The 72,089-nt window shown below is 37.5% G+C and overlaps 2 protein-coding genes across 2 annotated transcripts; one reads left to right on the top strand and one right to left on the bottom strand.

Annotated features, from left to right (window-relative positions):
• The first annotated feature begins 26,117 nt into the window (after positions 1-26,117).
• Positions 26,118-26,517, top strand: LOC131076965 (uncharacterized). Its single transcript, XM_058014320.2, has one exon. It carries the CDS (start codon positions 26,251-26,253, stop codon positions 26,458-26,460), a length of 210 nt encoding a protein of 69 aa, XP_057870303.1. The 5' UTR covers positions 26,118-26,250; the 3' UTR covers positions 26,461-26,517.
• A 7,016-nt stretch (positions 26,518-33,533) lies between these two features.
• Positions 33,534-35,614, bottom strand: LOC131076964 (hydroxycinnamoyltransferase). The gene is made up of 2 exons (XM_058014319.2): positions 35,006-35,614; positions 33,534-34,927 (listed from the first exon to the last, which is right to left on the bottom strand). The coding sequence occupies exons 1-2, from the start codon at positions 35,558-35,560 to the stop codon at positions 33,959-33,961; spliced, it is 1,524 nt and encodes a 507-aa protein (XP_057870302.2). The 5' UTR covers positions 35,561-35,614; the 3' UTR covers positions 33,534-33,958.
• Between the last annotated feature and the right edge of the window lie 36,475 nt (positions 35,615-72,089).

Below are 72,089 nucleotides of genomic sequence, written 5' to 3'. Positions count from 1 at the left end.
CACATGCTTCTCTCCCCCTTTGACAACAATGCCTAAGATGCCAAAAATAGAAAACCAAACTCACTCTCCCCCATAGATAAATGAATCATGATTCTCTCCCCTATAAACATATAACCAATCCAACAAAGTACTCCACTAGAGGAGAAACACCAACTCATTAATTCAGACAACAAGATAAGACTGTGAAGTCCACTGGATTGATGCACCTCAATGCATCTAGTTCCCATCAGGAGGGGTGGATACATATAATTTGGCTCTTAAATAGACAAATGTACCTATGGGTAAATTTTTAGTGAAAGTATCAGAAATTTGTTCCTTTGTAGACACATACTCTAGATTCCCTTCCTCTTCACTGAATTTTTCTCTCAAGAAATGATATTTGATTGATACATTTTTAGTCTTTGAATGTTGCACCGGGTTATTTGATATATAGATAGCACTAGAATTATCACAATATATGACAGTAGGCTCATCATAGATAACTCTGATATCTTTCAACATTTTCTTCATCCAAACTACCTGAGTGCAGTTACTACCAGCAGGAATGTACTCAGCTTTAGCGATAGATAGGGACACTAAATCTTGTTTCTTACTTGCCCATGAAACCAATTTCTTACCCAAAAGGAATGCACCATTGAAGGTACTATTCCGGTCATCAACATCACCAGCCCAATCAGCATCAGTGTAAGCACATAACATAAAATCATCATTCCTTGGATACCACAAACCATATCCATGGCCCCTTTCAATTATTTGAATATCCTCTTTACAAAAGTGACATGACTCTCTTTCAAATGAGCTTGATATCTAGCAGTCATGCACACAACATGCATAATGTCTGGTCTAGTCTGAGTCAAATACAATAGTCCATCAATCATATATCTGTATAAATACTGATTAGCTTTCAGAGATTCATTATTTTTAGACAATTTGCAGCTAGTCACCATAGAAGTTCCAACCAGTTTGGAGTCATCTAACCCAAAATTCTTCAACAATTCTTTCACATATTTAGTTTGAGATATAAAAATACCTTTTCCAGTTTGTGAAATTTGCAAACCTAAGAAAATTTTCATCTCTCCTATCATAGACATCTCAAATTCCTTATGCATATCACCAACAAACTTCATACTCAAGTTATCATCTCCTCCAAAGATAATATAATCAACAAAAAAATCAACAATCAAAATGTTATCATTCTCAATCTTGAAATACAGGTTACTATCAATAGTACCTTTATTAAATCCTAATTTCAGCAAGTATTTATCCAATCCAGCATACAAGGCTCTAGGGGCTTGTTTCAATCCATAAAGAGATTTCTTCAGTTTGCATACCATGTCTCCATCATCTAATAATGAAAATCCATCAGGTTGCTCAATATAGACCTCTTCCTCAAGATCACCATTCAGAAAAGATGGCTTGACATCCATTTGATATACCTTGAAATCTTTATAGGTAGCATATGCAAGCAATAGTCTAACAGCTTTAAGTTTGGCTACCGGAGCAAATGTCTCCTCATAATCAATCCCTTCTTTCTATGAATATACTCTGCATACCAATATTGCTTTAATTCTGACAACTTCGCCCGCTTCATTCAATTTGTTTCTAAATACCCATTTAGTATCAATCACATTCTTATCTTTATGTCTAGGAACAAGTTCCCATGTGTTATTCTTTCCAATCTAATTCAATTCTTCTTCCATATCTCTCATCCAAATTTCATCTTTGCAACCTTCAACAACATCTTTAGGTTCAATTTTAGAAATAAAAAATACCTCTTCAGCAACTAGCCTTCTTCTAGTCATCACACCTTTATTTTAATCACCGATAATATAATTTTTAAAATGATTCAATCTTCCATACCTTTGAGTCTTCTAATTATTCTAACTTTCAGGTTCTTGCACCTCTCCACCAATAGCAACAATATCCGGATTAATTGTCTCTACTGGATCATTCTGCTTCAATTCTTCAGTCTAAATAGGCATTAGAACAACATGTTGACCATCATTGTACCTTCATGCTCTGATCTCATTTTCATAGTTATCATCAACCTTCACATTTTTACTTTCCACTAGCTTTCTCAGTCTTTTATTGTAGCACCAGTAGGCTTTGCTCTTTGTTGATTATCCCAAGAAAATTCCTTCATCACTTCTCGCATCAAACTTTCCTATATCCTCATCTCTCTTGATATAACACTTGCCACCAAAAATTATAAAATATCTCACAGTAGGAACATGACCAAACCATATCTCATAAGAAGTCTTACTGGTATCACCTTTTATATGAACTCGGTTGAATGTGTAAACAATAGTGCTAACAACTTCTCTCCAATAGATCTTCATAACATTCCCTTCAATTAGCATAGTCCTTGCAGCATCCAAGACAGTTATGTTCTTCCTTTCAACAATGCCACTTTGTTGTGGGGTTCTAGGAGAAGATAATTGTCTTTTAATCTCATGCTTCACATAGAATGAATCAAACTCACCGGAACAAAATTCTCCTCCTCTTTCAAATCTCAGACATTTCACCTCCAGTCATGTCTCAATCTCAACCTTTTCTTTGAATATCTTTATTTGTCTAATGCTTCTGATTTTTCCTTCAAAAAGATAACCCACATCATCTTGGAATAATCATCAATCAATAACAAAGTATCTGTCACCGTACACACTTCTAATGTTTATAGGTCCACATAGGTTAGTATGCACAAGATCTAGTAATCCATCAGATGTATATTGCTTTCTCTTGAAAGAAATTCTTGTTTGCTTTCCCATTTGATATTATTTACATACCGGATTAGCAGGCTTAACAATTTTAGGAAAATCTCTAACAACTTGTGTACAACTGATCTTAATCTTTGAATCAAAATTAACATGATACATTCTCCTATGCCACAACCAGCTTTCATGAATCTGAGCAATTAAGCAACTTTTCTCACCAACATCAAATGAAAGATATTACCTTCAATCTTAGTTCCAAATGCATTCTCTATACTGAAGGCATTTAGGATCTTGCATTTACCATTCTTGAATTGTAAATCATAACCTTTACCAACCATTTGTCCAAAACTTAAAAGATTATGCTTCAAACCTTCAACATACAAGACATCATTAGTGTTATGCTTACCTTCAAAGGAAATAGAACCTCTACCACGGATCACACAGGCTTTGTCATCTCCAGATCTTACTATTCCACCAGCATATCTTTCCATACTCACAAATTTTATTTTATCACTGGTCATATGATGTGAACAACCGCTGTCAATCACCCATTCATCTTTCTCTTCAACTTTAGCAGCTAAAGCTTTCTCCTCAATAGTGCAGCTTGTGGAATCAACAGGTACCGGTCCATCTTCTTTGATAGAAATAAACACAACTTCATCTCCTTCTGATTCTTCATCTATAACACCTTCATCAACATCATAATAACAGTTCTTCTAATGCTTATACTTCAGTTTAGGCTTGTAAGGCTTATCATACTTTTCACGCTTCCCATATCTATCATTCCTACTATGCTTATCAAATTTATCATGGCTATCATATTTAGATATTCTCTCTGGGCATCCAGAAGAAAAATGTCCTATCTTATTGTAAGAGAAACATTTCAAAGGTAATTTTCGATCATACTTACCAACTCCCTTGGGAAATATCTGGGCAATCAATGCTTCAAGCTCATCCAATTCTCTTTCTTTCTCTTCCATCTCTCTTCTCTCTCTTTCATATCTAGATATTTTGCATTCATTGGGATCATATTTCTTCTTTTCGGATACACATGCTCTAAATGTTGTCATGGACTTTCCATGTGATTCACCAAATTCGCTCAATTCAAATATAGCAATCTTTCCAACCAACATATCTCTTGTCACTATAGTCACACTCTAGATCTCATCAATAGCAGCTACATTATGTTTGTAAGTTGGAGGCAATGATCCTAGCACCTTAGCCATAATTTCCTCTTCTTCAAGGGTTCCATCAACACATCTGATACCTAGGACAAGGTCATTCACCTTAGTCATAAAGGTGTTTATGTTCTCATCTTCGCTCATCTTCAACATCTCATACTTCTCTTTCAAACTTTGCAGCTTAGCAACTTTGACTTGTTTATCTCCTTCATACAAGAAATAAAGCTTTTCCCATATCTCATGTACAGTCTGAAGTCCCATTACATTAGTCATCTTTGAATCATTCAGGGTGCTCAACAATTCTTCCTTAGCTCTAATGTTATTTTTTCAGCTTCCTTGATCTCATCTGTAGTAACTGGTCCATTCGGAGGAATAGAATAGACATTCTTTGTACTCTTCTAGTAATCTTCTCCAAGATATCTCAAGTGCACCTCCATCTGGTTCTTCCATATAGAATAGTTACTTCCATCAAATCTTGGACTCTCCTTCTTAAAGATAACATCTCCAGTTGACATCTCGGATCTCCTCAAGCGGTTAAGCTTCTTCTAAAGGATCTAGCTCTGATACCAATTTTTGGTCACTGCAATGAGGGAAAACTGACATGGGGGGTGTATTGGTTTTCACCAGATCAACAAACTTAACCACAAATACAAATCTGATAAACTGTAGCAACAAGAAAGATAATCTGAAGCAGTCAACAGTTAGGAGGGACCTCAAAGAGATCAATCCAGATTGGTCACCAAGAGTAAACACAACGGAAACAAAAGGACATGATGGAGGAAATGCAAAATAGATTGTATTATAACATGAAAATTGATTACAACCAACCAATAACAACTGGGTTATGGAAACCGGCTCATAGGCCTGGTAAAATATGCTCAAAATACAAAATAGGTCACAATCGGGACCTCAAATCTTAAGAGCTATCTTCTATTCTCTGACTAACTTCTTGATTAAATTCTAATTCTATATTACAATTATTTATATGATCCAAGGGGATCTGGCTGGCCCAAAAAGGGATCAAAACTCGAAGAACAAGACCTAACATGCAAAACCAACAAGGTCGGCCTCCGCCAAAGAAACTCCTCCGAAAAATCCAAAGGTTGAAGAGTAGATCACGGGAAAAGGTCGGTCACACACCAAAGAACATCGAAATCAATGCTTAGGGATCCACAAGCTACAAGAGGGGATCCGGTAGATCAAACATGCAAATAGGTCTAGGCAACCAATAACAGGAAACTGCCAACCGGTAACAGGAAACTGTCTCAGAAACGGATAGCGATAACTTGCCAAAAAATTATCCAAATGCTCCATGGTTTGGGAATAAGGAAGATGATCAAGTCTTCAAGTAAAATCCAACTCCATAGGATCTAGTGAGCCAATTCCAGGAGACACCTAAAGAAATGTTGAAACTACAAACATAAAGAAAAAACAAAAAGGAAATGTTTTTGGTTGATGCAAGATTGCTAAGAACTGGGGATACTCCTACATCAAACATCCGAGGTTGTTGAAAAATTGAGTCTCTCACTTTGTTGGGGTCGGAGGAAAACCAAGGCGGTCTACCTCTGCCTGAGAAATCCAAGATGAATCTTCAACTGGTCTTTCCTTCCACTTCACAAGATAATCCTTATACTGACTGCTCCGGGTACTACACCCAATCCTACTATCCAAAATGTCTTCAATCTGATCGGGTTCCTTCCGAGGCAAATTTTTGTCCAAGTGTGCAATATTGTCCTCACTGAACTCTAGTTCATGATACTGATGAAGATCTATAATGTTAAACACAGGTGAAATACTCGGTCTATCTGGTAACTCCACTTCATATGCATTCCCAGAACTGAATTTTCTTAAAATCCTACAAGGTCCAAACTTTCTCATTTGCAATTTGCTATAAGTTCTAACCAGGAATCTTTCTTTTCTCAAATACACCATCACTTCATCGCCAAATTCAAATTCCTTATGTCTCCTCTTCTCATCTGCCTTCTCCTTATACTTGTTGTTCATGTCCTCCAAATGTTGCTTAACTTGAATATGTAAGTCCTTCATGTGATCTGCAAATTCTTCTACTTGTAAACTTCTCCGGTCTTCACTGCTAAGATCTCTTAATTCTGATATACCTCTAGGATGCACTCTAGTAACAATCTCAAAAGGTGTTCTTCTGGTACTCTTATTTACTGAATTATTGTAGGCAAACTATGCTTGTGCAAAAATCAAATCCCAACTTCTGGTTTTATCTCCAACTAAACATCTCAACAAATTTCCCAAGCTTCAGTTAACTACTTTTGTCTGTCCATCAATCTATGAATGAAAAGTAGAACTGAACTTCAAAACTATTTTCATCTTCATCCAAAGTGTTCTCCAAAAATAGCCAACAAACTTAGTGTCTCTGTCTAAAACTATGCTCTTAGGCAATCCATGCAATCTCACTACTTCCTTGAAAAATAGGTCTGCTACATGTAATGCATTTGATGTCTTCTTACAAGGTATGAAATGAGTCATCTTCGAGAATCTAGCCACTACCACAAATATAGAATCATTCCCTCTTGGTGTTTTAGGTAATCCAAGTATGAAATCCATGCTTATATCCTTTGAAGGTCTTACTGACACTGTCAAAGGTTTATACAATCCCACATTCTAACTACTAGCCTTTGCAACTTGACAAACTCTACAACTTTGCACATATTTCCTAACATCCTTATGAATCTGGGGCCAAAAGTAATTCTCACTCACCAATGCTATTGTTTTGTCAATACCAAAATGTCCGACTAATCCTCCACTGTGCTTCTCCTTTATAAGAATCTCCCTCATAGAACTCTTAGGTATGCACAACTGAAATCCTCTCAATAACATCCCATCCTGAATGAAGTAATCCAATCACTTGCTTCTATATATAGTAACCAGTTCTCTACATGCTCTCCAAGGTTTTGCGAAATCTGAGTTATCATCATACAAGGTCTTCAATTCCTCAAATCCTAATACTATCACTCTCATCTCTGTCAACAAATTCCTTCTCCTACTCAATGCATTAGCGACTTTGTTAGATTTCCCACTTTTATGCTTCAACATAAAGGTGTAACTCTGCAAATATTCTACCCATCTCATATGTCTTTGATTCAACTTACTCTGACTGTTCAAATACTGCAAAGTTTGATGATTTGTATACAATACAAACTCCTTAGGCAAAATGTAATGTCTCCACTTCTTCAAGACTTGAACTATGGCATAAAACTCCTAATCATAAATTGAATATATCCTTTGGACATCATTCAGTTTCTCACTAAAATAAGCTACTCCCCTCCCTTCCTAACTCAAGACTACTCCTATTATTGTTCCACTTGCATCACAATCCACTCGAAATACTTTATTGAAATCCGGTAAAGCTAACACAAGCTGCTCAGTCACTTTTCATTTCAATAGCTAAAAAATTTTGTTTGCTCTGGTGGTCCACTTGAATTCCTTCTGATCTCCCCTCAAGGTCTCAGTCATAGGGTTACAAACTGAACTGAAATTTCAAATGAACTTCTGGTAGAAACTAGCCAATCCATGAAATGATCTTACCTCTCCAATGCTTTCTGGTGTAGGCCACTCAACAATTGCTTTTACTTTCTCAGGGTCTATCTTAAAAACATCCTTCGATATCACAAATCCCAAATAGACTAACTCATCTTTCATGAAAGTACACTTCTTAAGATTTATCAACAACTTTTCTTCTCTCAACCTTTGTAAAACTTATCAAATGCAACAAATGTTCCTCTTTTGTCTTACTGAAAATCAGAATGTCATCCAAATATACAATAACAAACTTACCCAAGAATTTATTCAATACCTCATTCATCGGCCTCATGAAAGTACTCGGTGCATTAGTTAACCCAAAAAGCATCACCAACCATTCATATAGTCCTTCATTTGTCTTGAATGTTGTCTTCCAATCATCTCCTTCTTTGATCCTGATCTCATGATATCCACTCTTCAAATCTATCTTTGTAAAGTATTTGGCTCCACTCAAACAGTCCATTATGTCATCCATCCTAGGCAAAGGAAACTGGTATTTCACTGTGATCTTGTTTATTGCTCTGGAATCAGTACACATTCTCCACTCTCCATTCTTCTTAGGTGCTAATACTGCTAGTACTGCACAAGGGCTCAGACTTTCTCTGATCAAACCTTTCTTCAAGAGCTCCTGTACTTGTCTATTTAGTTCTTGATTCTATGTTGGTGTCATCTGGTGTGCAACTTTATTAGGCAAACTAGCTCTGGGAACCAGGTCCATACAATGGCTGATACTTCTCATAGGTGGAAATCCATCAGGCACATTATCTGAAATGATGTCTTCATATTTTGTCAACAAATATTTTATCTCTTCGGGTTGTTCCTCTTCATGCTCCGGATTCTAAGTCTTCCTAGGAACTAAGGCAAAACACACATTCTCATGTCTCAATCCATCCAAGAATTTCCTTCCATCCACCAAACAGATTCTAGCATCCATACAGACTTCACTCTTCAATGTTTCCTCCAAGGGCAACAAGGTTTGCTTCATCCCATTGGTCACAATAGTGTATGTATTCTTCCTCCCATCATGTATTGCCTATCTATCAAACTACGAAGGTCTACCCAACAAAAGATGACAAATATCCATAAGCTTAATATCACACAAGACTTCATCATGATAATTCCAAATTTTCAATTTCACCAAACATTACTCACTTACTAACAACTTATGTTCATCCTAAATCCATACTATCTGATATGGCTTAGGGTGTTTCAATCTTTCCAAATTCAACTTATTCACCATCTCTTCTGAAACAAGATTACCCGAACTACCACTATCAATAAAAACTTTACAACACTTATCGGATACCTTACATCTAGTATTGAAAAAATTCTTCCTCTGCAAGGTCTCTTCACCTCTCTCGGTATGACACAAAGCTCTCCTCATCATCAAAAGTTCTCCATCTTTCGGTTTATTATCTGATCTGGTGGGGATTTCTTCCACCACTACTTCTCTTCCAGTATCCTCTTTCTTCTTACACTCGAAAGCATGATGTCCTTCTCCTCCACACTTAAAGAAAGTTCATATAAACACTCTCATGTGTTGTCTTCCAAAATTCTCATTCTGGTAGCCATCCAGTTCTCTCTTCCGGTAGAAATTTTTGTCATCTTTCCGGTATGAATTACCTTCTTTGTTCACTTCTTTGTCCTTGTTCTAATCTGTACAGGTTCCTCTACCTCTAGTATATCATCTTCCTCCGTGAAATTTTCCTCCGGAAAACCTTCCACCTCTGCCTCTCTGCCTCTACTCATGTCTTTTGTTTAGCTTTTCTTCTGCCTTCAGGGCATACTGGTAATCCTCTTCAACACTCTATAATTTGATCAAATTGATTTCATCTTGTATAGACACCCACAATCCATTCAAATATCTTGTAACTTGTTCAACTTCATCATTAACATGTCTGGATCTTATATTCAACTTGTAAAATGCTTTGGTGTATTCCTTCACACTAGATTCCTTCTATCTCTGTGCAACTTCCGGAATAGATTCACTTTATAATCAACTGGCATAAATTTTGATTTCAACTTAGCAACCTTCCTATCCCATGTCTTGATCTTCTCTTTACCTCTTCTCTATCTATCAACCTACAAATGCTCCCACCAAAGAGATGCATAACCTTTCAACTGAGTACAAACATATTTTGCCTTCCTTTCTTCTGTAGTGTTTTCAAAATCAAAATATTTCTCCATCTCCAAGATCCAATCCATCAATTCATCTGAATCCAACTTTCCATCATATTTCGGTGGGGTAAAATGAGGTTTAGTATTTTCCCTACTCAAAACCCTCAAAATCCTTTCCTCATCTGAATCAACCGCTGGTGGGTTTACTTGTTTTCTCGGGGCTTCTTCTCCTTCATATTCACTTACATCTTCAATGTGTCAGCCTCTTCTTTGTGCTGTCTCCACGACTTCCAACTGGGTTGCTATTCCTCGCAACATTTCCATCATAGCAGGGTCTGCATTCCCAGATGCTCCACCATTCCTAGTTCCTCTTTGTGCCATCTTTATGCCTGTCCTTTGTAGTTGCAGGTCGGATCCACAGTCTGGCACCCTACAATAAAATTCTCAAGACAACGCAATCTCTAGAATGAAAACTTGCTCTGATACCACTTGAAGCAGTCACTGGTTAGGAGGGACCTCAAAGAGATCAATCTGGATCGACCAGCAAGAGTAAACACAATGGAAACACAAGGACATGATGGAGGCAATGCAGAACAGATTGTATTATAACATGAAAACTAATTACAACCAATCGGTAACAACCAGGTTACAAAAACCAGCTCATAGGCCTACTAAAACATGCTTGAAATACAGAACAGGTAACAATCAGGACCTCAAATCTTAATATCTATCTTCTATGCTCTGTCTAACTTCTTGATTACATTCTGATGCTCTATTACAATGATTTATATGATCAAAAGGGATCCAGACAGCCCAAAAAGGGATCAAAACCCGAAGAACAAGACCTAATGTGCAAAACCAACAAGGTCGGCCTCCGCCAAAGAAACTCCTCTGGAAAATCCAAAGGATGAAGAGTAGATCATGGGAAAAGGTCGGTCACATGCCAAGGAACATCATAATCAATTCTCAGGGCTCCGCAAGCTACGAAAGGGGATCCGATAGATCACTCATGCAAATAGGTCCAAGCATCTGGTAACAGGAAACTATCTCAGAAACCGGAAGCAATAACTTCACTGGAAAATAATCCAAATGCTCCATGGTTTGGAAATTAAGAATATGATCAAGTCTTCAAGTAAAATCCAACTCCATGGGATCCAATGAGCCAAATCCGGTACACGCAAAAAGAAATGCTAAAACTGCAAACAGAAAGCAAAAATAGAAAGGAAATATTTTTGGTTGATGCAAGATTGTTAAGAACCGGGGATGCTCCTGCATCATAATCACAACACACAACACCAAGATTTTGACATGGAAAACCCAGTTAAGGGAAAAAACATGGTGGGAACCTACCCACAATAATATGATACTCTGTAGTAGTATGTGAAAATGACTACAATGGAGAATACACCAGCATTTAGGCACACTACCTAGAGCTCACTACTCAAGATACAATAACTTGGAAGGCTACAACCCTCAGGGAAGTCTCATTGACTTACAATAAGATTTAGACTACAATCCGGAAGGAATGAACTACAATAATAGCATCTGCTAATACCTGTTGACAATTTCGGTTAAGCACAATCGTCTACTCTACAACACCAACCTTTTCTCAATACACCACACCAAAAGATGAATCATTTTGTTCGCACATACACCACTTTCTGATAATGCAAACACAACCTTGAAACCTAAATTACATTATTATATCACCTATTTATACAATTCATCAACCTTGACAACATAGTCAACTAAATTCTCAACTCACAATTATAAAATTACACCACACGATACAAAGATCGACCACCAAACCAATATAATGATATACGTGACCTAACATGGACCTAAATCAAATCTCCAAATGCTCATCACCATTGGTAATCACACCAAGATCAAATGCAACACGCTGCACCACCAGGAAAGTCGCATAACATGAAGAACACCGGATGAACAAAATCACCAAAAACTCACACAATGATCAATGCGGATCATCAAAACAAATAGGACACAATTAGGAAACACCAGCAATCACGTTAGAATCAATAGTAGCAATTGCACCAACACCACTTATCAAATCTTCATCAATCAACATTTGAACCTCAAGAGCACTCAAACATCAGCAACTGTAATGAAGAAAGATAACTTGCAGAGCACCAAATCATGAGCCATCTGAAATGAAGATACACAAGACCATCCCAAACAATCTCCAAAATCTCAGCTCTGATGGCAATTGACACTCAATTGGATGGTTTCACTATGTTATCATTGATGGCAATATGGCAACTTGTTCTGACTTCATATTTTGGGTTGGTTGTGTACCAGCAAGCACTTCACCAGCACCAATACTGGCAGGTTGGATAGAATTCTTTGGTTATCGACAATGCAGGCCGACATGGTTTAGAATTAGGTTATCGGTATTGGAGGCCGACATCTTTTGGATCCAGCATCGACAATAGTTTTTGATATTCATGTTATCTAGCCGACATGTATATTCATATTGTAAATATCTTTGTAAGCCGACATAAGGCATGATGAATTGTGAAGGGTATATAGGTCAGTTGGTTAGATCATTTTCTTATATGAAAAAATATGATATGTAATGGATGGATAGGAGAATAGGATGATGTTATGTAATGCGAAACATATGAGATAAATCATGTATGTGAGGATATTTATGTAAGAGGTATTTCGGTAAAGGGTTTAGGGCTTCAGACCAGAATAGACAAAGCTTATCTGGAATCGTATTCAGGCATAGAAGATGTTATCTTTGCAGTTCAATCATTTCTCTGGATTGTAGTCTAGATTTGTATGTAGTCAGTGAGGCTCCTATTGTGATTGAGCAGTGTGCTCTAGCTTATAAGCCTTCCTCCAAGTGCAAGCCCCTATGTTTTGTAATATCCCTTCATATGGCCAGTGGATTGATATTGTGAGTCACAAATCCCACCATTTTTTTTCCTCTTTGAGGTTTTCCACATATAATTTTGTGTGTTATGGTATCCATTTATGTGATTTGCATATTGGTTGCTTTACTTCTTTCAATTCTATATGTACCGGTATACTGGCTGGTGTATGCATGCTTTAATAAGGTTAAAATTGATCATTCTGGTAGAACACTAATTCACCCCCCTTCTCAATGTTCTTGGATTCCAACATGCTCAAGATCTGATCACACCGGAATATACCCGAGGAAATACTTAAACTCTGCAAAGCACTGATCAGAAAAACAAACTGCAAACCGGATCATATGACATGATCAATTAAGCTTTCTAGATTACTAAAACCAATACAGGAAGATGTAATAACACTATAAATACTCCATATGCCAAACCATGATCCCAATAAACTAATCTACAAACACTAGAACAATAAATCATAGGAATATGTTGACATCAATGACAACAACATATCCTAGCAGCAACAATGTCCAATAAATTCAACCTCATCCTTTTTAGTTCAAAATCCCTTAGACCAAATTTGAGAGGGTCTTTTTTGGCTTTCTTTTGCGCAACAAGATTCTTTCTATCTACAGTGTGATAGCAAGCCTCTTCATCAGAGACCTCATCCTCTAAATCTGTAAACATATCAGAGTAGTGCACCATAACATTTTAGGCATACTCCAATTTATGCTTCCGCATAGGGGGCTTAAGGGAAATAGACATAGACTTAGCATATTTCATAATAAGAAGGATAAGGCCATCATGGAGAACTGGGGAGGTGGAGTTCTTTCTATGATTATTAATACTAGTGTAGTAAGAGATGAAACTAGGTAAAATGAGAAGGAAACAAAGCACTTATGGTGAAAATGATTGAGAAGAATAAAATGGTGACTAAAAAGATTGGTACAACAACCATCTAGGGTAAAGTACCTCATGATAGTTTTCACCATCTCTGCACATAAAGGTTTGATGGTGCCATGATTGTATCCTCTAGACTTGGTCCTTTCTACTTTTACAAACTCGTCCTCTTTAAAAAACAAGGCAAGATCCTCCTTAGATGCCTTCTAGTCTTTGTAAATCTTCTTGTCCTCATAATTCAAGCTAACGACATCAAAATTTAGGTCTTCAGAGACCACCAAATCCACCTTGTAATAAGAGAGGGTCTCATTCTTCTAGCTACTAAGGAAAGCCTTCATTGCCAACGGATCATGGCCGTGGAGCTACACCAAAAATGGGTTCTTCCCACCCGCCACTAGTTTACTCCAAATTCAAGTAATCTCCTGCCACTTCTCATAGGAATTGGTCTCCATGCAAAATCTATCCCCACCCATGGAAAAAAGGGGATCACCAGAAGAGAAGCAGGACATTGTAATATGGGAAAAAAAAAGACAAAGGAAAGCTATAGAATTACCCAAGAAAGTGATGAGATAAAATAAAGCTAAGGTAAAATAAAAAAACACCCACAATTTGTGTGGTGTGTAGACTAGAAGGACTAACAATAATCATTAGTTGTAAAGGCAATACAATCCAAGTAAGAATAACATAAATTCTATAAATATTGAGAAGGATTCAGAAACTCCCATTCTGTAAGAGATTTAAAGGGAATAAGAATAATCATTATAATCCAAAAGGTTGTAGACCACATTATCAATCACGAGCTTCCTTAGAAATCAAACAATTAATCTCAAGGGGGAGAGGGTCATTTGTCCCCCACCAATGCCTAGACTCACTAACAACAATCAAGTTAGCAAAGAGGTCCGCAACATTGTTTCCTTCCCTACATATATGGGAGATGAAGCAATCATCTAAGGTATTAATAATCTCCAAACAATCTACAATAAGTCCTTGGATGATTTAGCTAGGTTTTTGGACTCCCTTCAGACAATTGATGATGTTGTAAGAATCACTTTCAATCCAAACTTTCTCGTGACCCTCGTAAAGAGATAGTTTTAACCCAATGTAAGTAGCATGAGCTTCAACAAAGTGGTTTGTCTAATTGTCGAAGGGGAGGGCCACTACTGAAACAGACCTCCCATTGTGATCATGAGCCATCCCCCACAACTAGCTGGCCATGGATTACCCTTGGTCATCCTATCTTTGTTGATCTTAACCCATCCACTTGAAGGAGCTTTCCAAATAAAATTCTATTGGACTTGTTTGAACTTCTTGAGAGGAATAGAGATGTCACAAGGAAGATGCCAGTTTTGAGTAGTCGTGTAATCATAATAAAAAACAATCACCTTAGTGCCAGACATGGAAATAATGGGCAAGCTAGCAAGCAAGCAAGTTCTCTTTGATAGCCAGTCAAATCTTGAAAGCAAGCTTATAAGAAGGGCAAGCAACATCCCTAAAAAAATTCTTGTTCATTTCCTTCAACACCCCCAGGCAATATGAGGCATAAGAGACCACAAAAGGTAGAGATTTGGGTTCTTAGTAGGAGCCAACCATTGGGACCAATCTATACAAAAGGAACTAGAAAAGACCCAATAGAGGTTCCAAAGACTCAAAAAAATGAGACCAAATATCTTGAAGATAAGAGCATCAAAAGAGAATATGAAAGGAGTTCAAAGTTGGTAGATCTTTCTTTTGCAATGTTTTTGGGTACTGGAGGCAACTCAAAGGAGATGTGATTCAAGTTCTTATATTGGCAACCTCTATTTGCATTCATTGTTCCATTTTCTCTAAGAAGTGGGAAGAGGAGACATTTTATCAAGGTCGATCTTGTGAAATTTACCTTGTATTTGATTTATTAGAATATTTTCCTTCCCCCATTGGTCACCACAAACTTCTCTCTATCACTATGTCTTGTTGATGTGATGCATGACTTAGAATAGATAAATAGATAATGTAATCTTGTTTCTATTCCATGAATTAGTGAGCCCATAGTAGGTAAAGGCACTGCCAGAAGGGTGTAGCTGGGCTAGGCATAAGGGGTGTTTTAATTGATCATGAATAAAGGCACCTAAAAATACCCTTTGTCCTAAGAAACATATAGAAGCTTATAGCATTTATATATCATTATTTCTTGTCCTCTATTTGGGCATTGTGCTATGGCTTAGAAGGAACATGGCTGCAAAAGGATTAGATTTATTTGGGCATGATTGACATAAAAGTCAATCTTAGTCTAGTATATATTTCTAGATTTATTGGTCTTTTTGATTTTTAGATCAATTTGTTTTGGTTTGCTAAGGATTAATTTTCTAGCAAGAGTGTGGTATGAAGTGGTTCAAATCAAAGGCCTTTAAAGGAATCCACAACTCCATTTATCATCGCATTCTTTGTCAGAAGACATTGCAGAAGGTACCTTTCAATTGCGGTATTCTATACATGAATGACCCAACAACCCTTCACAATAATTAGTTGTTAGTCTCCCACACCATATCCTAATGAATTTGCCTCCATTCAATTTGAATAACCAGTGCCCCTATTAATCTTCCCTATGCATTGGATTTGTTGATTTTTTCATTGAATGAGAAGGGCTTGAGATTTATGAATGCAAGGACATGAAACTACTATTTTTTTTATCATGAGGTGCATGAGATATGGATATTCCTTTCTTGTGAAAGGATGTAAAGACTACAGTCAATCTTGTGTGGGGTGGAGTATCCAAAATTTGCTAGGTTTTTTCACACATTCAACAGCTAAGAAGACTCCTTCCTCCATGGAATTTTGACTCAATCACATCTACTTTCTTCAAAAAAAGTGTTTTATAGTTATCTTCATCCTTGAAGTCAACACATTTCAATGACTCATTATATGGGTTGACCTAGTCAACATCTCTCTATAACTATGAGTTAAGTCTCAGTGGCTGGAATGGTATTGATGTTCGTTGGCCATGGCAAGGGAAAGAGAACCTTAGTTGGAAATGTCTTAGAATAGATAAATATAGTTAGTGCTCATAGGATCCAAGTACGTGGTGAGAAAATGATGGATAATTTTATTGCATATATTGAATAGGAGATTAAAAATCCTAACCTAAGGGCCTAGGTCATTTACATATGGGATTGGGCAAACAAATGGACTTTCCTAGTCTCTTAGTTGGATGATGATGCTCTCTATAGCCATAGGTACAATTATTCCTCACAATGATAAAACAAATAAAATATATAAAATCTAAAACATAATAGATGCTACTTAAGTTTAAGATTTGATGACACATATCAATGGCTACTCTCCTACTAAAAAAACTCAAGAAGTTTTTTCTTAAGGTATTCGATGAGTTAGGTCCATTGAATCACCTCGAGATGTGGTTATTCTCATTCTAGAGTTTGACAATGCATTTGGAAAGAATCCTACTCATGTCCTTCTAATCCTAGGCAAAATATGACGAGTGCAATTATTTTGATGTATCCTACTCATGTCCTTATGATCCTAGGAAAAATATGATGAGTGTAATTATTTTGATGTATCCTACTCATGTCCTTATGATCCTAGGCAAAATATTTAGACCAATTTATTAGAACATCAAAGAGTGGGAGTTCCTACCATTTTGAAAGCCAGTTGTTGTGGGTGACTCAATGAGTACATATAGGTTATACTCGTTAAGATTTCAAGGGGCAACTATGAGGGTATGTCATATGAAAGGTGGTTACATCTTTAAAGAAACACTCGTTCCTTAGAATTAAATTGGTTAAGAGACAGTGGAATAATATGAGATTATGTCATATGAAATGTGGTTACATCTTTTTAAAGAAACACTCATTCCTTGGAATTAAATTGGTTAAGAGACAATGGTATACTATGATTTTGTTTTGAGAAACTCCATTATGCTTGTTTAAATAAGGCTTTAAAGATTGTCATTATTTTAAGATCATCTTCATTGTTTGTATCTAAATTATCATGAAATTCTAGATAATTGTGTAATTTATCATCTTGTTTTTTTCTCACAACCATTACTAAAGAAGTTGAATGATTTGGAAAGTTAGAAATCATTTCTTTCCCTAAAACATAGTAAACCCTAGCCTTTGTTGAATTTGATTTCAAAGCAAAGAAATAGTAAAAAGGGATGGATGCATATATGGAATGTGGGGTTGTTTCTCCAACAAGAGATCGCATGGTGTGGAGTAAACACAATCAGTCACCCATTCTATTTTTTCCTCTTTCGCCGACTATTGATTCACTAAAAAATGAGCTCACAATCTTTTCAAAAAAAAAACTCTTGTGAAAAGGGTATTTGTAATGTAGAAAATAGATATCCATTACACATCAAGAACCAAACCATAACGGATACCCATTGTAAATTTGGACTCGAGCACTTGAAGCATAATGGCTACCTATTTTGTAAAAAATGGATACCTATTTCTAGCGGCATTTTTCCCAATGCACAAACTTCTCCTGAATTGGGACACACACCATTAATACCTCATAACATGAAGAAGCTTGTTTCTCAAAGAGTTATTTCCTCTACAAATTAACTTTTGCCCTAGCCAAGGTCATGAGTTCAAGTCTAGAACCTAGATATCTTTATTAATAAGGAATACCACATCTACATTACCAAAACTTCTATAAAAAGATTTAAAACAACATGTAAAACTACAAAGCTTACCCGCATCGTAGATGTTCCATAGAACCTTGACCTCGAGCCTTCTGCAAATAAAAAAAATTCCAATCATTCAATATTGAAATCAAACCAAACACACCATAAGATCCATCTGGCAATACAAAATGTTTAAAATAGTAAATACTAGTATATCTATATTTAAAAAATATATGTAAAATATGCCGAGAGATATCTTATAATAGAAGAGAATCATATGTAAAATAAATGTTATTCTAAAATACTAAACACCAAGAATACAAATCCATTAAAGTCCTACATGCAAAAAACCATGACTCTAGTTGGAGACAAGTGGCGAGGGTTAACACGGCATATTTCATGTATTTACCTATCATTTGCATGTCAAATTGTTTGAAAAATGGATTTTGGTTTACGGACATTTTGATGTCATTGTAGATGCCTCTCAACATAATTATGCTCCATCAAATTCAATTACATAAACATAACACTAAGTCCATTCCTCGTCACTATTGATACTGTAGGATTTTGCCAAGATCAAGGGCACAATGAAAAGCATAAAAAGAAAGACAATAGAATGACAAGAACAAATTGTATTCTCATAAATATGCAAATGATCAACTGGATTTACCAATACAATGAACATAGGCCTGCTTATATAGGCAAGGCCATATGGATGTACGAGCACACAATTATGACATGTGGCTCAATGAGAAACAAGGGTAGGTAAGAAATACTAGGGGTGGGTAGGAGAAATAATATAATATTCCACAAGAGGTGGATGACCCACCGAATGTGGAGTGTAACAGCAAAATAAGACCACAAAAGGTGGAATTTCTCCTACAAGCTCTATCCCTATGTGCACACTTCCCTAAGTGTCTCAAATCCAAACTACGAAGAGATGCATTATCCTAAGTTAACTTAAGTAAAGTGTAATAATATCCATAATGAATATTTATTTACACCAACACCCTCCCTTAAGTGCAACTTAGGGGAATGAAGACTCAAGTCAACAATGCAAGATGGGTCCTGGCTACTAGGCCATGATAGGTACCCATGTACAATATGCAAATGCAAGCAAAACCATGCAATGCAATCTCTCACAAACGGAGAAAAGGAGAAAACCCAGTGGGAAAAAACTCCCCCCCAAAAGAGAGATGAAAGTGCAAAAGACTCTGAAAGAAGAAGGACAAAACCTCAAAGAGGAAAAAGTCCCCCTCATAAGAGATGAAGGAGAAGTTAGTTGACCCCCCCTAATGACACACCCCACACCCCCAAGAGAGCTCGCAACTGCTGGAACTTACTCTCGGTGAAAGGTTTGGTGAATATGTCTGCAACCTACTCCACTGTAGGACAATACAGCAAATCAATGACCTACTCTTGAATGAGCTCTCAGATATAGTGCATATGAATCTCAATGTGTTTGGTCCACTGGTACTGGACCAGGTTCTTCAAGATTGCAATAGCACTCTGATTGTCGCAATGTAGAACTATCGACTGTGGAGTGGTGAATCCAAACTCTGTGAGAATCTGTTGGAGCCAAATGGTCTCAGTCACTGCGTTAACAGCGCCTCGATACTCAGCCTCAGTCGAAGAGAGAGCAATAGCATGTTGTTTCTTGCTCTACCAACAAATGGGGCCTGAACCAAGGTGAAAACTATAACCGAAGGTAGACTTACGATCATCAAGATCGCCAGCCCAATCGAAGTCTGTGTAACCAACCAAGCGAAGTCCTGTGCCTGCTGCATAGTGAATCCCATAGTGATGTGTACCCTGGATGTAATGAAGGATGCGTTTGGTGGCTTTCCAATGAAGCTCATGTGGTTCCTGCATGAAGCGGGAAACCATGCTAACTGTAAATGAAATATCAGGGCGTGTATGGGTCAAGTAGATGAGACTACCCACAAGCTGACGATACAGAGTGGCATCAACTGGTGGAGAAGAACACTGAGCCTCAAGCTTGACTCCTGAAAGAAAGGGAGTCAGGGTAGGCTTACAATCAGCCATATGAAAGCGTGCAAGTAGATCAAGAGCATACTTGGGCTGCGATAGTGTAATCCTGGAAGGTGATTGTGAAATCTCTATCCTGAGAAAGTAGTGCAAAAGACCCAGGTCAGTCATAGCAAATCTGTCATGCAAAGTAGATTTGACCCTACTAATGATGGATGTAGTACTCCCTGTAATGATCAAGTCATCAACATAGAGCACAAGTATCAAGTGAGAGTCATCCTGTCACAAAATGTAGACATTCGGATCAGAATGACACCTGGTGAACCCTGTGGAGAGAAGAAAGGAATCCATCTTGGCGTACCAAGCCCTGGGGGCCTGCTTAAGGCCATAGAGAGATTTCCTTAGTCTGCAAACCAAAGAAGTGTCCTGGATGAAACCCTGTGGCTGCTCCATATAAATCTCCTCATCAAGATCACCATGAAGAAAAGCACTCTTCACATCCATCTGATGTACAGCCCAACCATGAGCTGCAGCAATAGCAAGTGTCAAGCGAATGGAGTTCATCTTGGCTACGGGTGCAAAGGTCTTAGTATAGTCAACACCGGCAACCTGAGAGAAACCTTTCGCAACAAGCTGAGCCTTATACTTATCCACACTACCATCCGCTGCAAACTTGGTCCGATAGATCCACTTACATCGAACCATCTTTCTCCCCTTTGGGAGATGGACTAAATCCCATGTGTTGTTCCTCATCAAGGAACTATACTCTTCCTCCATAGCTTGGTCCCACTCAGGAACCCCTGATGCTTCCCGAAATGTATGTGGATCAGAAGCAGTAGCAATGAATGCATGTGGAAGACCCTGATGTTGTGATTGAGTTCTCCATGTATCTGAAGGATCCCCAACAAGAGAACCCACGGACTCAAGTGTCTGTCGAGCCCAACGAGGTCTAGGTGGAGGTGGAGAACGAGGCTCCTCAACTGCAAGTGGACCCTGCGGAGGTGTAACCCTGCGAGTTGGAGTTGAAGGAGTCTCATCATCTGAATCACTAGCATCACTATCCACAATGGAGGAAGGTGGAGGAGGTAGAGAGGCTAAGCTAGGAGAACTTTCCTCAAAGTGAACACTCCTCTAAATGAACACCTCATGTGTCTTAGGATCCATCAATCTATATGCCTTAACACCCTCAAGATATCCAACAAATATGCAAGGTCGACTCTGTGGTTCCAATGCCTTGCGTTTCCGCGGAGGTATGCGAGCCCATGTTGGACACCCAAAGACTCTGAAATGTCTCACAATCGGTTTCCTACCAGCCCAAGCCTCAAAAGGAGTAATACCTTGCAAAGCTTTTTGAGGAACCCGATTCTGGATGTGTGTGGCACAACTGATAGCCTCTGCCCAAAAGGCGGGATCAAGAGAACGTGCATGTATCATATAGCTAGCCATTTCTTTGAGAGTTCTATTCTTGCGTTCTGCAACTCCGTTCTGTTGTGGAGTGTATGCAACAGAATGCTGAAGATCAATTCCCTCAAGTGTACAAAAATCTTCAAGCCTCTTGTTCACATATTCCCTTCCATTATCTGTACGAAGAATCTTGACCACTTTCCCGGATTGCTTCTCCACATGAGTCTTGAAGTCCTGAAATCTGTCAAATACTTCACTCTTATGAATAAGAAAGTAGACCCAAGTGAAGCGGGAGTAGTCATCAATGAAGGCAAGGACATAGCGAGCCTTACTAAATGAAGGTGCTGGAAATGGACCTGCTTCATCACTGTGAACAAGTTGAAGAACTTCCAAAGCTCTCCAAGCTTTCCCTTTATCAAACTTCTCCTCGGGATGCTTGCCCATAGAACAACTTGAACATACACCCTCTGAAAAACTGATTCGAGGTAGACCTGTGACCATGTCTTTAGTGCTGAGCTACTGAAGATAGCGGTAGTTGAGGTGACCAAACCACTCATGCCATAGCTTACTTTCTGAATTTGAATGAGTAAGCAAGGCCCTAGAAGGTGAACTTGGCACAAAGTGGGAGAATGAATAAAGCCTTGAGTTGTCATTGACTTGGCCCACTGCTACCAAGGCATCATCATCAAGTTCCTTTACCACAACTGAATCTGGTGTAAACTCAACCTTTTTCCCATTTCCATAGTGAGTGATTTGGTAGATAGAGAGAAGGTTGGTAGACAAGTTAGGAACATAGAGAACATTCTCAAATGTTCCATCATCCATGTCAATTGAACCTTTCCCTTCAACCTCTACTTGTGTATCATCACCTATGTAAATGTGAGGTACCTTAGATGGCTCCAATGAAGAAAACTACTCTTTTGTAGAACCCATGTGATATGAAGCACCCGAGTTAAGTATCCATTGCTGTGAAGAACCTGTTGTAGCCACAAATGCTTGCCCTTTTCCCTTAGAATGTGAGGAAGAGGAAGGAGATGAATCCTTCTTTGTGTAGGCAGATGGCAAGTTGATGTTGTTTTTCTTAAGAAGATTAGTTAACTCATCAACTTGTTTTGTGTGGCATCGATGCTCATCATGACCATACTTCTTGCAATATGCACAAGTTGGTTTATCCTTCTTAGGTGGTGTCCCCTTCTTGGAAGAGGATGAAAAATCGCCTTGTGATGGAGAGGATGATTGTCCTTTTTCCTGTTGTGGCTTAGACTTGGATTGCTTCTTCTTCTTGTTGGAATCTTTGCCTTGACTTCCTTGCTTCCCTTGATTAGCCACCAAAGCCTTAGACTTTGAAGACTTGAGAAGTCCCATGTTCAACAACTTAGATTGTTCCAATATCAACATTTCTGTGAAAGCATCAAATGAAGGCATAACATAAGAACTCCCCACTGTCAAATGATGAGTTTGGAAGCTAGACACAAATGCTGCATATTCTGGTGCAAGCTTGTCCAACAAGTTGAATATCAACTGAGCATCCTTTTTGTCAATTCCACAATCCTTAAGCTTTGCTCTTAGCTCATTTGCTTTGGTGACATAATCTTGGATTGTATCAAAACTCTTGGGATCCAAGTTGGTGAGCTCATTGTCAATCTGATAACCTCTGATTTCATCAACTTGACCATACAATTTCTGAAACATATCCCAGGCATCTTTGATTGTAGTACACTTTTCAATATGAAAGATGAGGTCATCTGATACATACTTGCGTAAAGTTCCAAGAGCCATGCAATTCTTAGTGAGCCATTCTAATTGAGCATTAGGATCAGCCTTAGGATCAGGTGGTGCTGCTATTGTTCCATCTATGTAATGCGTGAGACCCTTTTCCATTAATTTACTCCATACTTTAATTTTCCATGATGCATAATTATGTGGAGTTAAAGGTGGAAATTTATGAGGACTCATTGCAAAAAATGAAAGAGCACAAAGAGAGGCACAATCACACAAGACACCCCCCCAAATTCACTCAATCAAAGAACCCCCCTAAAAGTGATTATTTGACACTTTATACTTAGTGCGTATACAATGGGCCACTTGCAAAAAATGGCAAAGTGGGCTTCTGATTTCAATTTTACAACTGTCTCAATAAGGCCAAAAGAGACTCAAACTAATAATGCAAGAGATCTAAATTAAGATCCAAGCACTTTACAAGTACCTAATAGGCCAAATAAGCCCAATATCTGAAAGTACAACTTCCACTCAAAATCCCTGAAATCTGATCATAGATTATGAAAGTAGACAAAAAAACATGCACTTTCAAAAAAACCGGCACCTAAAAAGGAGGTCGTATGAGCTCAAACGAGGCCTTTGAAATTGCAGAATTGGGGATTGGACAGGTACAGCTGAGAGAATCCAAAAAATCCAAAAAACCTGTGCACCAAAATTAGAAAATAACCATACCACTGTGAAGAGAATGAAATTTTAGCCCATTTCAAACAAAATTACACCAAAAAAGGAGCAAAAATGAGCAAGATATGGCATTTCAAAGTTGAACTGCAAAACTGAAAAGCTCAATGAAGAGGGGGTCAAAAATTTTCAAAAATCTGTTGATGTGGCACTGATGTCAGCAAATGACGGGCTTAAATTTGACGCTCGTCTACTCGTCAAAAAAATTTGCCTCCTTGCCCATTCGATGTTTGTACCGTACGGACTGATGACACGTGGCAAATATGCTAACTGTGCAGGTTGTTTGACAGGTCGTACGGATGTTGACCGCGGGCTAGTGGCGGACGCGGTTCCACCGGTTTTAAGGACTGCCGGAGAGGAGGAGGATGGTGGGCAGTGACCGGAAGCTTTTTGCCGGAGCGAACGGTGCCGGCAGGGTGGAGAGGTGCCGGCGGCAGGGAGTGAGCTGCCGGTCGAAGGGAGGTCTACCAACGGCAGGACTCGGCTGGCGAGCGGACTGCCGGCTGCAATGTCGAGTGGTGGTAGCGGTGCTGGAAAAACCCACGGACGATGGTGGGAGTACCACGGGGTACGCGATCGGGACAGACGCCAAAGCAGGCACAGAGACCGGGGAGTACAGGCGGCGGGGCCCGTAAAAAAATTGCAAAAAAAATGACAGAGTACGGAGAGGGAGGTGGTCACGGGACCCCCCCTAAAACAATAATTTTTATTTTTTTCCCCTTTTTTTTTTCGATCGCCTTTTTCGAATTTTTTTGTTTTTTCAGAAAATTTTTCTTTACAAAAAAATATGGAAATTTGTACAATAATAGCCAAAATGGGCAAAAATATTTTCTCACAAAAATAGGTCGACTTTATAGTCGAAATTCATAGAAACAGCCTCCCAGATTCAACCGTGATGTCCAAATCGTTGTACGACGTCCCCAAAAAATGAAGATCCCCAAATCCGAAAATTGAAGCCTCCAAAATGTCTCCAAAAGACTAATCAATGAAGCCCCAATGGCTCTGATACCATGTAGGATTTTGCCAAGATCAAGGGCACAATGAAAAGCATAAAAAGAGAGACAATAGAATGACAAGAACAAACTGTATTCTCATCAATATGCAAATGATCAACTGGATTTACCAATACAATGAATATAGGCCTGCTTATATAGGCAAGGCCATATGGATGTACGAGCACACAATTATGACATGTGGCTCAATGAAAAACAAGGGTAGGTAAGAAATACTAGGGGTAGGTAGGAGAAATAATATAATATTCCACAAGAGGTGGATGACCCACCGAATGTGGAGTGTAACAGCAAAATAAGACCACAAAAGGTGGAATTTCTCTTACAAGCTCTATCCCTATGTGCACACTTCCCTAAGTGTCTCAAATCCAAACTACGAAGAGATGCATTATCCTAAGTTAATTTAAGTAAAGTGTAATAATATCCATAATGAATATTTATTTACACCAACAGATACCACAATGATAATAATACCACATTAATCGCCCATAATATATAAAAAAAATTGCCAATCAAAATGATGATAATTCATTGTGTAAAAGACAATTAATTTTTAAGCAAGAAAATATTCTAGCATATAATCTGTTAAAGATAAGATAGAATTGCTGAGCAATACTGATTGTAATAATATCACCTAACATGAAGAATCAGCATTACCTAACGGCAAATACTAACAAACAATGACATTCACTCATCAAATTTAGTGTAGGTCCACCGTCCACATCCAATTTTATGCAATTATTTTAAAACCAAACCAAAATTATAAAGTGAGCTTTATGAGAAAAAAAAAGTATACAGTTTCCACACGTGGACGGTGGAGATTCAATCCAAAGATCTCAGACTGCACGTCCCCCGTCCCGTACAATTCCCACATTAAATTTGCCGAAATTTTAGCCATTTCTATTTCTTTTCCCCTAAAATGAGTGCCCAATCATGATTTTAAAAAAAAAAATTAATAAAAATAAAAAACGTCTGCGTTTCGCCCACGGCGTTCGTTTAAACTCCCACGAAGGCAACTCTCACACGTAACGAAAACGAAACCATCGACGATGAACGTTTTCTCCGAAAACTCGGGACTCCATCGGGGCCGTCGATAGAAGACCTAATTTTCTATTACGGAATTGACGGCACGGTCAAAGTAAACCACTTGTGCACTAATCTCCACTCACAATTTGACGCGTGGAGGGCCATAATGCACAAAAATTTGTCTTACTCGTTTAATGAGGAATCAAATGCATATCAAATCCGCACCGACTTAAGAAGCAAAAAACAATGTTTTGACAGCTACAGATCACCTTTTTCCTGTCCAGTACTTTCTGGAGAGAGAAGCTTAAAAACTGCTACTTAATAATATTTTCCCCCTTACAGAGAGAAAGTTGTGGCAGAAGCAGAGAAGTCAGAAGATACGGTGTTTTAATGGCAGACTGGGGACCAGTTGTGGTGGCGGTTATACTGTTTGTATTGTTGTCTCCAGGGATGTTGTTTCAGCTTCCCGGCAATGACCGCTCAGTGGAGTTCAGCAACTGGGCCACCAGCGGAAGATCTGTTCTGGTACATTCCATCATTTTTTTTGGCCTCATGGCCTTGTTTACTGTTGTAATTGGTGTGCATATATACACTGACTGATATACAGCGTTAGAGTAGCTGCTGTTGTAATAAAAGAATGGATCAACTTTTGTTTTTTGTCGTCTGTTCTGTTCTGTGTGTATATTTTGATTTGGGTTTTGTAGATCTTTGAAAATCAAAGGTGATAAGAAATACCCAGAGAATTTCTGAAAAGAATTCTGGGTATTTTGGATTCGGGGTCTGTTCATAGAATAGATTGAAACTTTTCTTGTTCGGAATTGATGAATCTTTTCTTTTTTGGAATTGATACTGAGAAAAAATGATCTTCTATGAAAATCTTATCATGTTTGTAATTTTTTTCTTCTGTTCTTCTAAATATAATGATCTTGTAAATGATATAAAATCATATATTGAATCTTTTATTGTTTGAAATCGACTCTTTTGATTCCTGACTGGTTGTGGGGAAAATCTGGCTTGATGTTTTAAGGAATTTTAATGGCGTTCTGTTAATTTGAATGGTAGAGAATGAATCAGATTTTTTTTTTTTTTTTTCCGAAATGTGAGGTGGGTTCAATTTGGGTGGCAGTTATTTGTGGATATCCAGTTGGAGGTGAATATTTTAGCAGTAGTTATTCCGTTGTCATTTATTTGCCCACTACTAGTGGTAGTTGTTGAAAAGTAGACAAAAATTACTAGTTTTTTTTTTCATTTTTTGTTGGGTAGTCAAGATAAAAGGGGAAAGATGCATGAAATACTTTATAAAAAAATCAAAAGTGGGAAAGGAATCTTTTTTATTAATATATGCAATTTTTTAATAAAAAAATATTAATAAATATGGTAGACAAAGGTTCATACCTCAAAGAAAATGGGAGAAGGATTTTGGTGTAGGTTTAATAAAATAAATTTTAACATACAATTTATGATGTTTTAGGAAGACCGGTTTTATTGGAGGTTCAACAAAATCATTTTTTTCTTTTTTATCAATACAAAAATTTATTTTATCTATACAAATTTTTTTAAAATGCTGTAATATTAAAAGTAGGAAAACAAGGGTAAAATTCTTATAGATTATGTTTTTTTTTATTTTTTTAATATTTATTTTGGGAGAATGTGTCAATTTATGCATAGATCAATAAATAATTTAATCATGTGTAAAGTTATGTTTTTTTAAGGCTTTTACTTACTTTTATTTTAATGTGATCATTTTTTTATGTTTTGGATTATTTCTATGCAAGAAAAGTCAATTTTGTGGTAATGGATTTGATCAATAGAATTTTAAAATTCAAATTCAAGTTTAGCTTGCTTCTACCTATTTTACTATTCATTATGAGCCCACCACACAAAATCATTTGTTCATTTATTTATTACATGCTTTTGTATAAAGGAATCTATTTGAATCCATTTCACATCCTTTTACATTTTATCTTCTTTCATTCTAGAAGTATTTATGTAGCTATCAATAGTATAACACTTCAGTTTGGTACTCTAAAAGACTTTATATATTCATTATAGGACATATCTCATTATTTATTAATCTTTTATAATATTTTTTGGGGGATTGACTTAGGAGGACATGGCCCCTTCTACAATCCTCTTGGGTCTTCAATGTAGAGGAGATGGTGGAGTAGAGAAAGGCAAATTTAATAAAGCACAAAATCACAAAGACCAAATCCATGCAATAAAATGATTAATTGAAAAAGACCTCAAGGCGTGAACTTGATAAAAAATAAAGAAAAAGTAAAACACATAATTTGAGGCAACATATAAAGGAAGAAGAATCATTTACTTTCTTAGTTGAAGTCAAATCTAAAATTCCCACTAAAGTTATGCATCTTCACTTATGGAGCAAAGCATCCCGATCCATTTTGCATTTACCTTTCCTAAATTAATATTAATTATAGAAATAATTAAAACCATGACTCTTATTGAATTAAACTAGATTAATTGTTTCTTATGCATTTACATCTTATCAGATTAGCCTAAATTAAAGTGAAGACATTATATTTTCCTTTGCATTTGGTAAACCCAACCATCCCCACACGATTTAATCTTTTTACTAGGAGGTTTTCCCTAACATATTTAATTCTCTTTTGCTTAGGTTTCATTGCATTTACATTGTTGCATTCTTTTCTATTAGGATTTCTAAGCTTTATTATGACATATCTTTTATCCACCCTAGACTAACATTTTAGGGTCTCACTTTTAGATTTGACATACATATGACATATTGAATGGAGTATGTGTATGAAAATCCATTTGGTTGTGAACTGTTGACATTATAAGTTGAAAAAAATAATAATTAGTCAATAAGTACTTGCAATAGTTATAAAGTTGAGAAAAATAATAATTAGTCAATAAGTACTTGCAATAGTTATAAAGTTGAAAAAAATTATAATTAGTCAATAAGTACTTGCAATAGTTATAAAGTTGAGAAAAATAATAATCAATTCAGATCAAAGGTGAAAGATGCACACAAAATTAGTGAAGGGGACATCATTTTTAAAGGAAGTGGAGGGGAAGATAATATTGGAGTTTACATAAAATTAGGTTAATCAACTAAATTTTTTATAATGTATTATAATTCAATCTGTACTTATAATTATGAGTTGTGGGTGTGGATAATTTAGTAATTAATGTTAAATTATGAAAGTAAATGAGATAAATGCGTGTTCTTAGCTTTATATTTGAAGGAGAATAATCCAAATATGACACTAACTTTTGGTTGCCTTGGGACTAAGACCTAATCCTCTATTTCTATACTCTACTTCAAAATTTGAACAATGTGTGCACTCAATGAGGGGTCAATTCCATGGGTTTGGATCTTTTTTGTGAACATGAATTAATGCTATAACCCACATATGGTTGTCTATATATTTTTTCTCTTCAATTCTTTGAAATCACTTTATTTCATTTCACTCTACTATTTGGAATAATAGTGTTTATAAATATGTAAATGAAATTACCTTGATAAAGAATAAGTTATCCTAGGTCAACCCAACAAAAATGATTTCTTTAGGATCATCCAATTGATAAAATACAACAAGCTTTAGTTGTGAAAATGCATCAAGGAAGAATGTATAGATTTGGGTTCATTTTAGTGCACCAATTTAGAAGTGTTCTTAGCATTCTTCTCTCCTCGAATTTAAACGATATACAAATGTGTATTAGCAATCAAATGAATGTAATTGAATGCATTTAAATACAAGATCATAGTAGTAAATCATGCACTATGTGTGTACTTGAATTAAGGCTAAAAAACAATGGGTGGGAGTTACCCAAATTTTGAATTTGAATTTTAAATGTTAAGGTTAAATCCATGGGTGTAGGATCAATTCGACACATGCATGATTAACCTATCAAATTCTACTAGTAGCTTAGTTTAGATATTTTATTTAGCTTTTACCTCATAAAGTTTTGCAATTTTGAGTTATGGTTTAAAATTTATGATCAAATAGACAACAAAAAGTCAAGTTGCCAAAATGAAATTTTTGGGAATAAGTGCATGGACATGAATAATAAATGAAGAATACATGGGAATATGAGAAAATATTCACTAGTTAGACATGTGAGAATGTGTGTATTGAATAATGACATGAAATGGCATGGGTATGCAAATTTCATCATACATTTTACCCCACTTTAAGGTTTGTGTGAATTTTAGAATAATCATATATCTCAAAATACGTAGCACTCACAAATATGCATGCAAAGTAAACTTAATGCATAAAATGATATCTTGAATGTCCATATAAAGAAATGAACCTTATTAGATGTTATAATGGAAGTACATCCTTTTACGTGCATATTCCATCAGAGTACACAAAATAAAGGGAAAATGTGCAATTGTTAGGAATAATGAATAAACTAAACCACATGTCCCTAACTAGGCCACATGTCTCAATTGTGTTGTAAAATCCACTATTATAGGAGCTAGTTTAGGAATCAGTTGAGTCAATTATGAAAGTTGTTAAACTACAACAACAATTATAAATTGTAACATTTCCAGTTTAATATCAATCATATATTCAGTTTTTTGTGTTTTATCATGGTATCAGAGCTAGTTTGGGCTTAACTCCCTCACGAGAGAGACCAAGATTATGAGAGTGAGCCCAAGATGATGAGAGTTATTATGAGAGTGAGCCCAAGACGATGAGAGTTTGAGAGTCTATTGAGCATGTTTGTGAGAAAGAGCTATTTTGTGTGCTTTTTTTTTGTGAGAGAGAAAAAGCTTTGTCTGCAAAAGTCACTTATGTATGTTGGTCATTAGCAAAAGAAGAATCTGTATTTAGAGGAAATGTTGTGTAGATATATAAGTTTGACCCTATAGGCAACCAGCCTTTGTGTAGGCTGCATGGAATCTACAATGTTTAATGCGATGCACTGGAGGCTAAATGTAGAGGTCACCTTTCAGCAGATGGAAGCCACTAAATCTTTGTCTCTATGCTTTGGTGACAAGGCTATTGTTTTCTACAAAGATGTTATGGTACATGTGAAAGTGATTATGGAGTGATAGGCTGATGTTAGCCACTTCTTGTGTGGTAGCTTGTGGATGTCATGGGTGATGTGGAATGCAAGCGAAGTTTTGCAAGTTCTACCTTTCTCTAGTTCGAGCAATGCACTATAATTTTAGTATAGCCTATGTAATAGTTTTTTAGTTGTTCAAGTCTATTACTTAGTGGCAATTGAGTCTATTTCTAATTTATGTTTGTAAGGGGAATGGGAGATTTTAGGTTCAAAAGAGTCAAGTTGTTGCTAGTTAATTATTGCACTTAGAGGTTCATGTAAGGAACCTGTATGAGCAGTTTAATAACTGCATTGTAAATGTCACGAAATTATAAGTGACTTGTTTGAAGTGCCAAGGAAGAGAATAGGAAAGTGTGAAGAGTGCCAATGGAAGGAATACATAAGCCATGGTTAGAAGTCATGCCACCAATCTGTGTGAGAGGTGATTAAAGACAAGATGCTAGGAGATGGCCTCACCCATATTTATAAATATGGTCTGCTTATGGCAGAAGTCTATGAATGAGGTAGACAATGTTGTAAGAAATGAAACACATAATGAGACCCTTCCGGAAAATTATTGGCAACCAAAAAAGAAATAGTTGTCAAGTTAAAGCTCAGTTTTTGTTTAACACTGGCATGGATCCTTTGGTAGTGTGCAATGACAGCAAGAGCAATTGTGTAGATGAAAATAATATATTGTAATCTTAATGAATATTAGTGTAGTTTATTCATTAAGGGGGAGTGTTAGGAATAATGAATAAACTAAACCACATGTCTTTGACTAGGCCACATGTCTCAGTTGTATTGTAAAATCCACTATTATAAGAGTTAGTTTAGGAATCAGTTGAGTCAATTATGAAAGTTGTTAAACTACAACAACAATTATAAATTGTAACATTTCCAGTTTAATATCAATCATATATTCAGTTTTTTGTGTTTTATTAAAAATGAGTTACTTCGATCACACAAGAAAAAATCGAAATCATTATAGCCAAACTTTACTAACATTTATTATAAGAAACATAAGAGAGATGAGTGTAATATTTAGAGTTGTGAATTCAACCAAGAATGCAAACTATAAGTGAAAGGAAAACATTAACAAAATATAAAAACGAGAATTTTTTTTTTCAATTGGAATCCAAAGCATACAAGCATGAGTATAACAATAATAGCAATGGGTGATTATAGTATATTATATACCATCCAAGAAACTAAAACAATGTTGCAATCAATATAGAATAAAGTGAAAAAGACCCTAATTGAACTTCAGTGAGAAAAGGACATAAGTGAAGATTAAGTTAAAAAATAGAGAACATACCTTGTTCACATTAACAAAAAGGAAGTATATATATAGAAAGAGCTTGGTGGTCATGGGATGACAAGTTGGATGGAGTGTTGGCATGCCATGTGGTATCTATGTAGTCAAGGGTGGTGGCCATGCAGGCAGATAAAACTCACTTTATACGAGAGGTGAATTTTATCTGCCTATATAGTCACTTCTCTTATCAAGAGAGTGCTTTTGTCTAGCACCTATTATGTATGCCCCCTACAATTGCTTGTGGAACCCTACGCATGTCAAGCTAGAGGATACTATGACAAATCAGAATTAAATAATGAGGAAGGTAAATTTCTATTCGTCTCCCCTATCTTTTTTATTTTTAATATATATGGACCTACTAAAATAGAAGATAAGAGAAGGCTATCCTCAATTATCGATTCATTAAAAAGGAATATGCTTTTGTTGCGAGGAGATTATAATGGATGTTGAAGAAGCTATCACACACTTCTTGATTCTTCTTTATTTACCCCAAATGAAGGCCATTCTCTAATCACTCTCTTTCCAAAAGAGAAAGAATAGATCTTCATCGACAATAAACTTTGTTCAATCCTAAGCAGAACATACATATCTCCTAGATTGTCACTCTCCATTAGCCAATTTTAATATTATATTGATTATTTGTTGCAATGCATTTAAACCCTTCAATAAATGATTCTTTAAATTCATCATTGAATGCAACCTTCAACTGTGCACCACTGACACTCATCCTCTTTGTAAGGTTCCCAAATCCGAGTCCTTTTTGCAGTAATAATGTCTACCAAACCCCATGTTTGGGTAAAATAGAAGATACCTTAATCAGCAGTGTTGATGTATGGATTGAGAATTTGAGAGGGGTTTTTGTTGCTAAGTTGATTTTAATGAATAGTTCAATTTGAATTGTTGTGTGTTGTGTGTTGTGTCTTTACCAGTTAAACCTCTTACTTTAATATAGAAAGTAAAAACAGACACAGTTGAAACTTAGATCTAAAAAAAACATTTGGTGTATATATCTAGCGTACAGTTTTCAACTTGTGTTTCTCTTTCAGCTGTTCTCTTTTATTCGGATAATGATTCATCAAATGACCTAAAATGTTGATGCAAACATTCTTACACAGTTGAATCTAAAATATATCATAATCAATAACATGAACTGTGAAAATTTGATAAATTTAATTGTGTTTAACTTATTAGAACTTCATATATAAGATTGATTTATGTCATACTTATTAAGATTGATCATGAATATTACACATGCTGTTCTAATTACATTCCAGTTACACAAGTCAATATTATGATCAAGTTGCATTCCAAGTAATTTCCAACATTGAATAATATCTAATTTATTCACATCATTCTATAAGATGTCACAACAATTCAAGCCAAACTTGGATAGGCTCAACAAATGGAGGGCTGAGTGGATGCCCTGCCCACTTATGCAAATCCTTCCTGCCAAAAATTAGTAGGAACTGGGCTGCCTTTTAGCTCTTGTTTATACAGGTTTCTAGGATCTTGAAGAGAAGGAAACCAAAGCACAAAGTGGAAGGAGTACCGAACATACCAATCACATGTACCAGTCAATCATACAAGATTTTGGCATGTGCTCATTACAAACTCTTACATATACCATGCACATACTGCTTAAAAATAAGAACTCTCAGCCTGGAAATCATGGTTGCTCCGGCTAGTCCACAGGATCACCCACAAATTGCAGCATATTAAAACAGAAATCATTCTACGCTAGACGAAGAGAAGCTTTTGTAACAAGTCCATCTGGTGTTGAGGAAGGCAGGTGGAGACAAGAATGCTTTTTCCTCCATCCTTTGGACATGACAAATGCATGCTTCCAATTTCATATATGTTGGCCATCTGCACATCTACAGGCTTCCCCCATCCATAATCCATCTCGTATAAGGGAAATCTTGGAGAACTTGCCACATTAGTTCCGTACTTCCACCCTGCTTCTTCAAGTAAACTTACAAAATTTCTGTTTGGAAATTCCGCCCAGTCAATTAGATGATTGATCTGCGCTTCCTGAGTGCAGGAATTGATGAGTTGCTGGAGAACATCTGCAGCGAAGGAGATGTCGGCATGGACAAGCTTGTTCGCTGTCGTCTGCGCCACACCCATAGATATGCAGTTCCCAAAATAAGTTGGAAGCAGGGGAGGTTTAACCCTGTCCCTGCAATTAGCCAGCACCAGGAAATAAACGGCTTCTTCCAGAGGCACCTCGCGAGCTCTGATTACACATCTCCAAAACTGTGCCGCCACTGCAACAAACGAGCTCGAAACCCCACTTCGATTTTTCAGCTCCTGTATTATATCTTCTGTAAAGCACAATGTTGAGCTTATCACTTCTGTTGTCCTTTTGGGATCCCCCCATTTCTGAAGAGACTCTTTGGTTTTTTCCACATTCCAGCTGCCAGATGTTTCCATGCTGTCCAACTGTGAATCCTCAGTTACAAACTTGAATATCTTAGCCCCTGTAATCCCATGGCTTACTATCTCGTGGGCTTTGAAAGAAATTGACATGGGGCTCTGGTTACCTTGTTTCAAAAGTGCTCTGTCGTGCTGAGGAGGTTTGGCAATGGAGATGCCTCTACTACACTCTGCCCACGATGTCATGAAATGCCAATAAGAATTTCCATCCACCATAACATGATGAATTGTGGTTCCGATGCTTATCCCGCCTCCCTCAAAAGCTGTAACCTAAAACACCCAACTTTCTTTAGTGGAAAAGAGTTGTGCCAAGTGACAGAAAATTACATGTTGTTTAACTTTAAATACCTGTATTGACAGAAGCGGTCTACCATAATTTTCATCTGCAGAATTGTCGGCCTCATGGACAAGATTTTTGAAAAAGGGCTTTCGCTGAAACCCATCTTTTTCCAGGTCATGGAAGGGTACATTGATTGACACCTCCTTAAATTCTACTCCTCGGTTGTTGCACTCCACTTCCGGCCTGCCGGATTCAGAAATTTTCATCTGACCTGCCAGCGGATAGAAATGCACCAAAACTAAGGACAGCCCATTTTTCAGGTTTTCTATTACTGAAGAGTAATCGTTTGCATGAGTGAGCCTGTAGAAGAGAAGTCTCTGAATATTGTGGAAGGGTAAAAAGAGAAGATCGAGACTGGACAGGAACATCGACTGCCTCAGGGTTGGCACGGCCGGTTCAACCATACAAACCCTCTTTACCGTCACAACTGCTTCTGCTTCTCCTCCGTCCATTGCTCCAATGGCAAAATGATGGTGGAACTCATTGAAGTCCCAGATATGTTGAGCCCGAGGAAAGGGACCAGGAGCCAAGAAGAAACAGACAATTTTATATATATCTTTCATCTTGTAACCTGTAAATAGTTTTTTATTTTATTTTTTTAAAGGAAAGATTCTTTGATAGTCAGTCTAGATATGAACATGGGTTTATAGATGGTTTATATATGAGGGATACATATCTTTTCTATTATGGGATTTGAATTTGTGAGCTTTCTTTTAAGAGCACAAGTTCATCATTAGACCAACTCAAAAAAAAGTATGAAGATCTTAAATGTTTAATTGTATCTATCTTAAATATTTTCATACTAGGGGAAGAGCACCACCTATCACCAATGTTCCAGTTATGGTTCACTCCTTGCTCATCCAACCCCCAAATTATTTAACTTCAAAGAAACCAAAATTGGATAACTAAAAGTTCGTTAATAAATTTCACTTATACCAATAGCCACGCACTTTACCCCCAGCAATTAGTATTTTTGGACTATAATTGATTCATTTGTGCACCTTTGTTGGTACCCATAGTGGATGACTATTGGAGCATTCGTGCATAAGTATTGGCAGTTTAAGTGTATGGTTATTGGGGCATCTTTAAGTAGGCATCAATGACACTTTTAAATGACCACTTTTTTACTCTTGCATGCATAACGGATCCCACAATATGTGTCGTTACTACCCAGAAGCCAAAACAATAGCTATAAGCAGTTAAGTTGCATATGAAGACAACTAAAAATAAATCGTTGAAATTTGACGTACAGTTTAGGATTTGTGGGTGTGTGAATTTAGCTATAACAACTGCTAGTACGTTTCCCCTATACTATTTTGGTTAAGAGTCAAGGACTGAGGGGTATGGACATCTAATTTGTTTTGTTATTCAATGAAAGATCACTAATACTTTGGTAAAAGTTATTGTTATGCTAGTACTACTTTGACAAAGAGTTATTATTTGATACAAGAGGACGTATTTACGTTGATACTACTCTAGCTAACGGTCAAGGACTAAGAGGTATGGGTATCTATTTTGCTAAAGTCATTTAGGACATGATCTCGATCTCATTCCTTATATCAAACCTTTAGGGGTATAGGGGTTTGAACTTCAATGGGTGGTGTAATCAAGGAACATACCATCACCCTCACTAATTGTCCTCAACCAATTGAACTACAACATTTTGATATAATTAAAAAGATCTATGAACAAGTTGACCAGTAAATTTTTCTCAATATTGTGGTGAGGTGACCATGAAAAGTAGTGTCACCAGCTATTTCAATTTATGACTAGGATTGTTGTCTTAGACATTTAAAACTCCACGTTATCTAATCATTAGTAAACTTATTTTCCTCTAAAAAAAAATAAGAAATGAACAATATAATTCTTCTAAAATATGATTTTTTATCAACAATCTACACAACACATTAAATTGAAAAAATAAAAAAATTAAACCATATACTCTTAACAAAAATAATATTCAAAAATCTTATCTGTTTCTGAAAAGATAATAGTCCTCTACCTCCATTTTTATCTCACAAATTGTTTGGGGAGAGGCAACATAGTAGGAATTGTTATTGCTCGATTGGCTGCTATTGCACTTGCAATAATAGGTTTTCAATATTACCGAAAAAAGGCAACTATGCAAGGTGAAGAATTAAAGAAAGGGAAGTATATAGGCAATGGATTACTCAGCAAAGTGGAGATGGAGATTGTTGGAGGTTATAAGTATAGGATTACATATCAAGAAATTTTGAACACCATGAAAGAATTCAACAATAATTATCAAAATGGATTTGGTATCTTCGATAGTGTACAATGTTCTTTTGGCAAAAAATGAGAATAGCCTAGTGATGGCTAAAGTTGAGAACTACCTAGCAATGGTTGCAAAAGTCTTGAGATTACAAGAGGATGGGAAAGTAGTTTGATGTGTGTGGTAGAAGCTCTCAAGTTTGTTTGCCATAAAACATTGTGTGTTCTCTTGGCTTTGTGAATGGTGCTAGCATCATGGACATTTTATTCTTCTAGTAGCAACGAGTTCATTGTGGAAGCACTAAAATCTCAAAAATTGGGATGGAAGATTTGATAGAATGTAGCTTTGGGAGTGACATAAGTGTTAGAAATAAGTTATATTTGGATCAACAATAGATTGATTAAAGATGGTTCAATAGTTCAACTAGTAGAGCACTCCAACAACAAATGGTAAGGTTAGAGTCTTAATTGGTTCATATGAGTCGTAACTCAACATGTAGAATCAAAATTAGGATAGGGGAGGAGCACTAGTTACCATCCATGTTCCAATAACTGTTCACTTCTTTTACACCCAATCCCCCAATTACTAATGTTAAAGAAACTAAAAGCCCATTAATAAATTTCACATGTACCAATAACCATCCATTTTTTAGCATTTTTTGACTATAATTTGTCCATTTATGCACCTTTATTGGTGACCGTAGCGCAAGACTACTGGGGCATTTGTGCATATAGTATTGGACATTTTTTAAGTACATGGTTATTGGGGCATCTTTAAGCAAGTATCATGCGACACTTTGAAATGTGTACTTTTTTACCATTGCGTGCATAATAGATCCCACTTGTTCATCGTTACTACCTAGAAGCCAAAACAATAGTTATAAGCAGTTAAGTCACATGCTACTGGTACGGTTCCCTTGGGAGCCCCCAAACACCTATAATGTGGCTTGGGGGGTGTTGAAAATAAGCCACATTTGAATTGATGATGAACTAACCACAAAGGGGCCAGTAGTTCAATTAGTAGAGCACTCTAGCAATAAATGGAGGGTTCTAGGTTTGAGTTCTATCTAGTCCATATGGGTTGCACCTCAACCTATGATATTAGAGTGAGGGTAGAAGCCTTGGACACTTGCAATGTGACATAGTGGGGTGTTGGAAATAGGCCACACTTGAATTGACAATGGACTTGTCATAAAAGGATTAGTGGTTCAATTGGTAGAGTATTCCAACAACAAATGGAAGGTTCTAGGGTCTATATGAATTTTAGTTCAACAACAAACTCTCGAATATTTGCATAACAATTGAATCCTAACCGATTCATATAATACATCATAATTTATATCATTGATAAAAAATTTATTGGATTATGATTATATGCACTGATTTTGGCCTAGCAAAATTGCTTCAAAAGTCCAAATAAGTAACTTCTCTCTTTAGATTGGCACTCATGATTATATTATTTTAAATAGAACTGCTGAATCCTCTCTTCCACCTTTACACATTCATAACTATATATGAAGAAGAGAATGGTGCATACAAATGTATCAGTCAAGAGTGGTTATTACAGTCTTGTGGGGTACACAAATTGCGTGAACTAACTCACAACCCTAGCAATCAACATCTATGATGGAGACGGGACAAGTATCTTTACAGCTCATTTTTATTATATTTTCTGAAAGGCTTACGTTTCAGTCATTATAAGACCTCATCCCCATCCACTGGAAGAGATAGAGATAACCATAGAGATCTAAATGCTTACGCCAATAAATTTGACCGAATCTTATTTCTCATAATTTCTGAGTTAATAGTGTCAAGGAGAGTAATATTATATTTGAGGGCAAGTCATTCTTTTTTCAATCGGTAGTTTTAAATACCATTGATACTCGTAAACTGCTGAACAGATTGTCAAACTTTTGTCTGTTTCATGAGCTAGAGGAGAAAATCTGGTCGGTACTGGTGCGACGTCCCAAAATGACTCAACCACTAATAATAGACTCCTACTTGTATGGCTGAAGTTATTCTGGCTTCAAAACAAATCTTTCGTACATCATGTTAGCGACAGGTTAGTCAATCACAACCGCTAATTGCAAAATCGACGATGTAAAACGCGCGACTAACACGTGTGTTAGTCAATCCATACTGTCATTTTGGAGCCAGAATAGACGCGTCCTACTTGCATAGGCACACACATGTGACCAACTATAATAAATGAAACTTAAGTACAACTATTCCAAGGATTCCATGATGAAATTTAAATAAATAAATAATTGTATCCGTTCGTTATGGTTACTTTAACATTTTATCAAAATATGAAACAAGGTGCTCTAACCATTTTTACTCTCACATAAAAGTATGATAAAAGTGATTTTAAATGGTACACACATTAACACCAACGTCAATATTCATATAATATAAAAAGTAAGGAACAATTTATTCCAACTTATTTGAGTGAAATGCACTCTAACACGAAGGTATTTGTAATATATAAATGTAAAATTATATTTTATAAAGTAAACATGTTTACATAACATGATTTTGAGTATTTTATAGAGAATATCCTTTTGCTGAGAGTATTAACAACCTTCTCAAATCTCCTACAAAGAATGTGGAGGAAGCTTCTAATTTGGCCCGGAAGGAACAGTGCATCTCCCCGACGGTCAACTTGGTTTCACTGGTTGATCAACTGGAAGATGGTGAGATTGCGAGGGACCCTTCTCTCGCCCCAGAGATAGCTCGCTCCCCGTTGATGTTTCCCACCTCGAACCAGGGTATCCTCTCATCTAGTGCTCCTGGTGCGTCATCCAGTTGTCGCATGACTCTTGTTGATGAGGGTCGGATTACTCAAAGACACAAGACCAGGAATGCAAAGCCTGATGTGGGGATGGACCTCAAAGTGGGTCGTCCATCGTAGAGACTATCAAGACAAAAGGAAGCAGCAAGGGATATTGCCAATGGAAGGCAGTGGACCATGGAGACGTCCATAAAAGGTAAGAAATGAAGGTCCTCTCCTGGAACATGAGGGGCCTTAACAACCCCCAAAAGCAATATGCTCTTAAGAAGTGTATTTTTTTAAATAAAATTATGGTCCTTCTTCTCCAAGAAGTTAAGATGTCTATGTCTTCCTTTTCCCTTGTTGTTGGGAATATTTGGCCTAGTGCTAAGTTTGTTATTAGTGATGCTACTAGAGCCTCCGATGACTTGGTCACCATGTGGGACCTTTCCCATTTTTCTGGCAGTCTTCTCTCCTCCTCAGCCAACCTTTTGGTCTTTGAACTCTCTTCCCCGATGGACTCCTGCATTCTTGTTAATGTTTATGCCCCCAATGTCAGATCATGTAGACTAAATCTCTGAAATGACATAACTGCTCTAATACAAAATAATACCAATGCCCACTGGTTGATTGCGGGTGATTTCAACTCTCCTTTGATCCCCTCTGAGAAGTTGGGAGGCCTTCCAGAGTACTCTGGCAACATGACTGATCTTACCAACTTCATTGGTAGGAATGGGTTGATGGATGTGGATTTATTGGGGCAAAAATTCACTTGGACCAATCTTAGGAAGGGAAAGGATCTTATTTAGGTCAGACTTGACAGATTTCTCATCTTGAGTAACTGGGGAATTGGTCCCTCCTTGAAGCTCACTGCCCTCCCCAGAACGGTCTCTGACCACAACCCCCTGCTCCTTTGGAATACCACAAAAGTTGCAAGGAAGAATCATCCTTTTCGATATGAAATTATGTGGAACTCTCATCCGAAGTTCAAGGATTGCATTAAAAGATGGTGGAGCACTAACATACCTAGTACACCTATGTTCAAGATTGCCCAGAAGCTCGACTTGTTCAAAAGAAATGTTTGGGACTTGAACAAATCCACCTTCGGGGATATCTTCAAGCAAAAAAAGGAGCTCAACAGTAAACTGACTGTTATTCAAGAGCGTATTGATCAAGGGGACTCCCTTGAAGCTACCCATATGGAGGAGGCTGCCCTCCATAGAAAATGGAAGGAAAACTCCCACAAAGAGGAATTCCACTAGAAACAGAAATCTAGGGTTCAATGGCTCAAAGAGGGTGATAAGAATACAACTTTCTTCCACATATCTGCTATTATCCACAGGCGTAGAAACCACATCTCCTCCCTCATGGACGACAACAATCAGGTGGTCTATGATGTTGATAGTTTGAGTAGACTGACTACCAACTATTTTACCACTTTATTTAGGGATGATGGTGACTTAGGGGCCCTTGCTGGGGAGGATCTTCTCAACTGCCTCCCACCACCCCTCTCGGTGGAAGATAACAACCTTATTTTGGCCCTTGTTTCTAAGGAGGAAGTCAAGTCTGTTGTTTTTGCTATGGGTCCCTTCAAAGCCTCGGGTCCTGATGGTTTCCCCCCGACTTTTTTTCAATATTTCTGGGATGTGGTGGGCCCTGATGTTGTTCTGGCTACTAGAGATTTTTTCAGATTGGAAGGCTCCTCAACAAACTTAATCACACCTTCATTGCCCTTGTCCCTAAAACTCAGGAGACATCTACTCTTAAGGACTTCCACCCTATCAGTCTCTGCAACACTATTTATAAAATCTTCAACAAAGTTCTTATCAATAGGCTGAAACCTTTCTTGGATCCTTTGATTAGCCCCTCCCAGAAGGGTTTTGTTCTAGGTAGACAGATTCTTGATGCGGTCATCTCTACTCATCATATTATTCACTCCATGGATAAGTGTCATCAATTGGGGATGGTACTCAAGCTTGACATCTCCAAGGCTTATGATAGAATCAACTGGAACTTCCTTTTCAAAGTTCTCAAAGCTATGGGGTTTGGAAACAAACTCATCAAACTTATTGGGGAATGCATATCTATTGTCACCTACATTGTGCTGCTAAATGGGAGCCCCTTGGAGAAGTTCAGGGCCTCTAGAGGGTTGCGACAAGGGGATCCTCTATCCCCTTACCTCTTCATCATCCTTGTTGAAGTGTTGGCCTCTAACTTGAACTCTATGGTTCGCAGGGGCGCTCTTCTAGGCATCAAACCTGCCTCTATGATGCCCCCCAATGTTCTACACCAGTTTGACGATGAGACTATTCTTTTTGGTATCTCCTCTGTTTGGGAAGCTAAGGCTTGGAAATCCTTTCTGGACACCTATGCTCTGGCATATGGCCAACACATTAACTATGAAAAGAGCAGCATTTACTGCTTTCACACTAATGTCCAACTCCAAGATAAAGTCTGCAAGTTCCTTGGTTGTCAAAGGGCCTCCCTCCCTGGCACCTACCTCCCTGGCACCTACCTGGGCCTCCCCTTGACTGTTAAAGATGTCTCTAATTTCTTCTGGATCTCTATCCTTGAAAGAATGCAGAAGAAGTTGGTTGGTTGGAAAGGTAGATTCCTAAGTAGTGTTGGGAAATTGCAGTTGCTCTCCTCCTCCCTCCACGGGATCCCTATGTACTTTCTCTCCCTCTTCAAGATATCTGCGGCTATGGCTGCTAAGCTAGAAAACATCCAAAAGACTTTCCTCTGGATGGGAATGGAAGAAAAGAAGAGGCTCACCTTGGTTGGCTGGGATAAAGTTTGTCTTCCCAAGGCCATGGGCGGTTTGGGAACCCGTAAGATCTCAAGGTTCAATAAGGCCCTTATGACTAAAATTGCCTGGAAGCTACTGAATAAGGATACGGATTGGAGTAGGATCATTAGGGCCAGGTACCTGGGTAATGGGGACTTTTCCTCTGTTCTAAAAGAGGAGGGCCTTCCCAGGGGTTCCAAAATTTGGAATAACATCTTGAGCTACAGGGAACCTTTATCTCATGGTTTGAGGTGGCTTATTGGAAATGGCAAGAAAATTCTCTTATGGGAAGATTGCTGGATAGGAGAGAGACCCCTTGCTTCTTCCCCCTCCCTGAGAAGGCTCCAAGATGCCACCAAAGGCTTCTTTGGTGAAAGGGTCAGTGATTACTTCAGCAACCGCACTTGGAGGGCCTTGGAGGACTATTGCATTGACCATCCCTTCCTCCTCCCTACTGCTAAAGAGCTCCAGAAGCTTTTGGCTGGTATATTCCTCCCCTTGTTTCCTAGGGAGGACAAATTTATTTGGAAGTGGGACCCCTCTGGAGACTTCTCTGTCAGAACTGCCTACACCAGCTTACTTAGAGAACTTGTTTACTCCTCTATCTGGAAAGAGGTCTGGAATCCCCAACTCATCCCCAAGGTTAATTTCTTCTAGTGGACTGCTCTCCTCAACAAAATTTTGACCCAAGACAACTTGGTCAAGTGGGGATTCCAGCTCCCTAACATATGCATCCTTTGCAAAAAATGATGAAGAAAGTCCTGCCCATCTCTTCCTCCACTGTGCCTTCACTCCGGAGCTATGGGGGATGGTCTATAGTAAGCTTAATGTCTGCTGGATTATGAATGATAATTTGTTAAATCTGTCTCAAGAGTTTCGGGGCCCCTCTTCCAACCCCCTTATCGAACAATTGTGGAAGCAGATCCCCCCCACGTGAGTTGGTGTATATGGAAGGAAAGGAATGATAGGATATATAGAGACAAAGAGGCCTCTATGGAAAATTTGTTTGCTCGATTCCTTAAATTTGTTCTTGAGAATATCTGTGTTTCTAAAACTCGGATGTCGTCCAAGCCCCCCTTTACCCGGGACTAGGAAATTGCTAGATGTTGGAACCTTCCCCCCCTCGTTCTCTCTTGTTGACTGCTCTAAGAGACTACTAAGACAAAGCATGGTCTGGTTCCCCCCAACTACAAATTTTAAACTCAATTTTGATGGGGCTGCCAGGGGGGGCCTGGCTGCTGGTGGAAGGGTTATTAGATCCCATCTAGGGGCCCTTGTTGCTGCTTATGCGGGTAACCTGAATGGGCATTCCTCTAATCAGGCTGAAGCGATGGTGTTAGCCTGGGGAATCCACATTGCCCTCACCATGGGAATCAGGATTATGGACATTGAGGGTGACTCAAGCTTATCATTGATGTTGTCAAAGGGTAGAATAAGCTTCATTGGACAATTGAGGGAACCATCAGGGACACCCCGAGGCTCATCTTCAGGCTTGAATCGTTCAGAATTATGCATATCTTCAGGGAAGGCAACAGTGTGGCGGATGCCATGGCAGTCATTGGCCTAAACCTCTCAGGTTTGAGATTTTGGAAGAGTCACAATTCCCTCCCGGACCATGTTAACTTCCTTCTCCAGGAAGAGAAATCCAAAATCTTTAGTAATGATTACGCAGCTGCCAAGTGCTTCCCTTACCCTCCTCTCTTCCCTCGGGGCAATCTGGAGGTGGTGGTTTCATAATTCAAATATTGGGAATATCCCCTCGATCCCTTCTGATGTGGTGGTGACTCATTTGGCCAAGCTGGCGATGATGCACGTGTTGCTATGTTGGAAATTCCCTTGGGCTTGCAGAGTCATGATGAGGTACGATTGGATTGGTAACGTGTTGGTTGCCATCGGTATTTGCTGGCTCTTAATGCCTCGTAACCAGGAAATCATTTCTAAAAGTGACTTCATTTCTCATTTATTGACGTCGGGCTCGCACACTTCCCATTATCTCTTCTTGGCTTGCTTCTCGAAGGGTCTCTGCAACTTTCTCTGTGCTAATTTTTTCATGACTAAAGAAGCTCTGTTGGCAGAGGATATGGGGAGCGACAAAGTTAGATATAAATCGGATAATCCAGATGATTTAAAAAATGACCCCCTAGTCTAGAATTTCGATTTTCTGGATTGCCTAAAGGGCCATGATGAGCAGCTCTCAGCTTCTTTTGCCTCCTCCTGGTCTGGGAGGCGTGTCTCGGTTGGCGGCATTACCTTTGATGTCTCTGAGGAGACTATTGCCCAAGCTACGAAGCTGACCCTTGATGGCCACTGCTAGAAGCGTACCAATGATGTTGCAAACAACGAAGTTTTGAAACGGTTCTTCTGTATCCGCGAAGAACTCATCAAGCTGCGAGGTGGGTTTGCTTAGGAGGAGCTCAAACACTCATGGAACATGATCTACCTCATGATCATGAAGTACTTCACTCTCGAAGGAAGGCATAAGGTATTCTACTACTATCATTTGCCCCTCCTCAATCACTTTCGCAACAATGATTTGCTTTGTATGTCATTCTATTTACTGCACTCTATAAAGAGTTCTGTTAAAGACACCATGGACCCCAAGCATGGGGATAAGCCACCCTACCTCCTTCACCATGGACCCCAAGCATGTCGTTCTATTTGTATGTCGTTCTATCACACAGAGAATTGAAAACCTTGGCCTTGTGCTTGATCTGTAGACTATCAAGGAGGATGTCAATCGGCTCAAGAACAAGATGGAGGCTTGGGAAGCCCAAATGGTGGGCCTTAACAAATTCCATGTGTGGGTTTTACACAGCTCCACGCTCACCCTCTCTCTATTGAGGGAACGTTCTGTGGACACTGAGGAGGACAAGCAGGAGGCTAGGAACCGCTAGAAGTTCTTGTCCAATGAATGGAATGTTTTACACAGCTCCGTGCTGACCCTCTCTCTGTTGAGGGAACGTTCTCTTGACACTGAGGAGGACAAGCAGGAGGCTAGGAACCACTAGAAGTTCCTATCCAATGAATGGAAGGTTTTACACAGCTTCGCGCTCACCCTCTCTCTGTTGAGGGAACGTTCTGTGGACACTGAGGAGGACAAGCAGGAGGCTAGGAACCACTAGAAGTTCTTGTCCAATGAATGGAATAGTGCTATGGATGCCACTGGGGTGCGCAAGGCACCCCTGTAGTTTGTTTTTTGTTTTCTGCTGTTGTTTTTGATTTCTAAAGACTTGGTTCCTTTTTGCTGATAGTTGTTAATTGTTGTTATAATGTTGATTTTTCACTATGATTTTTAATAGTTTTGCTATGTAAAGGGTCAATGCCCTTGTTCTCACTGCTTTATTAATCAAAAACATGATTTTGTATCACAAATCAAACTAACACACTCACAAGATAAGGTGCTAAAATATCTCAATCGGTACCATATAAATTTAGTTCAATTAAAGGATCTCATCCCAAACATGGATGTATCATAACTTGCATAAGAGGATATAATAATATAAAATATCATGCAAGAAACCAATCTATAATGATTAGAATAAATAAAAGAAATGACACCATGAGATTCCAAGATGCTCTCCAACGATCAACCTCCCATATAGCCCCAATAGTGATTTAGCACCACCCAACCACATGGAACCCTCATGCCCATTCCGCTATCTTAGGAGATGCTCAAATTGGGTACTAATAACAGTCACACAAACAAACTAGTACTACGCAACAAACAAGGATTACATGGCAATGCCCACCAATCTAAAACATATAATCACATATATAGTAACTCATGCCAACTCTAATACATATGAGAGTGTACATAACAATAGACACTAATATAATGTGTGTGTGTGTGTGTGTGCTCGTGCGTGCATGTGTGTTTGTGTGGCACTCATGCTAACACAAGCATGAAAAGAATGCCAAAATATTCATGTATGATGGTTATCTACACCACCTATGCACATCAATCAATATATGAATAAAGAATCCAAATATGTATTAATAAGGGTTTCCATGCCATTAATACATAAAATTAAACACACATAATTAAATGCCAACAATCACACATGTACAAGATTATAATACACCAAGAACACTTATGCAGATAGTCTCAACATGTGTTGGATGTAAAATCCAATAAATGATAGGAGTATTCTAGATGTAGACTAAGAATGACATCTAATTTGGCATGTGGACTATATAGGTTACTAAGTATCAAATTCAACAAGTGGTGAAATGTCCCTTTTCCAATTCATGAACCCTCAAGGCATTTAACTCTTGGTGAAGAATTAAGATGTAGACTAAGGAGTACCATCTAATTTGGCATGCTAACTATATAGGTTATTGAGCATCAAAATCAATGAGTAGTGAAATGTCCCTCTCTTCACTTGTCATGAACCCTATAAGGTATTCAATCCTTGGTGAAGAATTATCTCGCTCATGTATGCATTACATTTAATCCCCACTCATTTTAGGGCTAATCTTATTTAAACCTTCACTTTTCTTTATCCATAAGTTCCTTTCAAACATAGAGCTAATGGTGAGAAGCCACTCTTCTAACCTATACCTTATTATAGAGTGACCAATGGCCCAAAATTATAGCTTTGGATTGACACAAAAAATAATACAAAATTCTATGGCACATTGGCTAATGATATAGAATCACAATTACACAAGGAGACTACTCAATGCAAACAATAAAATATTCAAATGAGATTATTATTTTTGTTTTTTGTTTTTTTTTAAATTAAAATAAATTTAAGAATTCTCATGCGCGCACCATAGATGACATCATCATGGACCATAATTTCCCAAACTACTCAAAATTTAAAATTTGTAAACATACCCTTAATTATAGAAAATGCAAAACACCTTTTCTTTCAACTCATTATTACACAATAGAATTTTAGGAGTATAATTCCACAATCTTAACAACTTTCAAAATTAAAAATGGGAAGCTTATGATCTAATCATATGTGATGTCATATACATTTGACAAGATAAATTTCATAATGTGGAACCTTCTATGTAGATCTCTAATTGGTTATCCTCATCTATTGAAATTAACTTATTTTGAGGATGAGTTTGTTCAATTTTCATGACAAAATTGTTCAATGGCATAGAGTCATGTTTCTTCCCCATCTTTTGTTGTTGAATCACCAGTAATAAGTAGCAAACTACATGGCCACAACCCATGATAAAATCCTAAGATATGAAAAGATATGAAAACCCAACCTTGAGACAGAAAGCTTGAGCACTTAGCCTTTAAGGGCCATAAAGGATGTGGTAACTGGTTTTCTTGTGTCATAATGTTAGTTCTAAGCGAGTTTTGAAAATAGATGCAATACCACATATTTTGATAGGTTTATAGATGACAAAGGTTTTCACTTCCAATTGAAGTCCAACTCTTATCCCTATTAGTTTCTATTCAAAGGAGTTCAATAGGGTAGTTGTGGCATAAGAGGGCAATCACTTATTTTACTATTAGTGTTTTATTCATTTTTTATTCTTCTTTGATACAATGCCACTTAATCATGACATTGTATCAAGAGGGACAAAATGTAGACACCTAACTAATTCCCTATACACTATCATCCCAGTTGACCAAATAATTACATCATCTAGTTGAAACCCCTCCACCTAATGTCCCCCATCTAATTAAATAATTTTATTATTTAAACATAATTAAAAATAACTTTATTGATCAAATAATTAAATAATATTAATGTTTTATCATGACCATATTCTCTCCACCAAATTCTAAGAATGAATGGGTTCTAAATATACTTATCTCTCACATTCCTCATGGTTGTGATATCCTCTCCACCAAATTTTGGAAATAAAGGACACTTAAATAAACTTGTCTCTTAGTTCTCTCATGGTTACAACTACTTACTAATTTTAGTAAATGCATCCTAGACCTTCACATTCAAACAACCTCCATAATAACCATCAATCGTAGCTAAATGCTCTCATTCATCTTCCACCATTGATCTCTTCATCACATCTTCAATGTCTTTTGCTTTTCCAAAAAAATGTAAATTGAGGTACAAACATCCTTTTGATTAAGACTGTCATTTGTGTGTACTTCCTATTTCATTTTCAAACTAATAGCTTTCAATGACAATGAAGAAATAAAATTTATTTAGTTCATGAGGTATCAAATGCCTTATTAGCTAGATAATTTACTTGAAAAAAGCCCAAATATAAATTTACAAACCTAAGATCTCAACTTAATAATAAACTTTAAAAAATATTTATTTTAAATCTTTAAATTCACAAGTCTAGTAAGATAGCACCATAAAATATTACACAGCTCATTAATAATAGAACAATTTGTTACTTCTTATTTAAATAAAATTGCTTTGAATGAAAATTTGAACCTCAAACATAATCAACCTAAACAATAGGAGATGACTTTCAAATAATTAACCAGCAAATAAGTAATTAAATTATAATTATCATGCTTTGAGATAGATAAACTCAACATTTACATTATGAAGAGAATTATAATGGTCGTTACAAAGTGGTATACGTCCCAGAACAAATTTTATCTTTCTCTTAGGCACCACGCTCTTAAAACATTGGTATAATTAAAAAACCATAATTAAAGCATTAAAACTTTATATGACTAATAACATATCCAATATAAGAAACCCTAGAAAATCCCCTTAAAACTGTTCAAAAAAGCAGGGGCCAAATTCAAAACCCTAAAGCCATACATGAACCAAACCCTGAAGTTCGATCCGTGCAGAGTTGTAACGAAAATTTGAATGACTGATACTTTCATTGTCGTCATATACAATGGAAATCTTATTACACACTTCGCAAAAGAAAGAGTGCAGAAGCCAAGATAATAAACAGTAAGTTTCCATAGTTAGTTCACCCAAATCAACAAATACTGCAGTGACGATTTGCAGAAAATAAAATCATATTGATATCTCAGAAGTGGCTGTGACAATGAGTACAGTGCTCAGACAAATGTAAATCCATCATCAAGTTTTCACAAACTTGAAGATTACAACCTCAAAAACAAAATTACTGCTCTACAAAATATCAATCTTCCAGAACAACAACAAATACCGGAAAGTCGTAAAACAAAAGATAAAAACCCTTACAATGCTGAAGAACCTGTGGAGAATAATGATGATCAGCCGGCGTATATATGTACCCCTATAACAATGACAAACAGGGTTATAAGACCAAAATATATGATGGAATGAACCAGAATCGCTCTGCCGTTGGTTCCAAAGCCACTTATATCTATGGTTTTTTTATTTCCTGGAAGCTGAAACAACAGCCCTGGAGACAATAGTAAGAACAGCAGAACCCCAACTATTACAGGCCCCCAATCGGAAGACATCGTTTCTTTGCTTGATACCTTCACACTTCAACCAGAAGTAATAACAGAGAAGAACACCAGATTGTATGCTAAGCTGGTAGAATGTGCAGAATTTATTTGGCTTGAAACTTAGAGATGAAGCAGGGCAAAGGTGAAGAGACAGCAGGGAACATCTAGAGAGCTTTGATTTGCATGGGCGGGAATATTGTGCTTTTTTCTCTTAAAATGAAAAGCAATTAGGGTTATGCTTTGTTGCCCGGCCCTCTAATGGAATCCCCCCCTTTTTTTTTCGCGATTGTAAGTTTGGAATAATTAAGTCCACATAATGGGATGCTGCCTTTCGGTGGAACCTCCTTTCTTTAAAATTAAAGACTAAGTATTAGTCGGCAATGACATGATGTTCGTGGAATTTCTTGCTCATGGAGCGAACGCAAATAGATTTTCATGGGAGACATCGCTCATAGGTTAATTGCTTTAAAATTTCTCATTGTTGGGCGGTGATGGTACATTTTTTTTCACATAAATATTTTAAATACATTTATTTAATTAGCAATTGTATCTTAGTATGTAATAGATATGTTGAAGAGGTGCAAAATGTCAATTAGCGAAAATTTGAATCTTTTTTTTGCATATAGTTGTGTAGTACATGAGGTCAATTAGTAGGTCATCTAGCAAATGATGTTGTTTGAGCAACAAAGGTACTTGTAGGGATCCAAACATGACTGAGCAAAACCTTTGAATCGTGAAAATAATTAGGCTCCATTGCCATCGGGTTCATGTTTAGTTTATAATAGGGATTAGTTTATAATAGGTAGAGAGAGAGAGAGAGAGAGAGAGAGAGAGAGATGCAACCAAATAGATAGAGAAATACAAAGGTAGAGGGAGATATAAAGATAGATAGAGATATAGAGATAGAGAGGGATATATAGGAAGAGATGGAGAGAGATATATAAATAGAAAGTGATAGAGAGGTATCGATGAAGGGGGAGAGTGAGAGATAGATAGATATAGAGGAAGAGAGAGAGGGGGAGATAGAGAGATATAGATAGTGAGATATAGTGATAGAGAGAAGGGGAGGGGAATATAGAGAGACAAACTAACTGTAGATTAATCTACAACAATTTGAGGCTAAGTCTCAAAATTTGGCATATTCTTATAATTCGCATCTTTTATCCATGGGGACTTCACTTAGTGAACTTGGCTTATAGCATGTGCATTCATGACATACTAAATAGTCCTCCTATTTTCAAAAAATATTGCCCTAAAATCCTTTTTTGTCACCCCCTCCCAATACACAACCCAAATTAAAAACCCCCTATTTTGACCATATATTGCATTTTTTCATAGCCCAAATTAAAAAAACCTTTATTTTCACCAAATATGCAATATATTGAGCTTATTTTTGAGATATTAAACCCCCCAATATGAATGCACGTGATATAATATTGCCTAGACAATGAAACCCCCATGCTTTTATCTTTGTCTAATGTTGAACTTTTATAATTTGCAGACTGAGTTTTGAACATAACAAGTCACACCAAAAAGTGTCAATTGGCAGCTTGGTGGAGCTTATTATAGTGTTGCAACCCAATGTTCTCTTAAGGGGCACAAAGTTGCCACTTGTCATTTTGTGCATTTTTTATTTAAGGTTTTTCTTTTAAAGGCATTCACCTCAAAGGTCATTAGGTGTCACCCCTACAAGATTTTGAGATGAAGGAAAAGATGAAGACTCAATAGGCTCTGCTTGTTGTGCCATGTGTCTAGTTTTTAGGCAAGTTAACAACAATAAAGTAATGGGGAAAATGAGACAACAATATTTGAGATTGTCGCATCATGGATGAAGAATTAATCCAGGAGACTCCACTCACCATGCATGCAAGAAGGTAATAATGAAGTAGGAATCATGGGTTCAAGAATGTTGCAATGATCTTCATGATGGCATTTGCGTGTGTTAGATATATAGAGCATTTTTCAGTTACATTATCCTTAGTAGTTACATATTTTTGTTCTATTTGAACCCATAAGCATTTTGTATTAATGAAAACTCATCATCTTTATCAAGATACACAGGTTCTATTATTTCTAAGGCTCTAGTTTTATTTCATAAATCAATGAAGGAAAACATATAAATTGTGCTTAGTTCACCTCTCCTATGTGTTTGATTTCTTTTGATGAATGATTTAGGATTCTATGTAACAAGTGAGTAAAATAACTTCTAATTTTTCACTAATATGATTTCAATTTGAGTGTATGGGCTATTAAATCATGTGTTATTACAGTCTTTTGTGGTCTGTAATATTTGTTATTTGATATTATATCATGTCAATTTGGTGAGTTGAGAGTTATTGAATAAGTATTGATCTGAAGTAGCTAAGAAATTTGCATTCTAACGAGCCTTAATTTAGGTGCTTCTCACAAAAAGATTTGAATATTATGTTTAGTGTCTTATGACCTTAAGTGTTTGGTTCTCTTTCTAGCAATGAAGAGAGTGGTATTTTGTGTTTATCTTTTAGAAATTGCATATTTCTTATGTCACTAAGTATAATTTGAAGTATTGCAAAAAATTTGGCATTTCGTCTTAGATATAAATTTGTTTTTTCCCTTTTTCTTCTATCCCTTTTCCTCCTAAAATAGTTTGACAAGTTGACTTCTAAAATCCTGGAGGTTGTTTAGTGAGGCACAATTAGTCCCCCTCACACTAAAATTCCTATAAGGTTATTTCCTCATAGGTGTAAACTTAAGAGATCAATAGATCTTTTTCTGGCATGCTCAGTTGGACATAAAATGTAGATCCTAAGCAAGTGTAAGAGCCATAGGCCTGTTACTAGGTCCCAAACTACACATAATCCTAGGTTATTATTGCCCCCTTTAGTAACCATAGCTTAGGTCAAAGTCACTAGACAAGGTTTAACACAAATTCAAAGAAAGCTCAACTACAACCATAGATGGCTATTCCACCACCCAAGAATGTTGTCACATAGAATAATGTTATACCACTAATTGCTCATGTATCTCTGGCTCAATGGGACGCTATCCCTTCTCAGCATTGAAAGCTTTGCCTAAGTTTATGAGGGAAGACTGTAAGATACCTACGGAACACAAGTGCAAGATGTAGCTAATTATTGCAGAGTGCATAACATTATGGATCATAATGTTTCTCTTAGATTACTTGCAACTTCTTTCAAAGGAAAAACACAAGACTTGTACAGATCTTTACCCCCAAACTCCATAGTAGATTGGGATGCACTTGGGAACCAAATCTTTAACATTTTTTCTCAAAAGGGAGATTGTTCATGCCTATTACAATAGTTGATAACCATCAAGAGATCCCTAGAAGATGCAGTGACAAATTTCAATTCTTGGTTTAACAAGACCTAGGAAATAATTCCCTTAACAGCTCCTCCTCCACCTACTATGGATTTTTTGTTATATCTCAAAGCTTTCAATCCAAACATATCAGTAATGCTCTAGTCTCTAGGAGGTATTACTTTGTTGTAGGCATATAATGTGGTAGTAAGGGAAAAAAATAATTTGATCAATGTTGGGAAGCTCCTGCCAAGGCCACCTATGCTAGTGTTTACTAAAATATCAACTTAGCCTCTAGGAGAAGCTACATAGAGCATGTTTTCACCTCCTCAAATGATGTATTTTTTTTGAGTGCTCAAAAAACTAATGTTGCTCCATCCCCCTCATTGATCATGAAAATAAATGTCATAAAGAACTTGTTGCATACATTCTCAAATGAGATCATCAACATCAAGCGCCAATAAGTGATTCCTCTAAAGCCTCTTTACCAAGGCTACTAGGTTAAAAGACCTCCTTTTTTAGCAAAATCGATATCAAGGAGGCACTAAGGTAAAAAATTAGCCTTAACCTTTCAATCAAATTGTTCATGTTCCCATTCCCCTCCAAACCATATCTTTGAATAAAAATAGAGAGTTGGTTGCTGGACACAATAATCTAGCAGATGATTCAAATGCTTGGTGTTTTCCATGCAATAATTCCCATATGCGTCAAAATTTCCCATGAGATAATTTATAATAAAAGGTAGTAGAACAAGGAACTCATGGTGTTATACCAGATACTTAAGTTTATGCCTATTTGTCCCTTGACATAGATAACACAATATTCACTGCTCAAATGCAAGGTATGTCATTGGAGCAAGAGGTTGAAATTTCCAACGAGGCATCCACTTCAAAGGATACTCAAGTGAAATCTAACTATAAAACTCGCTCAAAGCATAGGCTCATTGGAGAGCATGTTGTTCAAGTGGGTTACCCTTTTTTACCAACTTTGACACTGCAATATTCATTTTCAGAAGAAAAAAAAATTCAAATTCAAACACCTATTATTGCTAAACCATAAGGAATTTGTAGATTATGTGAACCACTAATTTGTTTCATTTTGTGCTTAGATTATAAAAATATTTTTTTGAAATTTTTTGGAATCAATTTGCTTCCATTTTTTTATCTCCCTCGAAAACTAGGTTTAAAAAAACACATTTTAAAATAATAATACTCACTTGGTCAGGCATAACTTTTTTCTATAATAGACATGAATGTGATCCTTTTAAATTTAGTTTTGTAACATCCATACCTAGTTTTTGCAATTGGTTTCATAACATTATCTTCAATATTTAATATTTTATTGTTTTAAAGTCGAGTTAACTGTAATTTTGACATATGTCCATTTGGTCATACATAACTTGTTGTATATGTACTAATGAAATTGATTTATTTTTTTTGTTGGAAAGAGGACTTCAATACCTAGTGCATAAATATTTTTCAGAATTTTTTGGGGGATGTTTACTATTTTTCCATAAGCATTGAACTCAGAAGTTGATGTTCAGTGTGAAACCTATGTTTAGTTAATCTAAAAAAAAGAATCTTAATAAATTCAATATATATTAAAATAATAATCATTGGAAAGCTCACTTCGAGTACTACTATCATGCATTTGGGTTTGTCAAAATCCATCCATTTGAGCACCCAAATTGAGCTTCGAAGGACTGAAATTTGCAGAAACTAGGAGAGTTTGGGGGAGGAGATCTTTAACATGGAGGTTCGATAAAACATATGTTCTATTGAAAGAGCCCCCTTAATAAAATTTTTGTATTTTATTCTTTTTCTATTTTGATCAAAAGGGGATTTCAATTGAATGTGTTTTTTGCATTCGATCGAAAGGGGGTTTTGATAAAGCATGGTTAAAATTGAGTTTTGGACAAAAGAGTCAATTTCTTTCATCCAAAAAAGTGTAACCCACTATTGTGGGTTCAACACGCAATAACCCAAAGTTAGTTTTGATAAAAAGTTTGAATCTCCTATGGTGGTGTAACCATTTCAAAAACCAAGGGAGAATGCCCCTTGGAAACCAAAATAATCTAAGATCTTAACTTTTGCATCACTTAATGTGGTTGAGCAACTAAAGAAATCTTATGCTAATGCATCCTTATGGGATATCTTAGTGAATTTGGAGTAAAAATAATTACTATAAGAATCTCTAGAAGGTTGAGAGAACCATTTGAAAGCCAAAGATGTTGTAGAAAAAGCACATATAAGAGGGAAAGTGCCAGTTACTAGTGAACAAGTGCAACTCAACCCATGACATTCACCAGCTCAAATGTTGATTAAAAAAGGAAGAAACATGTAAAGTGAAACCTATACCCTTTTTCTTAATTCTTATTGTAGGGGAGAGTTATTGCACAATTTTGCTTATGTGGCTTGTAGTCACACCTCAACGAGATAGAATTCCTAGCAACAATACCTATCTTTCTTGAAATATTAATGCGTAATTGATCCCAAGGCTTGAGAATGTCAGTTCTTGACTTAATGATGTTGCTTAATGTTTGTTGTTTTCACAAGGGGCTCCAATATATCTTCTGTATAAATAATAGTAACAAATGCAAACACTTGAAAGAAATTAGATTTATAGTTATCTCAAAATTTAACAATCACTATATTTCCACTTTAAAAAAAATTCAAAAGATTCAGGAAGAAGAAAATTAACTCTACGTCACAGATTCAAAAAAATATGAATCTTGAAATGACTGAATTAATAAGACAATAAATTTACACTCAATCAGATTAATTCACAATCTCATGCAAACTCATGAAATATTTTAAAGTAAAACCACCTTTAACAAATGAAATGACACAACACACTAGAGAGATCACCTGCACAACATTATGCATTCATACATTAATAGAAGTACATAGTCAAATCTATCTAGCAAAAAGACCTCAGGTTTTATCAACTCAATAATTTGCAAAGGAATCACAAATTTGATCTAATACTCTCAAGAAACCAAGAAGTCGAACTACAGAAAGCGTCACTTTTCTAATCTCACAAAGTTCTACAATTTTTAATCCTTGATTTAAAATGATGATGGAACCTCCCTTTATAATAAATAATTTTAAATATAATTCAAATGAGACAAATCTTTGCAAGTTGGCAAGCATAAATGAGAAAATGACAATAAGGTTAACTAGGTCAATTATAATATTCAAGACTTCTCTTAGCTAATCACCATCTATGGACCGTGGTCAGTTTGAGTACTTTGGTTACTTTATCCTTGAATATACACTTATCATTAAAAACCTACAAACTTTTTATTCTCGCAACATAAACTTTTTAAGAGCAACTATAGCCTTTAACATTTTCTTCTTTTCATTTAACCTTCCACCAGGGAGCCATTAAGTGTTTGAGATCTATAAAAATACTCTATCTTAGCTACCTTTTTATCTTTGGAGTTCGTGATTCTTTCATACTCCCTCATAGTATACTCCATTTGAGTTAGGTCCCTAATGATCTAAGGATTTGCACCTTTTTGCGAGTCCATGATTCACTCATTTTAACATTTGTTGAATTTTGTCACTAATCCTTCATTACTAATTTGCATAGCATCTTCAATTAGCTACTCCATTAGGATTCAATCCTTCTTTCTAGAATCATTGATAGTTTTAATCATCCTCTTTACTTGATCATACACTTATTTAACCTGCTTAGTTGTCATTCCTCTTGGATTTTGTAGGATTCTATTTCAAGAACTTACTTCTTAGATAATATTGTTTTAGCTACCAGTTTACTTCTTGTTGTTTCTTCCATATTCTTTAATCTCCACAACTTGATTCCCACCTTTTCCAACATCTCTTTTCACCTTTGTTGTATCATACATACTCTATCTATCAACTGTGCTAGTGACAGATATATAGCTATTGTTTTTTTTAATGTTCCTTTTACTTGGGCCAGAATGTGTTGCACCCTTTCAACTGTAGTTGTTGCTTTATGCTTCAAAATGGTCATATCATCCACCTCTTATTTCAACATTAACACAAGATGAAGGGGTATTTTTTGTGGAGTTTATCCAGGTTGCACAATCTCCTTAATGAACTACGTTATTTAGTCGATATGAACCTTTTTCTCTTGCAACTTCTTTTGATCTTTGCAGAGCCAGTCTTCCATCATTGCTAAACCCTCCTTGGTAACTCTTTCACCATCAAATATAGAAGTCTTTTCTTGTTGGCAACAACAATGCAGGAAAATTGAGAGGGGGGGGGTGAATCAGTTTTCACCAAACTTAAACAAATTAACCTCAACTTTAGATCTCATCGAGAATAGCAATGACAAAGATAAACACCACATCAACAACACATATAAAACACAAATTTTTGATGTGGAAAACCTGGTTAAGGGAAAAATCACAGTGAGAACCTACCCACAATATGATGATACTCTGTAGTAATATGTGTAAATATTACAATGGGAAATGCACATGCATTCAGGCACACTGCCTAGAGCTCACTGCTCAAAAATTATAAAGGGCTACAACCCTAGGAAGGCTCACTTCCCTACAAATATCAGACAACAATCCAGATTACATGAACTAAAAGAATAGCATCTCCAAATGCCTGATCACAGTTCTAGTTACGCACATTGTTTGCACAACTATACTTCTCTTCTCTTCTCTTCTCCATGACTGAAAGATCAATTCACTTGTGTGCACATACAAATACTCTCACACATCATAGACCCAATTGTAGACACACATCTTACATGATTACAACACTTATTTATACAAATCATCAACCTTAACCTCAAGATTGGCTCAACACATAATACCTAATTACAAAATTAAATCACACGATACATAAATCCATATGTTGACCAATACAATGTCGGCAAGGAAATAGAATGGACCCAAATCAAAACCTCAAACATGCAACACCACTGAATATCTCGCCAAGATCATCCACAACATGCAACAACCATCAGGTCGGCCAGAAAGTCATATAACACAAAGAATACCACCGGACCAATAAAATCTTCAATAAATAACACCACGATCAATGCGAACCACCAAGATGCATAGACCACGATCAAAGAACATCAACAAGTAACGTGAATTCATCCACAACAACCGCAACAACTCAAATAATAATCATCATCATCATTTCATCACCAGAGCTCAAGAACACCAACAACAAACCAAAAGATATGCTTGTGAAGTTCCAAATCATGAACCATTCGAAATAAGGACACACATGAACATCCCAAACACTCTCCAAAATTCACACAATATAAAGAATGAATTCTGGAGCAATAGAAACTAGAAATCACATCTCCGCAATACAAAACCAAAAGAAAAAACAATCATCACACTAGATCACATAACTAGGTCAAATCACCTTCTGGAACACTAAAAATCATACTAAATCAAGTAGAGATAAGTATCTCAAAACCCATTAATCCATATCAGCACATCTGTAACCAAACCAACTCTCTACAACAAACAAATTCTCTGCAATTACACAGGAATATGTTGACATTAATGACAACAACACATTCCAACAACTTTAATATCCAATAATCTCCCCCTTGGTATTGATGGCAACATATGAATGTGAAAAACAATCAATGCAAAGAAAGAAAACAACTCCAACAATCTCCCCTTGAGATCATACACACGTAGCTTTCTACCTCAAATAGATAAGACAATTTTTCACATGCATCTCTCCCCCTTTGACAACAATGCCAAAGACACATATAAATCATTATTCTCTCTCTCTTTCTAGATAAACTCTCCCCCTTAGACACAAACTCAAATAATTCTTAACACGTAAATCACACACTGACTACTCCCCCAGAGTAGTAGCACCCACTCATCAAACTAGATATCAGAATAAGACTATGAAGTCCGCCGGATCGATGCAACTCAATGTATCTAGTTCACACTAGGAGAGGCAATCACCCCTAAATTCTCTCTTAGATATACAAATGTATCTGCAGGCAAAATATTTGTGAAGACATTTACAATTTGTTCCTTTGTAGATACATACTCCAATCTGACTTCATTCTCATTCACCTTTTCTCTCAAGAAATGAAACTTGATTGATATATGTTTTGTCTTAGAATGCAACATTGGATTCTTAGAAATATTGATAGCACTTGAATTGTCACAATATATATCAGTAGGCTCATTATAAACAACTTTAATATCCTTTAGCATCCGCTTCATCCAAATTACTTGAGTACAGTTGCTAGCGGCAACAATGTATTCAACTTCTACAGTAGATAAAGAAATAACATCTTGCTTCTTACTTGCCCAAGAAATCAACTTCTTTCCCAAAAATAATGCTCCACCAATAGTGCTCTTCTATTCATCAACATCACCTGCCCAATCAGCATCAGTATAAGCACTCAAAATGAAATCATCATTCTTTGGATACCACAAACCATAATTATTTGTTCCCTTCAAATATCTGAATATCCTCTTCACAACAGTAACATGAATTTCCTTAGGATCAGCCTGGAATCTTGCAACAAGACATACAACATTCATAATGTCAGGTCTAGTCTAAGTCAAATATAGCAGTCCACCAATCATAAATCTATACAAGGTCTGGTTAGCCTTTAGAGATTCATCATCTTTTGTCATTTTGCATCCAATTACCATAGGAGTTCCAATAGGTTTGGAATCATCTAGCCCAAATTTATTCAACAATTATTTCACATACTTTGATTGAGATATGAAAGTGCCTTTATCAGTTTGTGTAATTTGCAATCCCAAAAATAATTTCATCTCACCAATCATAGACATCTCAAACTATTTTTGCATATCATCAACAAAATTCTTATTCAAATCATCATCTCCTCCAAAAATAATGTCATCAACAAAAACTTCAACAATCAAAATATTATCATTATCAATCTTGAAATATAAGTTACTATCAGCAGTACCTTTACAAAATCCCAACTTCATCAAATACTTGTCCAATATGGCATACCAGGCTCTAGGGTCTTGATTAAGTCCATACAATACTTTCTTCAATCTGCATACCATGTCTTCTTTATCTGTCAATGAAAATCCATCAAGTTGCTCAATGTAGAATTCCTCATCCAATTCACCATTCAAAAAGGTTGACTTCATATCCATCTGATATACCTTGAATTTCTTATGAGTAGGATATGCAAGAAATAATCTAATAGCTTCAATTCTAGCTACTGGAGAAAAAGTCTCCTCAAAATCAATACCTTCCATTTGTAAATATCCCTTACATACCAATCTTTCTTTGTTTCTGTAGACACTTAAAAATAATTATTTAAATTATTTTTAATTTCCTCACATAATTAATTAATTATGCTAATTCAAATTCTCCTCAATATTAATTAATTAAAATTAATATTGTCACTATAGTATGTGACTGATTTATTTAATAAATCAATCCCTTTCTTTATTCTTCTAAAGGTTGAATCCTCACAAATCTTCCTCTTAGCTAATTAATTTCAATTAATTAGTTAACCCACATGACTCCTCCAAATCATCTTCCTAATTTATCATTAACTTAATAAAGTCTTCTAGAAACTCCCTAAACCCACTTAACATTATTCTTCTAATTTTTAATTCCCCCACTCATTCTCTCTCCTAGTCAAATCCTCCTACAAATCCTATCCCACCTAATTCTTCCTCTAATCACCTCCTAATGAGTTGCTAGTGGCTAATCATCATGATTAGCCACAAAGTCAACTCCTTGTCCCTTCCATCCAACCACTAGCTTTTAATGCTCTTTTCCTAGGTGAATGTGAGATTTTCAAAATCTCACAATCCTCTAGGCATCTCCTCTCCCAAGGAATTTTAAATTCCTTCTTATTCCTCCAATCCCCATGATTATCCCTTTTTAGAGAATTTTAAATTCCTCCTCTCCATTCTTCAAGGAATGTCACATCCCTTACTCCTCTCAAGGCGCATTGGGAAGTCTTCCCAATGCACCTTGCTCTTCTCAAGGTACCTTGGGAAGTCTTCCCAATGTACCTTAAGGAGTGTGGAGACAAGAAATGCCTTTAAGGCCTATCTCTTGGTCTCCACACCCTCTCTTGGGCCTTATGTGAGCTCATAAGCAATCCTAGCCATTCATCTTGGATCCATCCTAGCCACCCATTTTTCCTCTCCTCTTCCTATAAATTGAGGACTCCATCCCTTCATTCCTCATCTCCAAGCTTAGTAATCTTATGCTACCCTTTTGAGCCTAGAAAAAACATCTTAGCAACCTTACCATGTCAAAATCATATCTCATCCACATTTAATCATCTCATCCATATCATCCTCCAAAATCCATTTCATATTGTGCACAACATTGGAGAGCCATCCACATTAAGCAAGCAAGAGGAGCACATCAAGTGGAGCATCATCCAAGGGTGCCTTCACTTCATCAAGCTCCATCCGAAGGAGAAGGTATAAGGTTTGTGAGGTATATGCATTTCATTCTTGTTTTGAGCATTTCAAATTATGTCTTTCAATTTTATATGATTATATGTTTGATTTGCATATTTGCTATCTAATCCACCTCACTAGTCTTTTCCCCTCTTCATTTTGGCACGCCCGGTGGGACCCACTCCCCTAAGAACTAATGTTTTTTATGAGTTTTTGTGAGTTGTGAGATGCAGGTTCCAAAACAGCGCGAGAGATTGCAAAACAACATGAGCGACTCGGCTTCAATGAGATAGAAAACCTACTTCGGCGCGATCGTAGGCGCATCAGTGCGACCGGCCTGACATATTTCAAATTTTTCCCGCTTGCTGTTTAAAATTTAAAATTCTACTATCTGTCTGTTTGTTTACCGCGAGCGTAGGCGTTTTAGCGCAGACGATTTTTAATCAGCGCGAGCGTTTTTATGTTATTCCCGCCTAGCTATTTGAATTTAAATTTTGAAAATTTTACTCGCTAACTCCCATAGGTCTCTGTTTTAAGGTCCAACGCGAGCGCAGGCGTTTCAGCGTGAGCATTTCTGACCAGTGTGATAGACAGGTATAAAGTCCTTTCTTATTCTGTGTGTTCTATCATTTTTCGTTTTACTGGTTTATTTAGTTCAGCACATACGCAGGCGTTTCACCGCCTGCGTAGACGTTTCACCGCTTGCGCAGACGTTTCAGTGCAACTGACTACACTTCAGCGCATGCGCTGTCTGTGTAGTACAATTAGGACTAATTTCCATCTTTTTAGTTTTGCAGTTTAATCCGACCGTCCAAGACTAAAAAAAATCAGAAAAACTACTAATCTCGTTGTTTTGCAGGTTGCCTAGCAGATTCAACCAAATGTTGTGCATTTATTTAAATTAGGCACCTAGATATTAATTAAAATGGAATGAACCATTTTCTTACGTGTTTTTAAGAAAATCATAAAGGTAGGAGAGTATTCCCTCGTCTAACTAGACGATCAGAAATCCAAACCCTCCAACCTTTTCTTGTTTGATTGCGTGTTTACCTCTAGCGGGCCTGCCCTCCCAACTTGCTCTTTGAGAAGGTAAGAGGGGAACGACCCAAGTGAGTACACCCAAACCTAGGGTTCCCAACTCACTCTAATAAATAGGCCATTGACTACAAAAGGGTCAATGGTTGGGGCTATATGAGAGTTCACTCTCACATTGGGTGCCTAGTAGGATCTTAGAGATCTCAATCACGCTTGCATGACTACTAAGTTCTTGGTGCTTCGTTGAGCTATAGGCCTCAATTTCTCTTGCACAACTATGAAGGGTAGCTCCTAACAGGAAGACTTACTAAACACCTTGTTTATAGTGGCCAAAAATGTTATAGTCATTGGTGCAGGAGGTCGGACCTCCGAAGCCGCCCATATTTTTATGGCCCTTAGTAGAGACACAAAGTTCGCCATGAGGATTTTTCATGGGAATTGATGCTTGGCTACCCCGAGAAGTGAGTGTCATGGAGGGGAGCCAGTGGGGTCAAGCATCTAAGTGTCCGCTCTGGGTAAGCGTAGCTGGGAAACCAATTGGGATCTAATGATTATTGTCCTTGCTAGCCATAAGAATGTTGTATATGAGCATGAGTGTCTTTGAGATAATATGCATTTGATCATTGTGTTTTCTTTGTTTGGTACATACTTGCCAAGAGTAGACTAAAGACACATCCCTATTCCCCAAACACTTTGCAAAAATAAAAAAAAGGAACACTTGTCAAGACACAAACAATTGTCCAAGTCATTACCCACACAAAGTCCAAAATTGTGTCAAAGCTCTGTCCCTCCCGTACTCCATAAACCCAAGTGAGAGGATAAGAGTCCAACCTCCCTGTCAAGTTTGTCCTTTTGAAACACCAACTATCGTCAAAATCTGAGTGGTCGCGTCCCTTCATACAACTTGCCATTCAAATTGATCCTCTTTTGAGTCATGTTCATGCCAAGAACAACCTAGTCATCAAATTTCTTCTAAGTCATCACTATCACACCTCCTCAATCAATCATCCTCAAAATTCCTAAGGACTTAGCACATCAAATCAATCTCTCACCACTATCAAATCAATCATCAAAATCCAAATCTGATCATCCTTTAATACCAATTTAACCTCACTTCAAGGTTTCATACCTTGTGAAGATCCATTTAGACCTCACCATTAATCAATTGACTCTCATTCTTGAAGAATAATCCTCTCCAAGTATCTTTTTCCTAATCCTTTTGAGTCGATCAAGACTCTTAGCTCACGTCTTTACTTTGCCTAGGGTCATTAGTCAACCCTTAGTGTAAGAGAGGCTTTCTAATCATCATTCCCAGGTCTAAATTCTACCCAACTTGGTCATTACGTTGCTTGTGGTTTAATCTACCACCTAAAATCCTCATCCAAGGACTAAGGTCAAATCCTAATCTAATTCGGGCTCTAATCCAAGAACCCCACCAATCAACAAAAGCCTTTGTCATCAAAGACAAAATCCAAAATTTCACAAACATCTTGCTAAGTCCTTTCATCAAGAGATTTCCTCCTCCAAGATTTTCTAACTCTTGTCGTGTATGGTCACAACTCGATCCCAAAAGAAAAAGATGGCTGAACAACAATATGACATGCCGAACATTAGTGTCCTATATGAAGATCCCACACAAGATCCTACACAAAGTGGGCAAACTAGCAATCAAGATCAAAGCCAAAATCCTAACATGGTTAGCCAAGATGAACTCTCTCCAGAGGTGCAAACCTTTCTAGCAGACTCTTATAACCAAGAGATGATTGAAAAGTTCATCCAACACAATCCTACTGCACTTCTAAAGACCCTCCTTGAAAATGGATCTCAACTTCCACCCAAATTTGATAAATCCACCCTCGGCCAACAACCACAAGGAGACCTTGCTCCCTCACAAAGTGTTGCACCTATTATCCAAACTCAATCAATTGCAGCCCCACCAATCATCCAAGCTCAATCAATGCCACCCGCGGCTCCTCCCACCGTGGTCTCCATCCCACCTCCTTCCTCTTTACCATCTCTACCACTATCAAATCCGATCTCATCTATTCTCCAACACGCTTCTATGCCACCTCCTTCCATTCAACCACATATTTCTATTCCAAAAACTTCCCTTCCTGTCAACAATGTCACAAATTTTATTCGGGCTGTACTCAATCCTGTTACAACAGTTTGCGGACTGCAACCATCACTCAAATCCTTGTGACATTAGTCATCACATCTCACGTTCCCTCCTCCTCATCATATCAATACATTGATGGTGGTGTACCTTCCTTGACTCATCCAGTTCTTGGGGCAAATACAATTCATCATTATCAAAATCCATAGCAAGACCTCATCAAGGAAATTCAAGACATGAAAAATATCACCAGGGACATGAAAGAAGGGACTAACAAAAGGAAACCTTACTCGTTTGAGGAATTTTATCCTTGTCCTTACAACCCATCTATATCAGTTGCATTGTACCCTCCAGGATTTGAGATCCCTAAATTCACCAAGTATGAGGGCAAAGGAGACCCCCGCGACCATGTCCGGGAATTTCACATCTTATGTCAAGAAGTTTCCTATAGTGACCTCTATCTTCACAGACTCTTTCCCAAGAGTCTCATGGGAGACACCCTGGCATGGTTCTCATCTCTACCACGAGGCTCCATTGTCTCCTTTCCAGACTTGGCAGAGAAATTTGTGGCCCACTATGCTTACAACATGGCTAATGATGTTTCTATGATGGACCTATGTAACACAAAACAAAGGCCCGGAGAGACTTTCGCCAACTTCCTACAAAGATGGCAACATCTTATCAATAAATTCTAGTGGGACATGCCCGAACAACATCAAATTGAACTATTTCAAAAGAAATTGGTGCCTGAACTTTTGAGACCCTTGACATCCCAATGTATCAAATCCTTCCAAAAATTGACCGATAAGGGCCTCACTCTTGAACGTGTCTTGTTGGAGGAAGGAACCTTGAAACATTACCAGATATTGACACAAAGTTCTTCCTCTTATCATAACGACAAGACAAAATTATGGTCTAAAAACAAAAATGTGGTCAATGATGGTGTAACTGACGCAAAGTAGGTCCAAACAGTGGCTGCTCCCCAAAAATCCATCACCAATAATCATCAATTCAACAATCAAAACAACCAAAATCAATCACAAAAACCTCACAACAATGTTTCAATCTAGGGACGACCACCCTGATCAAATAACAGGACTCCAAGAGATTTCACCCCCCTTGCTGAGCCTATTGAAATGGTGTTTCAAAAACTTGCCCAAGCAGGCGCAGTGGTCTTTCCGATCACTTGCCCATTTGACCCCAATCAACCCAAACCTAGATGGTATAATGAGAATGAATATTGCGAGTATCATCGTATCAAGGGACATGACACACGAAAGTGCATGAAGCTCAAAATATACATACAAGATCTCATTGATAGGGGTGAGATTGAAGTAGCAAACACAAAACTTGGTAATAACAATGACAAACTTAAAATGTACCAGGAACCATTCCCAAAGCATGATAAAGGAAAAGGCTCATCATCTAACGTAGTGGGTTATGACTATACCAATCACATAATCGGATTTGACTCTTTAGTGGGTCGCATCGAGCCCATAGACAACCATGTTAACGTCATAACTATCCAGGAGTTAACTCTCCCCCTCCCCAAAGTAGACCAAATCTGGCTAGGATAGTCATTTAAGGCACCATGCCTTCCACCTCCCAAAATGATTGTAATGTAACCACACGCTGAGGCAAAGTCACTATCCAAGGAGTTCGTCCCCCACCAAACCCCCCACCCATGTCTTCCACCTATAGATATGACCTCTTGGACCAACTTGGGAAGACCCCTGCACAAATTTCCATTCTTGAACTTCTCAAGACTTCCCCTGTACATAAGGAAATTTTGGAACAAGCCCTCCTTGAGTCCCGCGTTCCTGATAACATCAATGCTACTCAATTCCAAGCTCTGATTGGAAACCTTGCTACCTAGTAGCACCTTGTATTTACCTCCAAAGATGCTCCTGCCGATAAAGATCACAACAAACCTCTGCACATCGAAGCCCTTATTCAAAAACATAAGGTCAAGCATATTTTGATAAACAGTGGATCCAGACTTAATCTGTGTACATACAAGTTAATAAAACAATTGGGACTTTCTGAGGACTTGGTGGACACATTAGGAAGGATCACCATAAAAGCATATGATGACGTAGAAAGAGTTTCGAAGGGCATGATCACCTTACCTCTTCAAGTGGGCCCTATCACAATTGAAACCCCTTGCCAAGTACTAGATTTTGATCTCCCCTATAATATTCTCCTCGGGCGGCCATGAATTCACTCCTTGCAGGCCGTGCCTTCCACTTATAACCAATGCATCAAATTCCCCTATAATGAAAGAGAGATCACTATCAAAGGTGATCCCCAACCTTTTCAATATTGCAAACTATTAGAGGGGAAGCATCCATATCATTGCCCACTAAATAGACCCTCGCCAATGCCTCCCTTTGACATATCAAATGTTGCCTCCACTTCATCCCAACCAGATAATCAAATCAAGATCTTGGACAATGGCCGTAGAGAATACAAATTGGAGGATGTCTTATTAATAGGCAACCTCCCTCTCTCTCCTAAGTCATTTGGCAAATTTAAAGAGCTCAAAAAGGACTCGAAACCAATCATGCAATGCCAAAACACCACCTTTCAACAATGGGGCCCACTTGATGAGGAAAGCCTTGAAGCGGATGTCTCTTCATGGCTGTACCGGGAAGAGGATGAAGATCCAGTAAAAATATCCAAAAAGATGTACCCAAAAGCATCAATCATAGTTGAAAAAATGGGTTACAAAGGACATGGCCTGGGACCAGAAGAGAAAGGAAGAAAAGCACCCATAAATCCTATCTCCTACAAATACAATAGAGGCTTGCGGTATACCCAGGTGCCTAAGATTACTATCGCTGGTGCCCCTTCTAGTCCTTCTTTGGATATCGAAAGCGTTGATGAAGAGGAGTTCCACGAAATGCCCTATGAATACGAAAACGATATCTTCTTTGACACTCAAGTCAATACCATTTCCCCCATACCCCCTCCCACCTCGCACGAGCTACATCTTGTTCATCCTGAACTCATAGACTGGGGCCGACGAGACAAACCCACGTTAGAAATCTGCACCGATGATAATGCTCTCATTACTCTCCTGACAATGCGAAATCTGGAAGATTGTAACAGAGTAGAGGGCATTCGGCTACATAAAAAAGGATACTTTGGTAGTCAGGTCAATGCCCTTAGCCACAAAAAAGATAATCAAAGCAAAAAACATGATTCCTAAGGTGAAAGCCTCCTCGAGACACCTTTAGATGAGCAAAAAATAAAAACAAAGGGGTAATTCGAAAGTGAAAACCTGGAAAAGGCACTTGATGATGAGGGACTTGACCTCCCTACCATTGGCTACCTTCCGCAGGACAGATCAAATTTGCTGATAGAAGAAACAGATAGCATCAACATGGGTACCGAAACCATCCCACAAAATGTGCTCATTTCTTTGTCCCTCACAAAATAAGAGAAACAAGATTTTATCAACTTCCTTACAGAGGTAAAAATCAATTTTGCATGGTCCTACGCCGATATGCCAGGGTTGGATGCCGCCTTGGTGGTTCACAATCTTTCTGTCCGCCTAGATGCAAAACCTCTAAAACAAAAATTGCACAAAATGCACCCACATATTGCTCTCCTCGTCAAGGCATAACTTCAAAAGATGTTGGATGCAGAATTCATCAAACCTATAGACTACATTGAATGGGTTTCCAACATTGTACCTATCGGTAAGCCCACTGGAGGCATCCGCATTTGCATAGATTTTCGAGATCTAAATAGAGCTTGTCCTAAAGATGATTTCCCGCTCCCCAATATAGACATGATTATGGACCTTACAACGGGACATGAAATGCTATCACTCATGGAAGGATTTTCTGGATACAACCAAATCAGAATAGCAAATGAGGATCAACATAAAACTGCATTCACAACACCATGGGGTACTTTCTATTATCGGGTCATGCCTTTTGGCCTTAAAAATGCTGGAGCTACATATCAACGCGCCATGACAACAATCTTTCATGACCTCTTGCACATAATTATGGAGGATTCTGTGGATGATCTGCTAGGCAAATCCAAGACAAGACAAGAACACATTCCTATTCTAAAGAACATCTTTGAAAGATTAGAAAAATACAAACTATGCTTGAATCCCAAAAAGTGTGTGTTTGGAGTCACATCGGAAAAATTATTAGGATTCATTGTTTCCCGCAGAGGCATTGAGGTTGATCCTGCAAAAGTAAAAGCTATCATGGAAATGCCTCCACCAAAAACTCTCTGACAACTACGCAGTCTCCAGGGGAAACTACAATCTGTTAGACGCTTTATTTCACAACTAGCAAATAAGTGCCATTCATTTGCACACCTCTTGCGCAAGGACATGAAATTCAAATGGGATTGCTTATGCCAAAAGGACTTTGAGAAATTAAATGAATATCTAGCATAACCACCAGTGTTGATGCTGCCTACTCCTGGAAAACCCCTTATTTTGTATATATGTGCTATTGCAGTGGCATTAGGGGCATTATTGGCACAAACAGATGACCAAGGGAAGGAACATGCCATTTACTACATCAGTCAAACATTGGTAGGGTATGAACTCAATTATACCCCCATTGAAAGAGCATGCTTGGTATTGGTGTTCAACACACAGAAATTCCGACACTATATGCTAAACAACAAAACAAAACTAATTGCTAAAATTGATCCAATGAAATATCTCTTGTCAAAGGCTTCTCTCACAGGTAGAACCGCTAAATGGGTCATGCTCTTAAGAGAGTTCGATATTAAATACGTGGACATAAAGGCAATCAAAGGACAAGTCATTGTAGATCAGTTGGTTGAAGCTCTACTCCCAGGTGACCATCCTCTTCTCACAGGATTACCAGATGAGTTCATCATGACTACTACCACATCCCCCACATGGTGATTGTACTTTGATGGCTCCTGCACCCAAAATGGATTGGGGGTAGGAATATTATTGGTCACATGTCAAGGAGATGGCATCCCAAAATCATACAAGATAGCCTTCGCATGTACCAATAACATAGCAGAATACGAGGCACTTATCACAAGTTTGCGCTTGGCCATTCACTAGAAAATAAAGGAGTTACAAGTCTATGGCAATTCTTAGCTCATCATAAAAGAAGTCAACGATGAGTACCAAACAAAAGATGATAAGCTCCTTCCCTACCATACTATGGTTGAAGATGTTAAGCAACATTTCATGGCAATCAAGTTTGATCAAATCCCATGAACAAACAACAGGGCTGCAGATGCAATGGCCACCATTGGCTCCCTCCTTCAAATGCTAGCACATAGTCAGAAGTGTGAGTTCTTGGTTGAGCAATTGTTTATACTAGCATATGACCTACCAGAGTCTGAAATAGTGTGTGTTCTCATTGGTCCCGAGTCCCCTTGGTACCAAGAAACCTTCGCTTTCCTCAAAGACAACACCATTCCCCCACATCTCACTAAAGCCCAACAACAAACCTTCATCCGCCGATGTGCTTGTTACACCATCCTTGGAGACACCCTATTCAGAAGGCATTTTGATGGTTCCCTCCTAAGGTGTTTAGATAAACAAGAGGCAGAATGGGCATTACGCGAAGTACACAAGGGCATTTGTGGGACACACTCAAGTGGGCTCACATTGGCTAAATTTTTTTTGAGAATAGGCTACTATTGGCCTAAGATGGAAGTAGATGCATATAACTATGTGAAGAAATGCATCCCTTGCCAGCAACATGGCAACAAGATTCATGCACCATCACAAGAATTGCAACCATTTATTACGCCATGGCCCTTCTCACAGTGGGGGCTCGATCTCATTGGGAAAATTCACCCTCCATCTTCCAATGGACATAAGTTTATCATCACCACCACTGAGTATTTTACCAAGTGGGTAGAGGCTATCCCTCTTACTTTTACCACTGGCAAGCAAATATCCAAATTCATCCTGAACTACTTGATCTGCCAATATGGCATCCCAAAAGTTATCATCACAGATAATGACAAACAATTCAAAAACTAGGATGTCAAAGAACTCTGCCAAAAATTCAACATCCAACATCATTTTTCCACTCCATATTACCCCCAAGGTAATGGCCAAGCTGAGGCTTCTAACAAAACCCTAATAAAAATCCTCAAAAAGATAGTCAATGAAGTTGGTCGTGATTGGCACCTCCAACTCCATCCTGCTTTGTGGGCCTACCACACCTCCATCCTCACCCCCACAGGCGCCACCCCTTATTCCTTGGTCTTTGGTTCCGAAGCCATCCTTCCCCTTGAGATCAAGATCCCCTCTCTAAGGGTATCACTGCAAAATATCTTACCAGACGAGGAATACCAAATTGCCTGCTTACAAGAGCTAGAATTGTTAGATGAAAGGTGCCTCAAGGCCTTGAATCGTCATCAGGTATATCAAAACCGTCTATGCATGAGTTATCATAAAAAAGTCAGAACCCAAGAATTCCAGATTGGTGATCTTGTCGTTACGGAGAATCAGAAGAATCTACAAGAAAGAGACAAGAAAGACAAGTTTGAGCGTAATTGGCTTGGACCATATGTAATCACAACAAAATATGGATCACGAGCTTATTAGTTGGCTACTCCTGAAGGTGATCCTTTGGATGATCCAATGAATATCATGCATCTCAAAATATTTTATGCCTAATCCTCAGAAAGTCTTAAATTGTCAAAAAATCACAAAATCAAAAAATTTGAAAAAAAGAAAAAAAGAAAAAGGAGGAAAAAGATCTTGAAAAAAGCGTCACTTTGGTGAAAACCTGGCAAACAGGCACCATGTGACACAAAAAAAAAATCAGAAAAAGAAAGAAAAACAATTCGTCCACCAGTGAAAACCACTTTGTGGCGCTATGGACAAGTACCTTGGTGAAAACCTCCATGTAGGCACCAAGGTAAATAACTGGATCCATTGTCTATCGGATCGACACTGCAAATCACTCGCCATTCAGTCCGCCCATTCGCAACATTCCTTCTCTTCCGCCTCCCAATAAAACATGCGTATGATGATGAGTCTTCACCTTAGTCGTGAACAAGGAATATCCCATTAAATTGAGCTTTCATGCCTCTATGTAAGCTTCAAGAAGTCTTGAAAAGCAATCCCAAG

The sequence above is a fragment of the Cryptomeria japonica genome, chromosome 9 (assembly GCF_030272615.1).
Source record: "Cryptomeria japonica chromosome 9, Sugi_1.0, whole genome shotgun sequence".
NCBI lineage: Eukaryota > Viridiplantae > Streptophyta > Pinopsida > Cupressales > Cupressaceae > Cryptomeria > Cryptomeria japonica.
Note: the sequence above shows the minus strand (reverse complement) of the source record. Positions and strands in the feature narration are given on the sequence as shown.

Excerpts from the sequence above, each read along its gene's own strand:
- LOC131076965 (XM_058014320.2), top strand. The coding sequence starts at position 26,251 with ATGGCAGACTGGGGACCAGTTGTGGTGGCGGTTATACTGTTTGTATTG.
- LOC131076964 (XM_058014319.2), bottom strand. The coding sequence starts at position 35,560 with ATGAAAGATATATATAAAATTGTCTGTTTCTTCTTGGCTCCTGGTCCC. Across the intron at positions 34,928-35,005 it reads GACCGCTTCTGTCAATACAG|GTTACAGCTTTTGAGGGAGG; the intron begins GTATTTAAAGTT and ends TGGGTGTTTTAG.